Below are 55,981 nucleotides of genomic sequence, written 5' to 3' on the forward strand. Positions count from 1 at the left end.
CCACACTACATGCCAGCCACTCAGATACCAGGGACTCCAGCTTCCCCAACACTGCAATCAGGCCCTGGTGGGTGGACATTGCACTTCACACTTCAGCCACCTAACTTTAGCTATCCAGAGTTATTACACATGCACTGCTTTATACCTCTTGGTTAGTTAGCTGCAAGTGGAACATACTGCACATGCATGAGAATTCCAGATATCCCTAGCGTGACTTCGATGAGAGGAGGCAGCAGAGGGAAGTGCCAGATGATGGTCGGCAGCATCATGAGCAGTGAAAAAGTTTGTCAGGGGGCAGGGTTACCTGTTGAGCTCCCCATTTCCTTGACCGCATCTGAGGAAGGAATGAAAGGACCTTTTTTTTGACATGCTGCAACATTAAAAATATATAAAAAGACCCCTTGTAGACATACAAACAGTGGAACAAGGTACTGTCTGTTGGATTGGGGGGTTTAATGTTGTCCCTTTAAATAACACAACTAAGGGTTTTTAAGTCAAAATAGAAGAATAAAATAATTTATAGTAGGATGTATAACAAAAATGTTGACGTTGTTATACTATAGTACATTATCTATGGCCTACATGTGTGGCAGGATTTACCAACCATGTAAGGTAAAGGAAAGGTCTGACACTTTAGCCAGTGAACATTTATGCGCAAGTTCAGCACATTCTTCTAATTTTTCCATGGTGTCATTTTTACAGTCATTACTGAGTACAATTAGCCATAATAAGAATCATGTGACACCTGATGATGGTGTAAATTCAGCTTGCCCAAACAACTAAAGTTCACGGTCCTCTGGTATCAGCTTCGGTGCACGTAGTTAAAAAGACAGCCGTAGGATCCAAAAATGGATAAAGTGAAGAATACTCAGCACTCAAGTGAAGCCACCAGGGTGAATGTAAAAGCAGTCTTCTTTATAAGCATCTCAGGAACAATACAAACTCAATGTGCAAATGATCGACGCGTTTCAACTATATGCATCTTAGCCATGATCTGATAAGACAAGTCTTGTTGCAATACTTAAGACCACCTGCCTCGATGATGGGGACGGGGCGGCAACCAAAAAGAGAGAAACTCCCTCCTGATTACACTCTCACCATTGAAAATTCTTCATAATTTGCAACAAATGTTTTGTGTCCTGTAGAAATGTGGGTGTAACCCAGGTTAAAGGTAATGAATGATCCACTCCCCTAGTCTTTCACCCAGACTCCCAATTTAAGCAACTATAGGTCTAAGGGGAGGGGATAAAACCCCTTTGTGGATCTTGGGGAGCGAGTGAAAGACTGAGGTATGGGATGATCCACCAGCAAGTATTTTTCAATTTAGTAGTAATTATCCCTAGATATTCGCCCTCTTCTAATAATTTGCTAAGTTTACATGAGAATATGTCAGTCAGATTACATTGTAGAGGGCGTCCGAAAATGCCCATAACTGAAAATACCCGTAATGGAAAATAGCACCCAGAGTAAAAAATGCCACTTTTTTGCCATTTTGAAAATTTTTTAAAAATCAATAAAAAGTGATCAAAAGGTCCTACAGTCCTAAATATGGTAGCATCAAAAACTTCATCAGTAGTCGCAAAAAATGACACCACCCACAGCTCTGTACACTGAAGTATGAAAAATTTATTAGCGCCAGAAGATGGCAAAGAAAAAAAATTCTACATGATTTTTACATTTTTGTAAATGTATGAAAACATTATAAAACCTATACAAATTTGGTACCCCCGTGATCACATCGACCCAAAGAATAAAGTAAACTTGTCATTTGGGGTGCACAGTGAAAGCCGTAAAATCCAAGCCCACAAGAAACAGTGCAAATGCGTTTTTTCACCATTTTCACTGCATTTTTAATTTTTTTCCCGCTTCCCAGTACATGGCATGGGATGATAAATACCATATCTATGAAGTGCAATTTGTTACACAGAAAAAAGCCATCACACAGCTCTGTAGGTGTAAAAATAAAAAAGTTATAGATTTTTGATTGTGGGGAGTGAAAAATGAAAATGAAAAAAACAAAAAAGGGTGAGGTCCTGAAAGGGTTAATGCAACTCATTCCTGTGATGTTAAATTGTTATGGCAAAATTGATAAGTGGAACTCTGTCTATCAGAGATACATTCATTTCTTAAAGAGACTAAATCCCTCTCCACAAGTTCCTGGAATCTATCCAGTATGGAAGGCCGTGAGGTTACTGGATAGAACTCAGGATTGCTTGTGGAGAACGCCTTACCAACATTATCATTAATAGATTAACACCACAGTGCCCGTGACATAAGAATGTTATTTTGTTGGGTAAAACTGTGACAAACATTTTATGCAGATAACATTAATTCATTAATATGCTCATTACTAGAGAAAACTCATTCTGGACCACTTTCTGCATTATCCGCAAAGTGTAATCTAACTGTAATATCCCTAGCAAGTTTTTGACATCCAATATAGTCCTAAATAAATCAAAATCACAGCTGGGAGAAAAGTTTAAGACTTTTGCTAGCAAATCTAGTTGTTGTTGTGTTAGGACACTTGCAGATAGATTCAGGACATTCTGAGTTACTTCTTTTTCTCCAATTATTCCAATATTGCTTATGTTTTCTGCCTGCTCTCCTGTAGCGTTTTTGAGTGATGTGTAGCGGTTTTATTCCTATGTTGATTTTCTGGTTGGAGGGAGGGGGTATCAACTGAATGATCTGCTGATAAACTGGCATTAGAATCTTCAGTAGATTCTATATACTCTATAGTATATTTTTTATGTCTTTTTTAGAATGGATCTTGGAGTGCTTTCTCTGTCGTAATTGTTATGACATTCATGTTCTTTCCATGTGAAGACTTGATTATTGCGGTAGTCTATGGTATCCCGCTGAAATTTAGTACGTTTAGTCTCAATTTGGTTTTCCAGCATCTGGATTTTGTAATTGTATCAATCTGTTCCTCATATATGTGACTGGGTAATTTTAACTGCAATTTACTTTTCAGAATTTATATTTCTTGTTTAGTGTCCGATAATATTTCTTGTTCTTATTTTACAATAATTGCATTAGTTTCAAGGAACAGTCACTCAAAGTTGCATTCCAATTATCCATAAATGTGGGGGAATACTCCGTCATTGGAAAATTTTTTAATCTCAACCCCCTTGGGATCATATTTTTTATTAATGTATGATTTCAGGGTTTCCAAGTCCCATCAGTTGCGGACCTCTTTTTCAGACAATTTTAACATTTTGTCCCATAATACAAATGATTCAAACAAAGGATTGTGTGCTGAGGTGTCCGTGTTGAAAATTTCTGCAGCTCTTAATGCATAACTTGAGGAGGCAAGCCCATCTTTATGAGGAACAACCAAAATGTCCTTAGCAACATCAAGTTGTGTTCCAGACTGAGACCAGCTTTTTTATAAATACTGCATAAAGAGGAGCACGGATAGTCCGGCAAGATACAATAAGAATAGTGTGACACCTGATAGGTGTAAATTCAGCTCACCCACACATCTGAAGTTCACGGTCCTCTGGTATCAGCCTCGGTGCACATAGTTAAAAAGACAGCCGTGGGATCCGAAAATGGAACAAGTGAAGAATACTCAGCAATCTCAGGAAGCTACCAGGGTAAATGTAAAAGCAATCAAACAAAGCAAACAATACAAACTCAATGTACAAACGATTGACGCGTTTCAACGCTATGCGTCTTAGTAGTGGTTTAACCTGTCTTAATCAGATCATGACTAAGATGCATAGTGTTGAAACTCGTTGATCATTTGCACATTGAGTTTGTATTGTTCCTGAGATGCTAATAAAGAAGATTGCTTTTACATTTACCTTGAGAGCTAAGTATTCTTCACTTGTACAATTAACCATAGGTTAATATGGTCTTTAGCCAAAGGCAAGTGACTACAGGAGTGACTTGCGGTTGTACAGGAGGTCAGTGTTAGATAGATTCAAGAAATGCATCTTTCGATATTAGGAGACCACTACTATAAACACTACCTTATAGGTGGGTGGCCTGAAGCAGATATTGTACTAAAGCCTGTACTAGTATATATAAAGTTGTATGGTTAACAAAAACTTTTTTAAGGCTTTTAAATTTAATAAGAATTGTTATTTAACATAGAGAGAAAGATGAAGGGATTATTCTCTGTATGGTTTGCTGCTACATTTTTGAAAGTCAACAGGAGACAAGCTTTAATTATCAATGTATAAATTGCGACATTCTTTCCTCAGCATGAATGCTTACAAAGCATTTTCACCTTTTCAGCCCACACAGCTTGTACAGCTTTTTTTAGAGAAGATACTGCAGTGAAATATCAACCTTCTAAATGTGAAGCATGCTCTGTGTAGTTCAATGTAAACAAGTTGCTTATTAGGAAATGAAAGACACCTATATGTAACCATGCTCCATGAAAATCTTGTAAAGTGAAATATAAATATTTCAATCTTAAATGTTTTAACTGTATTTTAAAGATATATTTAACAAGAATGTTAAAAACCAATCATTTTTTTAAATCTATATTATCTCTTGTGGATTTTATCATGTATCATAGGAGAATAGGTTAAATAAATAGACACACCCATCAAGTATATCTATAATCCTGCACTGTTGATACAGAAGAAGGCAAAACAATTTAAACCCATACTGGGGGGAAGACCTCTTTCTGATTCGAATATGAGAATAAATCTTATCTTAAAGGGGTTATCCGGGTTTAAAAAAAAAAAAAGAATAGACACATACCTGTTCAGGTATGAACAGTGTTGTGAAAGGAATCAGTCAAATTACATTTTCAGAATGTGCGCCACATGTGTTATTCCAGTGTGATATAATTCTCTGCAGTGTACTATACTGAGTTGTATCATTTATGGTTTCTAAGATCTTACTTATCAAATCAATCAAATAATCACCATTAAAAATATCTTTTGCACCAACTAGTATCAAATATAGTTATATTTCAGACAGGAATTGAATATAAAGTAAAATTGTCATGTTTATTGACACTCAAATGTCCTCCTCGCAATAGAATATACAATTAGTAAAATCCCAACCATTGCAAAAGGCAATTCTTATACATCAATAATTACGAAACCAGGTAATAATGACTAGTGCAGGTTCTTTTGCACTAATTGTATACATAGCCAAAATATATTTATATAACACATGTTCATAGCCAAGATGTCATATTGGGGCACATTTACTTACCCGTCCGATGGAGTTCACATAAAGTGCACTGTCCATCTAGAATGCACTCTGCCGCGATTCACTAAGATCGTGCGCCCGATATCCTGCACGTGTGTCTTCCTCGCTCAGGTCCGCTGGAGTTCACCTTCTTTATCCTGGTGCATGTAAGTGCTTGGGTTTGCAACACAATTTGAAAGTTAAATCCCGCGCTCAGTCCAAATCAGTCGGAATGTCCGACAGCAGCCCCCCCCTCCCCATTTCGGTCGCATGAAAGCCAGAACAGCTGCGCCAAAAATCAATTGCGTGCGACACAATCCCAGCGCAAGCACCTGTCAAATATCTTGCAAAGCCGCGCAAAACCCAAATAAATGTGCGATCTACAACATATTTGGAGAAAGTTATATATAATCACATGGGTATGATAATGTTGTCATCATGTTTACATTGTTGTATACAAATCAGCTTTTTCAATTGGGAAATAGATGTATGTAGCCCAATTGAACTTGTCCCAGTTGGGGGTCATTCACTTTACAGACAGATGCAATATAGATATTTCATGGATTGTAAAATATATGAGTTACTCACAAAGCCTCTATGAAACCATGTGAGTAACTCTCATATATTTTACAATCAATGAGAACCAACTGCAGTATTTGTTTACAATTAGATACTTCTCATATAGAAATTCAGCTCCTGTTCATCTAACCATTGGCTGAAATTGAAATTCTCTAATAATTCTCTCGGTTTAGGATGAATCAAAATCTCTCCACTTCAGAACACCTGCTGCTTCAACTGCTGAATCCAGGTCACCATCAGAAATATGGTGCCACTGCTGTCCTCCATTCTAAAAGATTATGGCCCACATTTCTCAAAACTTGTGCAGTGTGTACTATGTGCAGTTTGCGCCAAATTCATCACAACTGGCTCATGGTCTTCATTAATCACTGCCCCCTGCACTGCTCAGGAACTCTGCACAATTTCTTTTTGATGCACTTTTTTCATGTTGCAGAATTTTGGCACAGACAATAATAAATGTGCTGCAAACTCCGACTGACCACTACCACGCCCAATTTTTTTTTCTGTCTTCTTGGACACAAAACCGGTGCATGTATAAGTACATGTACAAGGAGTTTGCACATTTCTTGAGGACTACAGGAAAACTAAAATTTACTTACCAAAATGTTTTCATTTCTTGGAGTCCAGAGGCAGGGATACTGGTGATTAATTAATTTATTTCTTACTAACCTGTCTTTTCTCAGTATCTTGGGGGTGTTAACTTATATGTATGTGTGCTGCCTGAATACTCCATGAAATGAAAATTTCACAAAGTAAATTTTTGTTTTAGTATTCGCTTTAACCCTTTGTTGCTCTAAGAGGCTTTATATCAAAAGTCCTTCCTGCACGGTCATGCCATCTTGCCATATCCAGTATGCCATTTACTACCACCAGGGATGTATGTGTATATATATATATATATATATATATATATATATATATATGTTTATGTATTTTCCTTTTACTCTCATAACAATAAATCTGGCAAGTTTTTATAACCTCAGCATAGGGTTTTCTGCCAAGTAAAGCCCAAGCAGACCACAGGCTAAATTCTACTTTTTTTTAAATGGTTTGTGTTATCTAAAAGAGTAAATTCTAATTTATTTATGGGACATTTATGTATCTTTGAATTAAATGTTAAATAATAGTTTTATAGGTTAGTTTAGCATAGTGTTATAAGTTTATTCTGTTATGTAGGTAGTAAGGGTCCAACTGCTGCGGGGACCCCTTATGATAATGAGAACTGGGGGTCTATCATATGAATGAATAGAACAGCTAGTTACACATGGCAGAGGCTCCATGAATTTTCTAGGGTCCTGCAGAATATAGATATCAACTATACCCAGATACAGATTAGTGTTGTACAACACTGGGTGCAATTTTTATATTGGCCTTGCAGTTTTGCTGTTTAGTTGAAAAATTGTGGAAACTGCACATATTTGCTAGTAAAGTAAAAGCATGGCAATGTGGTTTGCATCCACTTTATGTGGTTTTACCAGAAAATGATATATTGCAGCATTATTCAGTTGTTAAAAGTATTCTGCCACCTGGTGTTCATATCCCATAATGGAGATTAATTCATTTATTTTAAGTCCGTTATGTCCAAGGAATTGCATACAAAAAAAGCCACATTAATAAAAAAAAAACAAAAAAAAAACATTATTGCCCCCAAATAGATTAAAAAATAGTGGAAAATGTATTGAAAACAAAAATGTGATAAAGACAAAACACCTGAGCCATTTAACCCCTTACCACTGACGTTTGTTTTCAGCTCAATGACCAGACTCGATTTTTCGAATCTGACATTTGGGACACTCTAACATATCCAGTTGATTTTGAAAATGTTTTCTTGAGACACATTGTACTTCATGATAGTTGTTAAATTTAAGTGATAAGTTTTGCGTTTCGTTCTGAAAACAAATGAAAATATGGCAACATTTCGGGAAAATTCTTCATTTTCAAAGTTTGAAATGTTTTGCTTTCCAGGCAGATAGTTAAAATACCCAAAAAGCTTGATAACTAACATTTCCAGAATGTCTGCTTTATGTTGAAATGATATTTTATGCGTCCTCTCCTTTTTCTAAGATGTTATGAGGCGCAGAACTTTAGGTGCGATTTTTAAAATTTTTATGAAAATTGCCAAAACTCACATTTAGAGGGACAACTCAGGTTCCAAGCGACTCTGAAAGGCCTAAATAATAGTAAAACCCCATAAATTACCCAACTATATAAACTACACCCCTCAATGTATGTAAAACAACTTCTATTAAGGCTGTTAACCCTTTAAGTGTTTCACATGGGTTAACACAAAATCAAAGCACGATCTAGAAACTTTTGAATTTTATTGGAAAATACATTTACCGTATTTTTTGGACTATAAGACGCACTGGACCATAAGACGCACCTAGGTTTTAGAGGTGTAAAAATAAGAAAAAATTTGTTTTTCCCCAAATAGTGTGCTAAAATATTTAATAAAGTAACAGTAAAGTAGCAGCGCCTTACAGGCGGTGCAGCCATGTTTCTCTTTGGAAAGGGGTAGGGGTGAGCAGCCCTCACCCCCTCCTCCTCTCCCGGGCATCAACGTGTGCCCACCGTGCTACGTTCATGTGAATGTAGCCTAAGGGGACTGTGTATGGGATACTTTTATTAGGAGTCATTGTGTGACATTTGGTGAAGTTTTAATAGTGTAGTGTGCAGGAAGAATTAATGGGGAGACTTTATTAGGGGACATTTTATGGGACACTGTTACCTGGTGCTGAAGGATGACTCCCGTGCTGACAGTACAAGTGTTCTGTCAGATTCAGCACTATACAGAACACTTGGTGGTCGCTAGGTGTGTGGTTCCTTTGACCCAACACTGATGGGCTAGCACCAAGCTCAGCCAACCAGTGTTGGGGGCAGAATTAGTGATGGGAATTATGGCTCTTTAGATAGATTTATGCTGGCACGTAGTCAGGGGGTCTCAAGAGTTACCAGGGCTGTATATGTGACAATGGTCACAAGAGCTTACAATCTATGAGGAGGAGGGGCAATGACGGTGACAATGCTTGTACAATGGTCAAAAGAGCTTACAATCTATGAGGAAGAGGGGCACTGGCGGTGACAATGCTTGTACAATGGTCACAAGAGCTTACAATCTATGAGGAGGAGGGGCACTGGCGGTGACAATGCTTGTACAATGGTCACAAGAGCTTACAATCTATGAGGAGGGGACACAGGAGATGACAGTGCTTGTACAATGGCCACAAGAGCTTACAATCTATGAGGAGGAGGACAGAGGAGGTGACAGTGCTTGTACAATGGCCACAAGAGATTACAATCTATGAGGAGGAGGGGACAGGAGGTGACAGTGCTTGTACAATGGTCACAAGATCTTACAATCTATGAGGAGGGGACACAGGAGATGACAATGCTTGTACAATGAACACAAGAGCTTACAATCTATTAGGAGGAGGGGACACAAGAGGTGACAGTGCTTATACAATGGTCACAAGAGCTTACAATCTATGAGGAGGACGACACAAGAGGTGACAATGCTTGTACAATGGTCCCCAGAGCTTACAATCTATGAGGAGGAGGACACAGGAGGTGACATAGACTGTAAGCTTCTGTGACCTTGTACAACCACTGTTTGGGAATTGTTCAGTTTCACACACCTGTGAGAAGAGCACAGCAGGCACAGGAGCAGAGACTCCAGTACTGGTCACAGGTCCTGTCCCCTCTTTAGTGGTATTTGATGCCTCTGCAGCACGAGCAGCTGGGACTCTGGCAGAAGACAGTGACCTGTCCGGCATAAGTCACAGTGAGAACTCCGTGCTGAGGGGGGCGTGGCTTCTGCTTCCCTTCATCTGATAACCTGGAAGTGGTGTCACAGTCAGGATGCCCTGCACGAGCTCCGCTGCTCACAGAAACTAAGAGGCAGCAGCTGTGTGTGGAGCCGAGGTCAGAGCAGTGTGCTGCTAGAGGCCAGCTCAGCACTGCCCCTGCGCTTACTGCCATGTGCCGTCCTCCATTCTCTCCTGCAGTGGAGGGCTGAGACGCCGGCACTCTCCACTGTACATTCGGACTATAAGACGCACCACAGTTTTTTCCCCATCTTCTGGGGAAAAAATGTGCGTCTTATAGTCCAAAAAATACGGTATTTAGGCCAAAAATGAAACTTTCATAATGAATAAAATGACGAAATGCTCTGCAAAGTTTGATGCCTAATTTCTCCCAATGTAACGATACCTCATATGTGGTAGTAACTGCTGTATGGGCACACGGCCGGGCATGGAATGGAAGCAGCACCATTCACAGCAGATTTGTATTGTCACATTGTACAGGCTATAAAATTTACATTTTTTTTTGTAATGCCAACATAGGAGGCTCAGTATTCTCTGGTTCACTACGATTACGATGATAGCTCATTTATCTTATCTTTGCTCAATTTTACTGAGCAAAACCAATATTGGAGAAGATCACTTTTCAGGGGCATAACTTCTGTATTTTTATGTTGACAGGTCTAGTACAGGGCTTATTTTTTGTGAAAAGTGTTGTTCTTTTCAGTCGTATCATTTTAGGGCACTTAACTTTTTAGATCACTTTTTCGAACAAGTTTTGTGAGGGTATTTGATTAAAAATGGTATATTTCAGGAAGTTCAAAAAGTTACTAACAATTACATCTTACAACAGCAGGTGTGGATTTCAGATTTTTTGCAAAAAGTTTCAATATTTTGAATCGGGTGATAACTTAGAGACCTCTACAGAAAACTTGACAAAGGGCGAACTTTGAATGGCAGTATATGTTAGGATCGATCAGACAACCTAAGGTTAATATAATAACGGTTTTCCACTGCGCTTAAACCCGTAACGGAAAATAGTGCCCAAAGTAAAAAATGGCACTTTTTTGCCATTTTGAAAAATATAAAAAAATCTATAAAAAGTTATAAAAATGTTGCACCGTTCTTAAAATGATAGCAATGAAAACATAATCAAAAGTCCGAGCCCACAAGAAAACGGCACAAATGTGTTTTTTCACCATTTTCACTGTATTTGGAATTTTTTTCCCGCTTCCCAGAACACGACATGGAAAATAAAATACTATCACTATGAAGTGCAATTTGTTACGCAGAAAACAATCCATCACAGAGCTCTTTACATGGATATAAAATAAAAAAGTTTTGAAGGTGGGGAGTGAAAAATGGGAGTGAAAAAACTAAAAAAGGCCAGGTCGTTAAGGGGTTAAAATGGCAAAACTCCTAAAACAAATCTGACCACCAGAAAAAGAAAAATTAGTGAGGAGCACAAAGCCAAAACATAGGTACATATGCCCTATTGTTTAACCACTAGGCGCACCTGGACGTTATAGTATGTCCCAGAGGCTAGATACTTAGCGCACCAGGACGAACTATAACGTCCTGCTTCTGGCACCGGCTCACGAACGGAGCTGGTACCAGAAGCAGCGGCTGTGAGCAGTCAGTCACAGCTGTCAGACCTTCCGGGTCTTACTGTAAACGGTCTGCGCATGCTCTGCAGGTTACCACATATGGGGTATCGGTGTACTCGGGAGACATTGGGTATCAAACTTTGGGGAGCCTTTTTTCATTTAATCCATTACAAATGTTTAATTTTCCAGCCAAAATGAATGTTTTGTAAAAAATATTACAATTTGTAGACCACATCTCCATTTTGTTTTAACCCCTATAAAACACCTAAAGGGTTAACAAACTTCTTAAAAGTGCTTTTTCATACATTGAGGTGTGTAGTTAACATAATGAGGTCATTAACAATTCTAGCTATTATTTAGGCCTCTCAGTCAATTTAAAGTTCAGCAGGTCCATCTAAATATTAGTTTTGTTGATTGTCCCAAAAATTTGAAAAATGGCACCCAAATTCTGAGCCTTATAACATTCTAGTAAAATATGTGGAATCTTAAAAAACCATCAACATAAAGCATACATTTGGGAAATGTAATTTATGGATTAATTTGGGTGCTATGACTATCTGCATCAAAAGTAGAGAATTTAGAACTTTGAAAATAAAGAATTTTTCAAAATTTTTGCCAAATTTAGTTTTTTTTCATAACCAAACACAAAAGATATCAAAATTTTTAACATTAAGATATAAAATTGTAATTTTTCTGTGGACACAATTGTGAAGTGCAATGAAATGTATTGGATATTATAATATAAGAAATAGTGAACTAAAAAGTGGTCAATATTATTCGGCCAGTTTACCTTCAGTGCAGAAAACTCACTCTGATGGCTCCGTTCACTATTTCAGTGCTCATTGCCATCTACGTCCTGAGGATGTAGATGGTGATAAGAGTGGGGAAATCCCCCCGGACTGATCCACGACATCCAGGGCACAGGCCAAAAGATCTGGGGCATGGGCCCCCGGATCATTTGACCTAGTGACGCCCCTGGCACCTATGCTTGATTTTGATGGTAGATTTCCTTTAATAGGATGACAAAGATCAGAATGTCCTATTTAAAATGGAAATAAAAGTTCTGATTATGGAGTCTGCCAATTAAGGCCATCTTGCAGGCGTAAGGAGAATTATAGCCATTGATGCTCCACTGGGGAATTCTGGGAAAATATGCAAACAAGTTTTACAGGAAGGGAAAAGGAAACCCACAGCTCTTTTGCTACCTTATAAGACAGCCCCCTTAACACCAAGCAAGACTTTCAGGAAGCCTAATGACAAGATGCGGGATTAAAGCCAAACCTTATCAATTCCAGAAGGAACAGCCTTCCAACTGTAGACAGCACTGTTTAAAAGAGGTTGCGTGTCTTCAGTACAGCGTAGGGAACTGGTGTGGCTGAGTGACAGGCATTTGACTAGGGTCAGGGAGTAAGAATTCTCCTTACGGAGAGTTTGCCAATAAGGCCGCCATGCCCCATCCAGGTGTGTGGAGACTTCTGGCCATAAGTCAAAAGCCACTCACTCAGCTAAACCAGTTCCCTACACAGTACTGAAAAGATGCAACCACATCGAAACAGTGCCGTCTACAGTTGGGAATGTGTTTCATCTGGAATAGGATATGCTGGTTTGGTTTTAATCCAGCATTATGTCATTAGGCTTTCTGAAAGTCATGCTTGCTTTTAAAGGGGTGCATTACAAGGTAGCCAAAGTGGCGTGGTTTTCCTTTTATCAACCTGGAAAAATTATTTGCATATTTCCCCAATTTAAAATGGGAAAGGAAAGAAAACTCAATTTTTCATGTGGATCACATACTTTATTTTAGATTACATAAATTGGCAACCAAATTTTTCGGAAATGTGAGCCATTAACATAAAACAACTCTTAGATGTTTGAGAGCATTATTCTGGAAACTAGACTTGACATGTGCTGTGAATAATCCATGAAATACAAGAATGTTTAAGGAAAATTAAAATTCAAAAAACTCCTCAGATAAAAATAAAGTTCATAATTAATTCAGAAGTCACAGGTGTGTGTGTGTTCTGGAAGCTTTTAAAAACATGCTGGTCCTTGGTCCATTGAGCAATACAAGGTGCAGAAGCTTTCTTCTTCAAGAAATGCTGAATAAAGTCTCCTAGCAAAAGTCTCACACTCCGAGTTTATTGGCCTGGGTAAGGACTACCTTCAGTACTGGCATGAAGGCAGACGTTTCACTGAAGTTACTGGTGCTCACTATGTGGGTATGGATGTTGAGTCCTTCCGTATAGTTGCGAGACTCAATACTTCTGGCAATGTTGTGCAAACCTGCAATTATTGCAGGAGATAGCTGTACACAAAAAAAAAAAAAAAAAATAGAGAAAGGATAATTAAAGTAGAAAATTTCAATAATAACTCCATCATAATGATGAAAGACACATCAGATTTTGATGACCGATGTTCTCTTAAAACAGATTCCAGATAAAGTATTATATACCTTATTGAATCTTTGAGGAGTTCGTTCACATGGTGGCAGGTGGACTGTATTTTTAGCCAGTCATCTGCCTCTAACAAATCACAGAATCTGAGAATTTTATAAGATTATGTCAGAAACTCCAGCTCCAAAACTTCTGTTATTAAGAGAGAAGATGTTCTCTCCCCATTTGTTTTGCATATATTCAATTGTAAAAATGAAATCCCCAGTCACCTGGAGGAACAACTTGCTCTTCTAGAGCTCACAGTGTGCACCATGATGGCTTTTCAGAATTTAGAGGACTCGAAGGTATCTTAAAAGTGCAGTGAATAAATGGTGCACTGACACATAAAGCACACCGCAAATCTTAGGTAACTTACCGTTTGCTCTCTCAGCTTGTCATACAGGGATTCTAGCCTCTTATTCGCATCATCCAATTTCCTTTTAGTTTGCTGGAAAAAAACATGAGACAAAATGTCAAAAAGTCATTTCTACAGCAAAAGACATGCCCAACAAGCAACAACTTATAGCATGGGGAACAGAAGTAAACACCAACTCTATCCCCTCTTGCCACCAAAAAAGTTTTTACTTAGTGCCTCTTTAGGAGACTAGTCATGTGAAATTTAGAACAGTACCATTGAGAAAGGCAAATAGAACACAGCCAGTTGTGGGGTGTGTGTGTGTTTTTTTTCTATAAAAGACTTGAGGCACAGATGGTTCCACAAATTTGATAGGAGAACTTCAGCTCGTAGTTGAATCAAGCCACAAGAGCATCACTGAGTCTGGTTGCAGGTCAGTCAGGACACATACATGGTGCGTGAAAAAAGACTGATGGCTTTTATGTCTTTTCTATGGAACAGTGCAAAATGCACAGCACTTGATATATCAGACTGCAACTCGTTTTTGATAATATACTTGCATAGGGAATTTTTTTATTTTTAAAAAATGCACGTGTAAGTGACCCACAAAACTCATTGCATACAAGTCCAACGCAGAGACTGACTGCACATTAATAATACACAAGTGAAAAACGCTTATGTGAAAAGGGCCTCACAGTGAAATACATTCATAATAGAAGCTGAAGCACTAAGGCAATTGTGGTTCAATTTTAAGCTCCATATCTCATAAAAGCTCCATGCTGAGGTCGCACTAACATTTTTCCAGAAGGGTAAAAATACTCCTCTCACTATTTTTGAGGAGTATTTTTAGCCAAGGAGGAGTATGCAAATTTCGGTAATACACAATAGCCTTATATAATGTTAATAGACACTATTTATACAAAAAAATCATCATAGTCAGTGTCTTCTGTGCTACACACTCACGCACATTGCACTCACACGGAACTGCTCTCAGGTCCCGTCGGGATCGCATACACGCTGGCCGCTGCGGGCAGGGAGAGTTGGAGCAGGACGAGGAGCAGCAGCTTTGCGGCCCATAAGTCTCCCCTGGGTTCGGCGCTCACGTAGCTCCCACAGATTGGTGCATCGTGCGAAACCCCCAGCCTGCGCTCTACAGGGAATAAATGCCAAGCGTAACTTTACGCACGGCAATTATTTTGGGGGGTAACGGCGCCTCATCAGGTCTATGACGCCTGTTGAGGCGTTAATGCGACCTCTGGCTCCATGTGATAGAACAGAGACATCCCAAGCAGATCTATCATGGCTGGGTTAAAATCTGAATGCTGCAGGTCATAACCCCTGATAGGTAAAGCATACACAGATTGCTCAGGGATGTGTTGGATTACAACCCCCTCCCCCATCTACCGCCATTTTATAGGTATTTTTATTTCAAGAAATTATTTTGAAGTGTTATTGCCAAGTTAATTTACATCCTACCCCATAGGTTACAATAACAATTACATACAATGGCCAACTAAAATGCAGTCAACTAACAGAACTGCCAGTTAACTTATTGTAACTCACTGGATCAATGGCTGATGATAAACATCTCTGGATAAGGGCCTCAAAAGTTGTTTTCAGTATAAGGTGCTCCTCTGGAATTGGGTTCTTGGTGATCTTTTCGGCAGGCAAACTGTGTATTGTCTGCAAAATGTAGAGAAATGTGCAGAAATAAATATTTTAAAGGATAATAAAAGAAATATATTCTATATAAAAGTAACTCTGGTAATTCCATTACTACACTGATTCATTGACATGACTAACAGTACAATACTTGCATCCACCCTATGTTTGCTAAATTGTAACCAAATCTTTAAAGCATATTTATTTCACCAGTTAATAGTGCAGAATAGCAAACTTTGTAATATACTTCAGGAAGTAAAAGGCGTCTCTGTGCCTTTTTGTGCACATTATTTCTCCTGTAGTGAGTGTTGTATCCGAAAACCTGTACACTGCATAGAGAGATGGAAATTATTAACCTTTTCCATACCTAAAACATATTTCTCTTGATGATTTAGCTCTAAGTAGATCAGACTATGTAAGGATTGTCTTCAAAGAATCAAGTGACTGGAAATGTTGGCATATTTGTTTAAAGGAAATCCATCATAAGATTTCTATGTTATATACACTATTCATGTTGAGTAGATCTCAGCAATGTGAATAAAAAAAATATGCTTATTAGGATCCATGCTCCTTTAGTTTCCTAATAAAATTAAGTTTAACTTAATTCAAACAAGGCCCAAGTGCTCTGGGGGGCGTCAGGGTCATCACTAGAGCCCCTACAGGCTGTGGATCTTACACGCCCTCCATTGAGCACTTCTGCCCCACCTCCTTGCTATGTGCTAGAAATATCATGGCAAGAGTTCCAGGAGAGTGTGCAGGGAGGCAGGGGAGATGTGAAAGAGGGGTGGTTTGTTTCAGTGAAGTTAAACTTAATTCTATTACTAAACTAAACAACATATATTTCTATTTAAACAAAGTTCTAACAAAGTTGATTACCATCATTTACACTATTGATGCCCTTCTTTTGAATGTTTAGTTACGATTTAGGGACAATACTGCATATGTTCCTCAGACAATAAAAGGAAGAGATACATTATAGCAATATTGACAAGCCCTTTCACATCCTAGAATTTGTGACCAAATTTTTCCAAAGCAACAAGAAAAGGAAGATTTTCAAATAACCTGCATGGTGTTGCCAATGGGTGCACCCGGAGCACCTTCTGTACTAGGCTTTGAAGAGTCATGGTGAACCCCTGGTTGAGGAATTGGCATGCGAGATGGCTGATATGGTACCGATGTTGCAGGGGCTACAGGCAATGGAGCTTGTGGTTGTTGAGACCGTGGGTCAGCCAGGGGGTTCATTATGGGAGCTGTGATAGGTGGAGGAGGAAGCCGGTTTTCAAGAACCTACAAAAAAGAAAAATATTGAATATTGAAAAGAAAGCACCACTACAACCTGTCTTGGTAAAAAAAATATTAAAATTTCAAAACTAAAGAGGCGGTGCTACAGGCATCTGTTCGTGTGTCAAGAGGACTATCAAAACAAGCATTTAGCCCGACAGCTCTGCTTGACAGAGCTAGTTTAGGGCTTATTTTTTACGTATTGAGTTGTCTTTTCAAGTGGTACCAATTTGGCGCACATTACTTTTTTTGATCACTTTTTGGAACATCTTTGTGAAGAGATTTTATGAAAAATGTACATTATTGGCGAGTTTTTCGTGTTTTGTTTTTACGGCGTTCACCGAGCGGGCCCAATAATGTTTCTGAGTTATTGTACGGATTGTTACGGACGCGGCGATACCAAATATGTCGGGTTTTTTGGAGATTTTGTGGTTTGTTCAAGCTCTTCTTCACCTTACAGTGTAATGTAACACACTGAGCATGCTCAGTGTGTTACAGCCGGGTCCTGCCAGAAGGCAGGGACCTGGCACCCGGAAGAGGATTGCGCAGCCCCGGGACACTGCGATCGGAGCAGCGGAAACCCCACCCCGGTAAGCGCCGTGGGGAATACGATTCTTGTCAAATGCCCCTTGCATTTGACACCCGCGATCGGAGAAATCTCTGATGGCAAGTGTTAGAGGTGGGTGTCGGCTATAATATATGGCCGACACCCGCAGGAGTCGGCGCCAGAAGTTTGACGTAATAGTACTGCAAATTGCAGGTACGCACCTCCCAGGATGCAGTACTATTACGTCAAATGTCGGTAAGGGGATAAAGATAATTAAAGGGCAAAACATGTGGACCATTTTCACATACCTTTTTCTTAGAAGCTCTACTGAGTGCAGGGGGGTCATTCCATCCATTTTGAGGACCTGAAATAAAATAGTTTGGTCAGCTATGGTACTGAAAAACTGCTGCCTAATAGAACACCCACATATCCAGTGTTAGAATAAAAATAAAGTTCTTACATTTTGAAGTGTAAGATTCAAATCTTTGCAATTGAGCAATTGGTGGATATAACTGCAATCTGACATTGAATATTTGGCAAACAGTTTCCTGTTAGTCATAGACTATTGTCCAGTGGTAAAGAAAGAATTTAACTCAGCCAACATTGCAATTACATTAATATTGGGAGCTTTAGATAAGCCATCAATGTCAAATTTGTGGGTTTCCATTTAGCGGATTGAAGTGGTTGTTGTTACAGAACCGCATTTAGTGATATGTTTTACAACAGCCTTAGGCCTAAATATAACAATAGTCTATGGAGTTTTCTAGGCATGTTCTATGCAGACTGCTGCATAAAAAGCCCCTAGAGAATAGGCAATTACCAATGTATTAGTAGGCCTATTGGCCAAAGTTAAAATTGTAAGGTTTTAGGATTTTTTGAAAATATATTCAATATAGACAGTAACATTAAAGAAAATCTACCACCGGGACGAAGCATTGTAAACCTGCCCTTTGGCAGGATCTGCTCTTCTTTAAGCTCCCTATGCCCTAAGGCTTTAAAATTATGCAAATAAGCCTGAGGGTCTCCAGGCCCCAATTAACATCTACGGAGCCCTAAGGCTAATTTGCATAATTTTAAAAGCCTTTTTTGTAAAAAACAGGGATGAAGAAGACAAAAAAAGAGCGGATCCTGCCAGAGGGGCCACACGCCAGTATGTCAGTGGGCTAGGTTTACAATCATTCACCCTGAATTGCAAGTTTTAAAAATCAAAAAATCCTAAATTAACTTAACATAAAAACATGATTCAAAAGAGGGCATTTTATCGAGATACATTCCCTTAATTTTTTTTTTTTTTAAAGATACATTGGAGCAATAAAAAAAATGTTCTAGTATTTATATTTTATTACAAGCTTTGATTGAATTATACTGTTAAAAGTGTGGGGTGTTGAATTAATAAAAGGATAAGGCACAAAAACCTTGAAAAAATTGAATGTAAATCATATAAGTTTCTATATCTGCCACTTGATTTTTATTATTGAGCTTGTGCTGAATGCTGTTCACCTTGCGGGTAAGTTGCCATTTCTTGAACAGTGGAATATTCTGTAGATAAGATGCAAAATCACTTATTACGTAACATATTTTATATTCTACTGGTAAAGTCAAACATTTTGTTGGCCACCTTCTTTCACGTTTTTAGCTACGTGTGTGCAAGTATGGGGGACAGGATATTAGGTAAATTACCAATATACATTTATTAAGGGTTCTGCACGGTTTCCTTGAAATGTAAAGTGAATCCCCTGGTTCAGAAATGTATTTTACCTCATGAGCTGTCATTCCTATCCATAAAATGGCCTAGAGATGAAGGGTCATGTGATCCTAATTGTCCGTGATCAATTGCCCTTACAGAACCTTATGATAGTATTCATGAATAGTAAGGTAGATTGGTCGTGGACCCTCCATCTCCGGTCATTTTATGGCTAGGAATGACAGCTGATGTGGTAAAAGACATTTCTGAACCAGGGGCTTCTCTTTACATTTGAAGAAAGCAGTGAAGAACTAGTACACATATATATAAAAAAGACCTTTTTCAGATGGGTGTAAAATGTAGCAGATCCCCTGATGCTGCTAGTTGTGGCAATTAGACCAACATTTGGGATGGAATTTGTTCCAGTAATTCTTTCTATATACTATGCATTTTATATACTATATACTTGCATTTTACAGCCAGACCGCTGACTAATTTCTTGAGGGACACCACTGTCTTCCCTGATTTTTCTTGCGTTTTACAATGTACCCAATTTATTTTTGTGTTCTGTTACGGTGTAAGATTAGGATACCTTATAGACAATGCTAGAAAGCTATTTTTTTTTTTACAAATAACTTTTTTTCTGTTTTCTTCTTTTTGTGAAAAAGTTAATGGTAGCCAAAGAGATGCAAATGGGGCAATGCTAAAGCACATTACTTCTCCACCTGAGGGAACAATGCCTTTTAGGAAAAGATACAGTTTGTCTGAATGTACCAAATGCCAAGATGGAGCAAAGAAAGTTTAACTACCCTCTCCATGCGTTGTGTGCCTTTGTAAAGTGTATTCTCTATGCTACCTGGAATATTTCCAAATCTACTGCATAAAGCCTGGCTGTACATAGCAAAAGGTTTTAGTGACAACATGGACACAATGTTAAATCTACAAATTCCTGTAAAAAGATAATGTAAATGAACAAAATATAGATAATAGACCTACGAGCAAAACCCAGATACATGCAATTATATTTCTTACTTCCCCAGTTAATATAGAAGTTAACACATCCCAAGCTCACCCCACCCCATTCCATGCTCAGACCTGTTCTCTGGGATGCAGGCAGCTCACTGGCAGCAGGCAGAGTACCTGTAGGTCCAGGTGGAGGTATTGGATAAGGAGCAGAGGTAGCTGGCACTCCTGGCCTAACATGCTGGAAAGATGGTCCAGGAGGAGGGAAAGAAGTAGAAGGTGATGAAGTTGACACTGGAGGCTGCAGGGGATACTGAGGTTGAGGAGCAGAGTGGGAAGACGAGGCATAAGAAGAGCTATGGTAGGAAGAGGCAGAGGGAACGGAGGCAGCTGGTTGAGGCTGATAGACGGCTGGTCCATCAGAACCATAATACTGTTGAGAAGGTGGATAAGCTATACAAAAAAAAAAAAAAAGGAGGAATAAAAAAAGACAAATCAGTACATTGTTAGTTTGCATGACTTGAAGAAGCAATGCCATGAAAATATTATAAGTATATTACAATATAACATAAAGCTGGATTGCAGTAAAGGGTAAAATACACATGCATGTAATGTACAGTATATGAATATTCACAGATCATATAAAAGTGATCAAAAGTTAACACGCTATGGATTAAACCGAAATCACTAAAGGTAAAGCAAAAAGGTAACATAATATATTCAGATATATAGTAACATGTGCATCTCTTTCTGTTGCTGTGTATACTGAATAACATATAAACAGAAATTGAACAAAACCAACTAGGGGGGGAACTTTCAATTCTTATCTTAACATTATTATCAACATTAAGATTTTTTTTTTATCATTGTTGTATGAAACCCCTCCATTATGTACAACAGCTTTTCGACTGGCGATATACATATCAACCTGTAGAAAAAGACACATTACACAAGAATTTTTCATAGAAAATATTAAAAGTCACGAATAAGGGTACAAAGACTGCAGAAATGAGTGTACAGCATTGAATGCATTGTAGTTGTACTTAATAAACTTAGCATTTTATATTTTCTATGAAAAATTCTTTGTGCGTAAATCTGTCTTTTTCTAGGTTTTTATTTTGCATACTCTGATATGCTGATGATTTGGGGTCTGACTGACATGACACTCCACTGGGAATGGTACGGTTTGCAGTTCCCAGCTCAACCAGAGGAGGGAGTGCTATTCTGTTGCTATACACTATCACCACTGTGCCCCTTTTAAAAGGTGATAGCATATTCTTATGATATGTTGTTACTTTGTCAGATGGTAATATTCCCTTAACATGTGAGCATACATACTTTGTGGGTAGGTTTGCCGGGCACTCTTGTTATAAGGGTTCGCATTAGGATCTGGAGCAGTTGCTGAAGCTCCAGGAGGAGCTGCGTAAAAGTTACCAGGGATGTTAAATCCTGGTGGTGGGGCATTTTCTCTCTGTAAAAACGTAAACAGACAATAAATAAAATGTTCCTATAATTAAATTTAGGATCGTTTTAGCAATTTTAGCAGGTGTTATTCAACACAATTTCCACAATAAGCAGGTATTCACGTGAAATATGTCAGAATTTATTATCCATTAAAATAGCAGATAGCCAAATTGGAACACAATAACACTACCAACTATGGATTATCAATGTTGCAGGGAATCAGAGCAAGTCATCTCAGATACCAAGTGCTGCACAATAAGTTGTGTGCAAGATCAGAGCATGCCCAGCAAAGGAAAAGAAGAGCCAAACCTTCCAAGTCCTGCAATGTTATACCTGTGTGTCAAAGGAAGAGGAGGCAGCAGGTGCAAAGCTGGGAAGGGCAGTAGGGTTTTTGTTACTCCAGGAAGTGACAGTGGGGGCAATTCTAGCCTGAAGTAAACAAAGAAATAAAAATCACTGGAAAAACTAAGAGTTAAGAACTAAATTGTGCCTTGGTCAGAAGGTTGGGCATTTTCCTTCCAGTCCTACAAAGATGAATGCCACCAAGTAAAGACTTCATCTGGAGTATAAGGCAAGTGTGGAGAAAGGGCCATTTAAATACAATTGCTGCACACATAAAATAAATAGTCTTACAAGATGGGGTTTTAAATAGGAAAGTTACAGTAACAAACAAGAGCCATGAGAGAAGACTTATCTTCATGTTAGATACCTACAAGAACTGTTTGATCTATTTTCAGGATCTCTGAATCCGGCAGTGATCATATACATTGGAATACATGTACTAATCCTGGCCGATATTTATGGTACTTAGTGTTCACATAGACCGGGAAGTCCAAATATGCACAAAATAATGACAAGTGGTTCATCCTCTATTATAAATTTAGTGCACAGTAAGACACTTGTCTCACTTATCACCAATTCTGGGTAACCTTCTGTGTCAAAATGCTTGAGAACGGCAAAAGTGTCTAGAGCTTAAATTTTACCACAAACATAACTATTCTAGGCTAGACCTCTGCCAAACATTCTGTACGTTTCTTGTAGGTACATTATACTAATGCACAAATATGAGAAAAGAACAGGTTTTCATTATTTCCATTTCAACAAGAAGGTTTCACCATTGACAGCAAATAGAGAACTGTTAAGTTACATATTTCTTTACAAAATAACAAATCTACATTTCCCCAAAACAAGGCACTTTACCAGTGACGAATGTCATGCGTTATTACCTGTGGGTAGTACTGGTTGTCTTGCGTTGGTTTCATGTGTGTTGGCATGCGCTGTGGCATAGCCGGTGTTCCACGGGGCGCAACTGTGCCAGTGGAAGTCAGGCCACTCTCTCCTTGTGCTCGTGACAATCGCTCCCGCAACTGTACAATACTCAGCTGGTATCAGGATAAAAGATTTGAAAAGGATATGTATCAGAAAGCATTATTTCAGTAGAGTAGTAGATGGTGTGTGCCGATTTCAAAAAGGGATCAACAATGCATTCTACAAGTAGTGTTTGGAGTACTAAAAAACTGAAAAATGTAAATAAAAACATAAATGGCAGGTTAAGTCTGATTAATGTGAGGGTTACAAAGTGTAGATCTTTATCTTAGGCCTCTTTCCCACAAACACATGAAAATGGCCATTTGCTACATATAGCGTCACATTCATTTCAATTAGTAATACGGCCATCCATTTATATGGCTGTATTGTCCACCATACTGTAGCGTCTCGTAAGCAAGATAAAAATGTATAGAGCATGTCCTATTTTCTCCAGTATTTCCGTTCCGTTTGCCCCATAGAAGTCTAAGGAAACATTTAAAATATGTGCAGCATAGGATTGTGCATGCAGTATACACGTGCAGTATCCAGGAAGATACAGTACGGATACAGTGACATAGGTGAACATACGGATGAAAAACGTCACGTATATGCAGATTCATACAACACATAAATACAGGACTGGATAAATCATCAGTGTGAAACGTCCTTAGACTTTTCACACCTTCTACTCTAGATCAATAGGAAAGAAAGCCAAGTACAATGAGTACTATGAAAGGGTCAGGCCAACAAACAGATCATGTAACATTGTACTCAATCTTTTGTGTGTGACAGAAAAAACTGCATTTGGGTAGTAATTTCTATGAAGTAAATTATCAAAATTTACATGTCCAACTTGAACAGATTATAATTTGCTGCAACACTGACAAAGTTAAGCAGATACAGACTCTAAACTGAGAATTTATGTCCAGGCACACAAGAACAAAGCAGATCTGTATTTTGTCACAAAGATAAAGATGTATGTTGTAACGCTGAGGCCACCCCATTATTGTGGGGAAAGGGTTGAGGGCACAGTGATGAGGTACGCTAACAGAGTTAACATAGTGCTGCATGTGCAATAGGAAATATAACCTGAAAAAAATAACAGATAAGACCTTCTTAAAAACTAGAGGAAGTAATGGGATATTCCATTTACCTGGTTAGTGCTGTTGGGCAAAAATGCCATCGCAGCTGCAAGGCTTCCCTGGGCTGCGAGTAAGATAGCATACTGGCTCAACTTATCTGCCAGAAGGACGCCTACATCTTGTGTGTCTACAGCTTGTGTAACTTGCACGGCTTTACGGAGGATAACCACTTTTTCTATAAGATCCTAAAAATAAAACAAATAAAATATGTATGTTCTGTGTATCCTGTATCTATAGTTACAAGATACACACCTCAACAAACAATTAAACAGAGACAACTATGTTCAGTATGATACTGATGGTAGTATGCACAAACAAAAAGGGTAACCTTAGAATTGACCATGACTGAAAAAGTGCTGGAAATACAAAATAGAAGGGTTCCAGTAGGACTCATGGAAATTTTCACTTTTGTTCTTGAAGCAACAACATTTACCTGAAGCGATAGAGGGGATACTCCATCCTGAGCTTTGGTCCAGCAGGCCACCAGCTTCTCTACATTCCCTGCACAGATGTAGCATAGACAGGCTTGTGCCTGAAGAGAGGCATCACCTTCCTTTTCAAGTCTGGAACCCAACAGGTCTGTAAATACAGTGTTAAAATGACTTTACATGAGCTTAAAATTGTTCTTACATGTACAGTACAGGCCTAGTGAATCTAAATGTAGACTGTATCGCAACTAAACCAATATTATAGTAGGTAAATTGGTCATGCCTTCATATAATGCTAGCTAAAAGTGAATTATCCTTACATCGCATGCTGGTTGCATTTAAAATTATTGGATGTTAGTAACCATAGTCCCCTTTAAAGTGAACCTGTCACCAGGAATGTTGTGTTAGCTGGTGACAAGTTCCAGTAGCCAATGCTACGTTGATTTTTAAAATGCCTTTGTCAGCATTCTGCAAATATTTCAGTACTCCCTGCCAGAAGTGTGTGGGGAGTCCACGGGGAGGAGCAGATGTAGCCTGTGTGCCCCTGTGTCAGTCTCCTCTCTTCCACAGTCATGCGGCCCCCTCATCCTTCCCACTTTCTGTGATGTGCATTGAGCAGGCAGGGGAGGGAGTGGAATGGTGTTGATGACATTGAGATATAGGCACACACAGGCTGCAGCTGCTGGCAAAGAGCCAGATCATATAAAATAATCCGTTATAAAAACTACTGAAATGATTCAGAATGCGGACAAAAACATTTTTTTAAATCAGCAAAAGCATAGGCTATTGTAACCTGTCACCAGCTAAAAATCACATCCAGGGCAACAGGTTAATTTTAATTCACTTTAATGTAAAGCTTTGCCTTCAGAAAATCTTGGATTCTTCTAATATTTAGGACCACACAAAATACTGGAATACTTTTCAACTTTTGCAACACTTCACTTACTATAAATCACAATTTTCCAAGAATTTCATTATATTATATCTTGGGGTGGAAGTCTCCAAAGCAGCCTTTGTGTGGCTCTTCACACTCTCGCTCCAAATGTCTGCAGGGTCTTTCCTTGTACAACACTTATGGAATTTACACTCAGATTGAGATGAAATGGAAAACCCTGTAGTTCTTTTGCATTATTTTATTAAATGTGTAAGTGCTAAAAATGTAGAGTTAGGTTAAAGTTAGATTTTGTTCTACGTGTTTTAATACAATAGACCCAAGGCAGAAGTGGTTTCAGAGACCTCTAATGCCACTATAAAACGGAACCTGTTTGTTACTGTTAGAATCTGCAATGAAAGTTTCAAGTTTGCACTAGACAAAAAAAAGCTTTAAAAAACAGTAGACTTTTCGCATCAAACCTAAGTACATACCACATAGAGAAGCAAATTCTTCAGGCCTGGCATAGGTCAGTACCGCAGCTAGCGCTTCCCTCCAATTCTTAAGATCACAAGATTCTACAATATCGCTCCAGTTCTTGGTGACAACAGCTGTGATCAGCTAAAGAGAAACAGATTGCAACCATCAGTATCTAAACAAATGACCCAACAGATCAAAATAAATACAGGGTTTATTAGGACAAAATTTGCTCTAGAAATTCTCGATTCACTTTCTAAAGCCCACATGCAGCAAAATTATCTGCACTCAGCATAGAGGTTTTCTGGGATAAGAATATGGGTGGCAACTATACTACAACTATATAACCTTGCTGATCAGCTGTTTAAGGGGGCTATATGGTGCTGCAACAAAGACTCCCATCTCATGGCTGTCTAAGATAATATAGCTACATTAAAGTAGAAAATGCTTTGAAATGCCACAGTTAATAACATGACATCATGACATGATAATCCTGCATACTGTCACAGAGGAGGAGCTAGAGCATAGGGTGTGTTATGCTAATCTTCTCCGATACAATATGAATGCAAAACTCAACGTAAATGTGACGTTACCACCAAACACATTACATGGCATTTGCGTTCACATCACTTTTACAAATCATTTGAGTTTACATTACGTATGTGTTAATGCCTTAAGGACCAGGCTCATTTTCACCCTTAGGACACAGCCAGATTTTTCAAATCTGCCTGCGTCACGATATGCACTTTTATTTTGGAATAACTTGGATATGCACTTAATAATGGAACGTTATCTCAGAGATTTTCATAATGTTTTTTCATGACATGTTGTACTTCACATTAATACTATCATTTAGCTGAAATTTTTTGCAATTGTTTGTAAAAAAAAAATGGAAATTTTGGTGAAAATTTTAAAAAGTTTAGTGATTTTCTGATTTAAGGTTATGCTCATCATACAGTTAGTCTAACCACCCAAATTGGTTGCTAACTAACCTTAGGTCTGCTTTATGCTGACATAATTTTTTTTATATGTTCATTTTTATTAGGACATTAAGAGGCTTACAGTTGGAACAGTGATTTGGCAAATTTTCAAGTACATTACAGATTAATTTTTTTTTTTTAGAGTACAATTCATCTTCATAAGCGTTTCCTAAGTTCTAATAATTATTAGAAAATCCCCAAAAATCATCCCATTTTTAAAACTGTACCCCTCAAACTATTCAAAACAACCTTTGGTAAGCTTGTAAACCCTTTAAGCATCTCAAGAATTCAAACATTGCTTTTACATTGAATTTGCGTTAAATTTGAGTTTACATTGCTTTTGCATTGCACTTATACTGCATTGGTGCTAAAATTGTATTTACATTGCGTTTGCACTAATATCTAATTTACGTAGAACAAATTCACGGTCAGCGGCACTCATTAGAACCACATCGGAACTGGTGCAAACGAGTCTTTTTTATTTGGCTATAAGCCGTGCATGAATACATAGATAAAAAAGAACGTGCGAGATTGACGAGTTTTGACGTTCACACCGTCTTAATTATGATCTCCACAAAGATTTGTACAAACTGGAAGCTTAAATATCTAATTTACATCGCAATTTTTATTGACATCACATTTACAGTGCGTTGGTTTTAAGATCAGGTTTAAAACACTTTTGCATTTACACCAGGATTATGTTTTTTACAACATGAATAATGTGTTTACATTGTTTTTGCATTTACATTCAGTTTGCATTGCAATTACATAGCATTTGTGTAAATGCAGTATAAATGTAAAGTTAACTGAATATTAGCATAAAGTAAATGCAATGTGTGAACACAGCATCTACATGAGCATAGAGAGATCACAATGTATACTCCACAGTAGCTTCTCTGACATTGCTGCTGATGACTGGTCAGTAGGAGAGAAGATTATCATAACCCATGCTTCTAGCTCCAGCCCCTCCTCTCTGACAAACAGGATTACGATGGTCAGAATGTGTAGCTGCCCCTACAGAATGGTATGCTAATCTCCACCTGTGTGAGCGGGTGAAAGGAAACCTGTCATCAGGAGCTCTTATTCTGGCTCCCCCATTATAATAAAACTGGCCTTTTAGATGAAAGCAGAGCAGTCTCTCATGTCCCATGGAAATGGTCAGTTAGAAGCGGTTTCCCCCATACCCTCGGGAAACTGCTCCATCATGCGTCTATTTCAAATTTTAAAAACACGAATATGCCTCATATTTGAAAAAGACGCATGACAGAGGTTGACTTTTCTTTTTATGAGGAAAAGACAGTTTTATTATAAAACACTTTGGCACACTATTCTCTATGGTGACCTGATGACAGGTTCCCTTTAATAAAAGTTGTGATATATTTACATTGCAGTAGAATAGGGGTAAAATAGACTTCTTTGGTGAGAGGTCAGGACAGGAGATACTGGATCCAGGGTATAGGTCATACTTACCAGACTCATGATGTGGAACCCAAATGACACTTTTGCTCCCTACTGTATGAGTTTACATATAGCTCATCTGTGTGGAAAAGTATCTTTTTTGTAATGTATGCACACAATAAAAAGGACATACCCTTGTTATTTTGCTTTGAGATTTAGCAAAGTATTTCGTTTGTGTCCTGGCCAATAAATCAGGTCCTCCAGCAATGGCCAGAATGATTGCATCAGCCATACGATTGTCATGCAAACAAAGATCCACTGCACTTTCAAAGTTACCAGTCAGCAAAGCCTGGGTGATAAGTCCATCAACATCTATAAAACACAAGGTAAATGTACCAGGAAGGATTAAAAAGTGCTGCAATATTAAAAACCTTTCAAGTACTTTCAACCTCATCATAAACCACTCAACATAGCCACACACTCATACACCACTGGCTGCAAAATATGCTGCAATGACTAAGCAGTCTGCAAAGACGGACATGCATGGGAAAAAAAAACACCATAAAAACAAAACACTAGGCATGTAAAGAATACTAGGATAAAGGAAACCTATCATCACGAATCTACCTAATAAGATAGATCCGGTGGCAGGTGCCTTTATTTACTTGCAGATTGATGTTTTTTTTTTTTTTTTTTTTTTTTTTTTTTTACAAAAAACTTTGAGTGGCCCAGATATATATAAAAAGTTTAGCTTAAAAATATTTAAATGTTCTTTTGAGGCTTCATTGGTGTTAATGGAGCCTGGAGCCCCTCAGGCTCATTTCCATAATTTTTTAAGCCTTATATTTTCTTAAAAACAAGGGAATAAGAAGTTAAAATAAGAGCAGATCCTGTCAGACACACGTCAGTGGGCTTGGTTTACAATCCTTCATCCTGGTAGTAGATATCCTTTAATAATTGATCCTTTTATAAAAAGTTGTGTGTGCATGATAATGCAAATGAACTTACCTCCGCTCACAGATATATTAAATGTTTCACCAGATGGTAGGCAGTCACCACTTTCGTCTTTCTTTGGTTTTAATTTCTAAAAGCAGAAGGAAAACTATTAAATTTAGCGCTTGTATAAAAGGTTGTGACAAGAAAGGTATAGCACCACATTCTTGGATGATTTTCTCAGCAACTAAAGAGCAAAGGCATTACACAAATGAGTTAAAATAAACTTATAAAAACTATTTTCACATCACACAATGCTGAAAAGACAGCTAATTTAGGTGATCAAATTATTAATAAGCATCTTGCAAGCAGGACAGCTGTGACACGTCACAGAACGGAGACCACGGGACACAGCACAGTAGCAGTAAAGAAGGTAAAAAGTACCTCCCCCAAGATCAGCTCCTCTGCCGCTTCATTTTCTTCCTCATTCTCTACAGCCTGGTCAGTCTCTTTGACAGTCTTAGGTAAATACAGTAAGAAATGCAAAACAAAGGACGGAAGAATTAAAGACCAGAGGAAAAAATCAAGTGAGCAAAATGGAGACAATAAAGTTCATGGTGGGCCACATGATGGTTTATCTGTGTACGCAAAACACTGCATAGAAAGTCAAGCAGTGTTAATATAATCAAGTTTTTATTCATCATCATTATCATGTTTCCCCGTTAGTTTCAATTCTCTGATGGCTTTTTTCACCCCCGATAAAAAGGCTCAGACCTAGATGCAACAGACAACCACAAAGGTTTCCTTTCTAGGGACTCCTTTGTGAACCAAATAGGCTGGATTCCAGGATAAATAGATTTTCACAATTAGCTCTAATTTGAAAGCATTAAGACTGAATATTAATTTTTGTAATAACTTAGCACATAAGATTGAGGGTAAATGGGAAAATTAGATGTGATGTAAATATCTGGGGCAATATTCAGTGGGTACGGAAAGTATTCAGACCCCCTTACATTTTTCACTCCTCATTAATGTATACTCTGCAACCCATCATGACAGAAAAAAACCCTGAAATTTTGAACTGAAATATAGCATGGTCATAAGTATTCAGACCCTTTGCTGTGGCACTTCTATTTAACTCACATGTCCATGTATCTTTTCCTTATGACCCTCCTTGAGATGGTTCTACACCTTCATTGGAGTCCAGATGAATTTAATTAAAGTGATTGGACTTGGTTGGAAAGGCAAACACCTGTCTATATAAGACCTCACAGCTTACAGTGCATGACTGTAAGGAGGTGTCCAAGGAGCTCAGTCAGAATTTTGGCAAGGTACAAATCTGCAGCACTCAAGGTTCCTCAGAGCACAGTATCCTCCATAATCCTAACAAGGAAGAAGTTTGGGAAGACCTCGACTCGACCTGGCCATCTACTCAAACTAAGCAACTGTGGGATAAGAGCCTCGGTAAGAGAGGTGAAGAAGAACCCCAAGATCACTGTGCCTGAACTCCAGGGACGCAACAGGGAGATGGGAGAAAGTTCCACAAAGTCAACTATCAGTGCAGGCCTTCATTAGTTGGAGCTTTGTGGCCAAGTCTGCCCTCAGACTCATCTCCTCAGTGCAAGACATATGAAAGCAAAGAAAAAAAAAAAAACGTGGAGAAAACCAGTCACTGCTCATCACATGCAAAATACAATCCCAACAGTGAAACATGGTGGTGGCAGCATCATGCTATGGAGGCGTTTTTTAGCTGCAGGGACAGGACGACTGGCTGCTATTCAAGGAAAGATTAATTCAGCCAAGTACAGAGATATCCCTGATGAAAACCTCTTCCAGAGTGCTTTGGAACTCAGACAGAGCCGAAAGTTCACCTTCCAACAAGACAATAACCCTAAGCACACAGCCAAAATAACAAAGCAGTAGCTTTAGAACAACTCTGTGACCATTCATGACATGCCCAGCAAGAGCCCCGACCTAAACCCAATTGAGCATCTCTGGAGAGACATCCAGCCTGAGGGAACTAGAGAGAATCTGCAAGGATGAGGCAGAGGATCCCCAAATCCAGGTGTGAAAAACTTGCATCATACTCAATACTGAGCAAAGGGTCTGTCCCAATTGTATATAAGAATATTAAGGCCGTACAGGCAAACCATGACTTAAAGAGGACCTTTCAGGGCAATATACTAAACCACCCAAAGATCCTTATTTGTTTAGGTTTAGTGTCCCAAAACACCCTTTAGCAAATCCCTCTATGCCCACTAGTAAAATAAATACCTTGTTCTGATTCTCCCCGCACCTACACAATCCCACAGTGAAGCAAGCGTAGTACACACTGGCTTTAAAGGGTGATTTGGGACACTAAAGGACCAGTGCTAAATTGCCTTGACAGATCATCCTTGAACAGAGACTTATAGAAAACTCCATTTCCAAACGGATCTCTCAATCCACTGTGACCTCTCTAAATGTTGCCAAATTTAATCATCTATAGTCATCAATGGATCATCCTTGTTCCGCTGCCAACCCAAAATATTTAAAAATACAATATGTCACAGGGAACCAAAAAATTATTTGGCTAGAGTTACGCTTACAAAATATATTTAATGTTAATGAGGTATACCTAGGATATGTCATTAATATCAGAGCTCGTCTGGCAATAGTGCTCCTAAGCAGGAACAGCTCCCAGTGGCTCCTATTCATATGTGAGTTGTACTAGAGCTTTCTCCATTCACTAACCACCTTATGGGTCATACACTTATAGTCTGGTTAGTATAGCAATGTACAGAGGCCTAACAGAGGTTATGAAAACCCCAAGGCTCAGGAATGTCAAATTATAGGTTTGTACAAATATCCCGCTATGCTGCAAAAAAAAAAAAAAATCCTCCTATGCACAGACACTTGAGAGACATTGCAAATGATGATGAGGACCACCGTTTCCCCCTTTGTCCCCCCCCCCCAAATTATAAAGTCTATATTAAAAACCATAAAACAACTTCCCATCATGAACTTAAGTTTCCTTGGGTTAAACAAATAGATTTGATTTCTTATTTATAGAAGAGAAAAAGTAATGGACAGTACAGAATGTAGCATGTGTATATCAGACAAACAGAAGCTTCATGCCTTGTACACCAGTGTTTTGGTGCATAAGGCACAAAAAGTTGCAATTCCTGGCACAGGCCCAAAAATGGCAACTTTTTTCCCCTTTTGCATCCCTCACACTGTTTTTGTAAAAAGGAGGAATGGGGGCGGGTTTCAAAGGGCGGGGAAGAGATGCCCTTGACTGACACATTTACTATATCCTGTGTCTGAATGTGCAGCAGGTTATAGCTGAAATCTACGTTGGAATTACCAAGAGAGTAAAACCTCTTAGTAAAGACACTGTATTGTGCACCGAAGCAAGAAATTGCCCCCATTTTGCCAGCAAGTTTCCATATTCATTATGGTTTTTCCAATGGTGGAAACTAGTTTTAAAGTTTGTTAAAGATAACAAAAATAATAAATGCAGTAAACATTCAGCATAAAACTCAGCATAGCAACAATGATATCACTTTTGCTTAAAAGGACATCTACCACATCTCCAGGATGTGGTCTTTTTTAGGTTTCCTATGGCCTTGTTTTTAACATCTATGAAGCTTGGAGCCCCTTTATGCTAATTTGCATAATTTTAAAAATATTTTTTTGTAAAAACCAGGACATAAGAATCTAAAAAGGGCAGCATGTCAGTGTGCTTGGTTTACAATCCTTGGTCCTGGGGATAGAGGTCCTTCAACATCTATTGTGAGGCAAGAATATTGCTGCTAGACAAAAGTGAGAAAACCTTGACAAATGTACAAACTGGCATACCAGTCCTGATAAATGTCCTCTTATTGTATTTTGAACATTTCCTCTACACACAAATACATGCATTTAGGTTTTTCCTACCTCAGCTGTTCCATCTACATGGCTTAAAACAGTTGCAATCTAACAGAAGGAAAAAAAGATGAAAATGTAAGTTGAATTGAAATAATAGCAATAGTAGAACATCTGGGATCATTATTAGAATTTAGCAGTTATCATAACTATAAAAATTAATTTTGGATAAATAAAGTACAAAAAAAAAATCTCTTCTGAAGATGCCTCCCTGCATTCATCAGGAGTAAATATGCCTCTGAATACAGTCCAAGAAGTACGGTACTAGAGAAAAGAAAACACTCCAGTTCTTAGGAACAGCCATTTATTTTATTAATACCTTTGCTCCAAGATCTTCTTTTCTGAACCCCAGAAGATCCAGGTACTTGCCTCGAGAATCATCTTCAAAATTTACCTAGAACAAAAGAATTTAAATTAAGAAATATCATATTTGACTTTAACGGAATAACATCATCTGTTCAGGAGAGCTTCTTAAAAAGGTTTGCAACATCAAACTATGTGTAAATTCACACACTTCAGAACTGATGCATATTTTAAAAGAGTGATTTAAGAATAGTTCATCTCGTACCATCCTTGGGATGGGGTATTTAGAAATTCCATGTGATATCAAGATCATGCTCTGGACACATGTAACATGTGAATTTGCTGCTAAACTGCTGGCAGAAAGTGCCTACAGTGTAAATTCTGGAAGGTCACCGTCATAATTATTGCACAGAACAGGAGAAAATAAACTAACCTTTAGGAACGACCAGACATTTTTTTCAAAGTCATTCTTTGCATCGTCAATTTTTTTCTGGCAGTACTCAAGAAATGCACCCGTGCTGACCACATCCTGGAGTTTGTTAGAGCGGTTAAGAAACTCCTCCTCTGTGACTACTTGACTGACATATACATGAAACCGTTCTGCTTGTGGATGCTGTTGGGTTGGTTGAGTCTTCTCAGCACCAAATGTAACCAACTTCCCTCCAAACTGCAAAAAAAACCCCCAAAAAACACTTTAACCACTTTTAATGCAACTCCTTCATTTGAGTGAGATTTTATGTGCTTTGTTTAAAAACCACACCTTTCCTTGGATAAATATGGCTAAAACAGGCCCTCTTCCTCACCCACCTTTAAAAACTTGAGTTACGGTTAAAAATGGGGCAGTTCTCTGGTGTTCAAGCCATGAAGAATTTGCAATGCCTGGCACAGAGTCAGATATTCTAACTTCTCCCCACCATGCCAGCATCACACCCATTGAGTATAGCCTGGCACAAGTTATTAAGCAATTCTTAACCAGGTAGGACCTCTAACTATATTTGATCCTGTGAGACATGTGTGGCATCAAGACTGGGGTATGATGTAGCAGATTTTCATAAATCTCCACCAATCATCTCATCAAAAAAATGCATGTCCAAAATGTTACCCAAAAAACACCAAAACAAACAAAAACCCTTTGTGTATGTGTGAAAAAGGCCTAATGGAGTCCTCAATTTGAGTATCTAGAGTACATCAATGTATATGCTTCTCTTCAGTATGGTTTTATCATTTTTCCAATGTCACAGTATTTTTGCTGCTACTGTAAACACTTACAGAAAAAGAGGCGCCAACTGGTCGTCGCAACCACTTTGGTGGCTTTTTCAAAGGTTGAACACTGCTCTGCTGTGGGGTCTGCTGAGGAAGCTGCAGTGGAGAAAGGGGTTGTCCTGTGCCAAATGGATCCAAGTTGCCAAAAGATGACGTAAGCTAGATAGGAATAAAAACATTACAAAATACCTATAAATTAGATTTAGCCATAATTACAGTATGGAGGAATAGTATCTCAAAGCTGGGATCCCCTTGTGATGAAAAGAATAGGCTCCCCGAGTCTAATCCATGAGGGTATGCAAAGCCTTCACACCAATAACTATTACGGAAGTAATGTACTCAGTCAATGCCATAGAAGTTAACGAAGAGGAAGATTGCCTTTTTCCCACAGGGGCTTTGGGCCCTCCACAGTTTAGATTACCAAGAGTCCTAGATGTTTGATCTCTAGTGATCGGAAAATTATTTGTGTCCTGTAAATGGGGAACAAGTGTTTTTAAAGGGATATTCCAACAAAGACAAGATTCTAAAATATACTCAGAATAACAAAATAACACATTCTAGAATTCACTGTCTTTAACAAAAACAGCATTTCATAGATGCAATTCCAACTTGTCTCTATCAGTCCTGGTGTATACAATTTTGGTTGTCCCAGAACCCAACTGCAAATCTTCTAACTGTGGTTGGATACTTCTCATAAATAGCTTCTCTTATCTGCATGGTTGCAGTACTCTCTGCCTCCTACCCCTGCACCCGCATTACAAGACCATCTCAGACACAGGCACTTCCTGCCGGCAAGTAGCAGTGTGCAGAGACGTACTCTACAAACTAGACAGATAAAGCCTTTATAGCAGAACTGACAGTGTGTTATAGGCAAGTAAGCAGAGCTGAGCGTGTCATTGCATTTTATGTCCATCTCATTAATCTCTGATCTGTCTCAATTGTCTTTTTCTATGTGTCAGATACCAGTAGAATGTTCAGAAGCTAAATAAAAGTGTAGATAAACCTATAACATGATAATCTAACCACACTGTCAGAAAACAGCATCTCATAGCACTAGAGGAATCATGAAGTGTCTGTTTAGAGAGTCCCCTCCCACACTCTGGAATTTTAGACTGAGCATCATTGAGTGATAGCAATAAAACGGAGTAAAATTGGAAAGTGAGGGGTTAAAAATGATTTTTATTGTGTAAACATCACTAGGGGATTAAAATTTGAGAACTTTCTTTCATGGGTAAAAACCTCTAAAGAGGTAACTCTTTTCGTGTTAAAATGAAGAACTGAAGGATACAATACTTGCAGCTTACTATATAAAGAGAAAAAAAAAAACATACCTTATCCGCCTGTTTCTGACTAAGATTATCATTGCCTCCACCCATGATGGAATAAACACTGATCCGTCCATCAAAAGAGGCTGCAGAAAGCACTGCTGGATTCCGTGGGCACCACTGGATATCAAAACACCACTGCGTGTTTGTTGGTAGTTCATATAAAACCTAAAAGATATGAAAAACAGAAGGTTATTCCAAGCAAAGACTATACCTATATAACACTGACAGAAAAACGCTCTCATGCTTTATACAGATTAGCAATAGTATATGCTGCTGAATCATTTACCAAGATTGAAAATGACTTATCAAACAACAAATTTATGTGATGGCTTAAAGCGTAAAGCTATTGCAGCTTCCTTCACATGCCCCTTGCAGAAACGTCATGACAGTGGCCAAAATCTTCTGAACCCTAGCATCTTATTAAAACAGGAGAATCTCCCCTTTAGTATTATATATGGATGATATATATACTTTACAGTACCAGAGATATCCACAAAAGTTGTAGCAAAATTTAGATTTTTATATACAACTTTCTATTTCCAAGAGTGGATAACGCCAGTTTTGGGAAGCATCCATACACAATCTTTATAGCATATTAAAGAGGGGATGATTCTCCCGTTGAATATTTAACAATAATATTTTGCATTTCAAGGTGCAAGGGTTGAAAGGAAATACATGTGTGAAATGTGCCCCCTCCAGCCAGTGAAGCCTGAAGAATGTAGAAGGAGCGGCAGGAAAGACAGCTTACAGTTTGCAGAATTGCTAAAGTACCTGCATCCTCTGATTTTGTAGCATAACTTTTGATAAGGAATAAAACTGAATAAACTTTATATAAAAAGCTTTAATTGTAAAAATTACAAAAGAGGTTTTTCACATTTGTAGTCATTTATCAGGTAATTTAATATAGAAAAAAAATGTTGAAGTCTGACATGTCATGAAAAAAAAAAACAAAATAAAAATTGTTTTGATATGTAAAGGTTTTCCAAAGGTATCGTGACTTAAAAAAGAGCATAACAGGACTGCAAAAATTGATGTAGACATCTAAGCATCAATGACCCTCGGTCACAAAGGGGTAAAATAGATAAGAGCTGATCTACAGTAACATGCTCAGTCCACTAAAAGAAAAAACTGAGCTGATCTGAAGAGGTGCTGGGCCTCCAATAAATCTGATATGGAGGACTTAATCTATGGATTTATAATAAATAATAGTTTTAGCCTGGAAAACCCCTCTAAACATTGTAAGACATGAGACCATCTATTAAAAACTGATATGCAGCAATACATGTCATTTCGTAAAAAATTATTATCCCACAAAATACATTCCATTCACTTGGGACTGAAGGAGATTACAGAGTACATCCTGCCCGACCCCTACATGGTAGGTATCTCAATGCCTTTTAAGAGATTCTTTAATTCTTTCTTTTATACTGAAATATAATAAAGTATGAAGAGGGTTGAAAGAATTGTCAATATTTCTTATAGTTTTTTTTAACTTACTTCTCCAGTGTTTGGATTTGAGCAGAGTATTTTCGAATCTTTCCCACAACTCAATAACAGTTCTGGGTCTGCCGTACTCCAAGCAATAGCCAAGATGCCCCTGATGCAAAAAGCACATAACAAAAATAATTTATAAGATATGGACATTATTAATCTCAGAGTCTTTGCCACTTTGTTCCATCTATGAAATCCAGACACTGCACAGTCCGTCACTCAAGGACTAACCACAATTTTGTACTTCTAGCCCAACTGCACACACAGCAAAATCTTGCGGTTTATGTTGTGGTCTTAGGCCCCATTTCTACTGCAGAAGGGGGTGGGGGGAGTGTCAGAGGTCAAGCTTTGCATTGCAAAAAATGACATCCCCAAAATCCACAAAAATAAAAATCGGCATGCTGCAAATTGTTTACACATTGTACACTAGTACTGTGGTTGCTCAGTGGATTTTAGCAAGCACTTAGGGTTTGAGATCAGTGGGATATGCAAAGAGCCATGACGTTTTGCAAAGTGGCACCACAGTCACACTTCTGACCTGGATGGTAGGTTAAGAATTTCTTACATACCTGGCATGATTTTCCATCACTCGTAATGGTGAAGAAGCAAATCTAAGATCCCACATTTGTATTACAGGTAAACGATCATCCTCTGAAGATAAGACCATTTGTGTAGCAACATCGGGATGCCAAGCCATGCCAGAACAATGCATCTGAACAGAGGAATATGACAATTTTTTGTTATTCTTACGGTAGTAATCTCTATATGTTTAAAGACATGAATTATAAGAGTTATCTGTTCTCTATACCCTGTTGCTGTGGTCGCTGACTTTGAGAATTGGTTCATTTTTCCGAAGGTCCCATACGGTGGCTCGACCACTGGGGCTAGTTGAAGCAAGAATGTGTTGAACTTGTCGGTTCCATGCAATGCAGCTGATGTCCTCTAGGGGCTGAAAAGTTTTCGCAAGTATTAGGCATGTCAAAATAAAACAGACGAAACAATATAAATGTTTTATACAGAAATTTTTTTGGTGTGGTGTAGGCTTAATCTTCCTACTGTAATTTTTATTTACACTTTGATTAATTCTATATTAATACATTTTTTTTAACGTCCTCTCCATTAATAAAGCTAAGGGCTTCTCGACTGTCTTCAAAAGATTTGCAAGACTGTTATTTTAAACATTATTACAAAAGAGTAATGAATCTCTTATTATCACCGTATTATGCTTTTTGTTATTAAAAAACGAATACGGTCAGATCTGGATATAACGGAGTATATGGGAATCCAAAGTATCTTACCTGCGATTTAGCTCCTGGTGTCATGGGGACAGCTAAATTATTACAATCCCAGATGTAAATTTCAGATTCATTGGCACCAGATGCAAAAAGGTTGCTCTATATAAAGTGTATATAAAGAGATAAGAAAAAATGATGAAACTGAAACAAACTACAGTACATACATGGCAAGTTATCTTTTAAATTATATGATAGTCATTGTCCACCTACAGGGAACTGGTTGCAGAGTATAATAAATCATCTTTATGATCAATGTCGATATGAGACCTTACCTGGTATGGGTTTACATCCAAAGCTCTCACTGGTCCAGTATGTTTATCTTGCTGAGAGATTTGCACATTACTGTCACCAGCCAGAATCTTGGCAGGATCATAGAGAATTACATTTCCATTTTCTCCTCCAGCAATGAGAACACCTGAAACGCTGCCCTCCGAGTTTACTCTATGAGGCCCCCAAATTAGCTTATGGTACCTAGAAAGTATAAAAAAAGAAATCCATAACACCATACACAATACTGTAAATATGAATACACATGCATTAGTCATAGATTGCTAAACTAATAAAAATAGTAAAAAAAATCATTGTGATTTCACTAAGAAGTGGTTGGTTGCAGCTCACTACTGGCTGCACGAGTAAGAGATAAACCTTAATTTAAGCCAAGAGACTTCATTAATTTGTGAAGGTTTGGAAAAGCATATTTTTTTAGATAAACATGATGCCAAGCAGACACATCCCAGTTTCTGCACCAATAAAAATTAGTTTCTCTGTATCATGTTATCACAATACAAAATGTCCATGTCGCAAATTACTCTAAGAGAGCTCTTTTTGACGACCTTGGACGGTCTGTGTATCATGATTATAGTCTGGCAAAAGGAACTCTGTGGGGCAGATTTATCAAGCAGTCTTAAAGTCAGAATATTTCCAGTTGCCCATGGCAACCAATCACAGCTCCCCTTTAAAATATTCATGAGCACTGGTGAAATGAAAGCTGAGCTGTGATTGGTTGCCATGGGCAACTGGAAATATTCTGACTTTCAGACTGCTTGATAAATCTGCCCCTGTGTGTCATATATTAATATGATGCATGGAGTCCCGTCCACGCCACTGTAAAAAATGGCCAGTGCACGATCTGGGATTAAGACACATACAGACAGAAATTTACATAACTATCAACTAGGACATGCATTTCAAACACTGCAAACAATAAAAAGGCAAACACCATACCGATGAGAGGATGCAAAGGAAGCACATGACTTCATATCCACCGATGGATCATCCAAATCCAGTTCAAAAATCTCTAAAGATGCATTTGTACTGAATGTGGCATCAAGCTGCTGCGCAGAGGTACCTTGAAATACAGTAGAAAAAAAAAGAAATCAAAATGCAAAGATAATTAGACTTCGTTTTTTCACAAACCACATATGTACAAAGCAGAATTGTGCTACACCGTTTTATATCCATATATTATATGGCTGTTAAATGCTTATCTATATGCGGCCAGGGACACAAGAATACACGGTGAAAGCTTGGTGGAGCGCAACACAACAAGCCGCTGGATACAACCACATACTGAAAGCTTCTTCTAAGGGCTAATGCACAAAGGATTGTCAAAAATAGCCGGGTACAGAAGGTGGTGATGAGGGGTGATCACTCCTCACCCCACAGGAGCCGGGTTGCCACAGGTGCGGCAGAACATGTCCTATCTTTTATAGTGCCAAACCAGGTCACGTTGCAGTGACACGCGGTGCGCATTACACTATATTCAGACAACTGCAATAAAGCTCTGTAATAAGATGTATATTTAGTGTCAAGAACAGGACTGCATCCATTCAGCTCAAATCAGTTAAGACAATGTTTTATATTAGATCACTATCTTAATGATGCAGGAAGGGGAAGTTGACAGAAAAAAAAATATATACTTCTCTCTTTCTCTCAAAAACAGCATCAGAATGTACATGTGTCAAAGCCCCTAAAAAAACATGTATCAAAAGTACTAAAGGCTACCTGGTGCAGAGAGTCGCACACTAATTCATGGTTGAATCAAGACAGAAATTTGCTATTCATTCCACACAGGATTTCTCCTCACCCATAGAGAAAGGAGAGATCTGCTGAAATTTACAATATGTGCAACTTCAAATTGTGTGTGTGCAACACGTTTTGTAATCTCATTGAATACAAAGGTACCGCCTTTTGCAGTGGATGTTTTCTGAGCATCTTTTCCAGTTTAACATATTAGAAAGCAAGTAGAAAAACAACATAAAGCTTTTGGTGCATAAAACAAGAAAAAACAGCACTCACCTGTAGCCAGGTAAATAGGATGCTGCTGAGAAGGGCTCCAGGCCTGCATGGCAGTGCGGTCAATTTCCTTTAGCTTCATCCTATATTTAAAAAACATGACAAAACTATTAGGACGCCTGCCTATCAGTGAGCTTGATGCGTTGAACTCACATAGTGTGCTTGCTGCAATGTCCAGCTTACACACTCCGAAACTGGACTGACATGTGGAGCTTAGTTCAGGTTTGCAAGCAATCGGGTCGGACAATGCAGCAAACACACAAGAGTTTAACGAATCAAACTTGCTTGTGGACAAGTGGTGTTAGGATAACGCAGACCCCCTTGGCTGGTTAAAGATAAATCAGCAGCTTTGGCCAATAATAAATCTCTATTTATATAGCACAATAATATTCTGCAGCTCTTAACAGATCATGAATTAAAAATAGAAAAAACATAGTATCATCATAGGTAACACAAGATGTGAGGGCTTTGCTTGCAAGAGCTTACAATCCTATATACATCTAACATATACAGTCAGCTTTAGACACCATCTGCATGGAAATAAGTTCAGTTCATACACGTGGACAAGCCCTGAAGCATAATTTGAAGTTTGCACTTTGAAACTTATCTACTATAGGTCAACAGGGAGCTAGAAAAGAACCTTGATCAGCAATAAAGCTGTAGGCATATATAGAAAGGCATTTTAATAGGGGGAAAAAAAAGTCAGTGAGGATTGGGTGATGGTGACCAATAACTGCACAGCCTTTAATTCTTAGGCCGCGGTCACAAGTCCTGTTACCGCCGCGTTCATAAGGGTGGTGGCACACATGGCGTTTTGAACCCGTTTTTGGGCCGTTTTTAGTCAGTCAAAAAACGCATGCGTTTTTTCTTTTTTTTTTTTTAAACGCATGCGTCTTTTCTGCTTTTCCCAATTTTCATAATTATCATAAATGGGGAGAAACGGACAAAACACGGATGCATTTTCAAAAATGCATGCGTTTTTAAAACGCAAGTGTTTTTTAACGGACTGCTTAAAAACGGCCCAAAAACGAGTTCAAAACGTCACGTGTGCCACCGGCCTAACATGACGCTAGTGTACAGGGAGCAAGCCTCGACCCGATCGCATATGCGTTTCCAGAGAAATGCATGCGATTGCGTTATCGTTCACATGCTTTCCTCGGGAAACGCATATACGAATGGGCCGAGGCCCACCTCCTGTGCGCTAGCGTCACGTTAAGAGAGCGGCGCTAGCGTAACGTGTGACCGCGGCCTTAGAGTGCTTGAGAGAAGAAAGCTGCTCTGGGACTCAATTCCACACACCGGTCATAGACAAAAATAGCCCTATTTATGGAAGACTGCTGCAATGCTTCTCTCAGGTTTGTCGAATTATATGGTGGCATCACATTCAGAGCTAGATTGTTTAAACACAGAATGTTACTGCATGATGGTCCAAGACTTCGCTCACATTATGTCTGACTGTCGGGAGCAATCCTTCATACAAACATAAACAACGCAGAACACGTGGTGCTCCTTATTGATTACATGGTTTCAGTTGAAGGCCCTTCCCAATCTGCTTCTATTCATTTCTAAACCCAATCCAATTGGAACGTGTGAAAACAGATATTTTCTTTGTGAAAAATGTATAACATTTAGTGAAGCCGTGTCTGGTCCATTCTATAAATAGACAGGACATATTTTTTTTTTCTTTTGCGCATTTCCCTCTAGGGGTCTAAAGTGGGTCAAGTATAGCAATACAATGGCATCATCTCCTATTAGCTTTCCAACAAGGTACTGTATACTGAAGCATAGGGGCACATTTACTTAGAAATTCCGTGTATACTGCTGAGTTCGGCGATTCACCAGGAGCATGAATGTGAGGCTTCCCTGCACTGGCCCGACAGAGTTCACCATTTTATGGTTCACCTTTAACAAAGGGCGTGCGTTACGATTTGTTAAATACGGCGCTCGGTCCGAACCACAAAAAGGTCACGTGCGACACAATAGCAGCAAGAAACACTTCCAAATGTTGTTTGGAGTTACACTTACAAAATATACCTGTTAACTTATAGGGGTTGTCCAATTTCAGCAAATATTTAATATTGTTTGTGTAATGAAAAGTTATACAATTTCCTAATATACTGTCTGTATCAATTCCTCATGGTTTTCTTGATTTCGGCTTGCTGTCCGGCTATAGAAAGCTCCTCGGTTTACTCCATCACATTACCATGGACAGATTTCTATCCTCTATAGAAAGCTCCTCTAAACAGAGGAGCTTTCTATAGCCGGACAGCAAGCAGAGATCTAGAAAACCATACAGACAGTATATTATGAAATTGTATAACTTTTCACTACACAACAATATCAAATATTTGCTGAAAGGAAAACCCCTTTAAGAACAGTCCTATCGTGTACATAACCTGGGGACTGCCTGTGAATATATCTTTTGTAAACATGATGTTAGCATCACATAAATTGTATTACTTAGAGTAATTCATGCTCAAACAATGGCCACAAGCTTAAATTATTCTAGTACAGATACACAGTTATTTCTGCTTCTTTTATACAGGTGAGGCTTCCTTTTTCATCTGCATAGGATTCACAGTTAGAAACCTCCATTACATATTCACTTCTAAAATTAAATCATCACAATTTTTTCCTAATGGATGCAGCTACTGTAGAAATGGATCCGTCTGCCTCCCTTATTTCCACTTAGACAATTTAGAAGGAGGAGGGAGAATATAATAAATAATAATAATTATTTTATATAGCTCCAACAGATAACGCAGCGCTGCACAAAGCATGACAAATTATGGATTAAAAGTTACAGTGAGAGGAACCCTGAGTTATTGATTACCCAAAGGCTGAATTCACACTTAGCATTTACATTTTAAAACACAACAGTTGAGTAGAGGAGAATTGACCAATTACACTGTGATTAACACTTGCGTGAATGCCACATATGAATGCAGCCAAGGACCTGACAACTTCATTTACAGGACCAAATATATTTTTGGACACCACCGGAATGGTTATTTTGCATTGTCATTTTTCAATTTAGTTATTTTATTTTGACAGGTCATTGCAACATGTCAAATGATACGAGTTGGGATCTTAATAATTAGTGTAACTCAGTGTACAAGTTTTGTAAATTTAGGACTTGTGCAAAAAATGTCATATTCAGAGAGTTCCCCATATCATGAATCACCTGAAACAGGAACTTTATGGTTATGGTTTATGATCACTGGTCCATCTGCCCTGTGTGAATATACCCTTACATAATCCACTCAGGCACTGCTACACTTGACACTCTGAATTTAGGTCTTCAGGAATTGAGTAATGAAATGGCCAGGACAACACAAGCTGATGCTTGGGATATTCCATATACAAGAGAGTTCATCATTCTCTAATGTTTAGGAAGTTGTTCTCAAGGTAGCTTAGCAACAAAGTGTCACTTTATAAAAGCAAGTGACAGAAAAGAGTCTGCTGGAATCGTCCACATTAAAACTGAAATGAAATAGAAAAAATAATAATTGCAAAAATAGCCTGATGCACAGCTTAAATAGCATTTACCACCAGATTTGTAAACCAAGCCCACTGACATACTGGTGTGTGCGCTCTCTGGCAGGATTTGCTCATGTTTTAGCTTATTATTCCCTTGTTTTTAAGAAATAAAGGATTTTAAAATTTAGCAAATGAGCCTTAGGGGCTCCAGCCTCAATTGACATCTATTGAGCCTGGAGCCCCTCAGGTTCATTTTCGTAATTTTTTCAAACCTTTATTTTCATAAGAACAAGGTCCTAAGAAGCTTAAAAAGACCAAATCCTGCCAGAGTGGGAACACACCAGTATGTCAGTGTGCTTGGTTTACAAGCCTTCATCCTGGTGGTAGATGGCCTTTAAGAGCATTGCTGCTGATACAATAGTCTTGTATAATGCTTGTTTTAAAGGCGTCCACTTCATGCCACTAACCACCATGTTAGTTATCCTGTGAAGTTCCAGCATGTTTCTATAGGGTGTCAATGGCTGGGACCAGGTTTCCATGAATCAAGGGGTACTCCCCAAGAGTAACCCCTGTTCTGTTAGGCTGCTTTCACATGTGGCCCTTACATTGTGTTTTGAAACACAGTACAACATGTGAGGAGAGGTTATTTGCCCAATTATATTGCGTTATTGTTAATTTGCGTTTACAAAAAACAATGCTGACGGGGTGTTAATAAATATCTCAACATCATATAGCTGCTTGTGTTAACTTAATGTCAACGTGGTGTAAACACATTGGCCCACATATATTATTGTGCCTGCGCCAGCTTTTGTTGTCTAAGTTTTTGTGAAAACATGAGTCTTTGGAGCTTGCACTTGGGCCATTGTGTTAAAAATGAGTTTTGTAAATGCAAATATTAACACAACTAGGCAGATCTCTCCCCAGATGTTTTATTGTGTTTCAAAACACAATGTAAACATCATGTGTGAAAACAGCCTTTGGGCGAGGTGTTGGAGTACTACTATAGATACTAAAAATGTGCAAAAGGAGTCTGAGCATTAAAGGACAAGAGCGGCAAGAGTAAAATGTGCAAGGTCTGTGTGAACATGTGGATATACTTAGACCTAAGCTTCTAATACTTGTTAATAGCCATAATATTTTCCTCTTCGACAAAGGTGAAGATCTCCACAATTATTTAATGATTTGAAGTTGGTGATGTCTGTACCCCTAGATGTGGCCATAGATGAGAAAACACATACTCCATATAATTGCAAGAGAGGGACCTTGTCTTAGAGTTTTGTTATTAAAACAAATAAAATACTAAAAACTCCAACGCCGTTGGCTACACATATCATAATTTGCTTTTGTTGCACTAACATCCCTTAACTTACAAAACAATGAATATCTCAAAGATCATACGCTCTTGCGAGTAAGGCCCTCATTCATATTGCTTGTTTATGTCTTAATTTATTTGTATATGTACCTTGTGATCCTTAAAGCGCTGCAGAATATGTAGGCACCATATACACATAGAGTTATTTATATATAATACCAATCACCTGAAAAATTCAGACATGGTAAATCATGGGTTCCGGCATCTAGTTATTAAAGTCATGAACATATTTTCTAACTATGGAAGAGCAACCTGAGGAATCATGAAATGAAGATATGAAATTAAGATTCTTCCCAAGTGAGTTATATGATTAGAATAGACACTGGGTCCATACATGTGGATTGTGGTTGTAGAGCGCTGAAGAATCCTGAATTAATGTGAATAAATGAAGCCATTCCCCAGCGTAGGATCATGTGTATAATCCCAGCTGGCCTTTATCACACTGCACCTAGATAGGAAGCAACACATGGCACTTCCCAAAGCAGGGTCCATCTCCTCTGGTCTCCAGAACCATCAGGATGACAGGTGATCAGCAGATCTTCGGATTCCCCTATGGATCACACTGTATAACTGCACTGAGAAGTTCATACAAAGTATACAGGAGCTGGTGGTAGAGAAGCTGCCATGGACTGAGGTGGAGTAAGAATGGGAGATGAATCATCACCTGCCAGGACCTCTGTGTGCCCACACTGATGCTCAGAGAAGCTCATCAGCCGATGACACTAGTGCCAGCTGGGCACACAGCTGAGACGTACATACCACCCACTCACCTGCCTGCTCACAGGAAACACTCCAATACGCAGACAATACGGGCGATTAAGCCGGCTTATAGTGCACAAGCTTTCACAGAAAACTGATCTGCGGGAACAAGTCCTGCCCAATGGCGCCGGGTAAATCTAGAGACCGCGGGATCTCCGGGACGTTCTGCAGCTCACGGCTCTCCGGCCTCTTCCGTGCCCGGCTCTTCAGTGCCCAGCGCCTCCCCTCCACGTCCAGCTCAACGTGGCAACAAGAACCCCTCCCACAAAGGCCTGCAGCACAAGCCGGCCCCCTGTAACGGTGCAGGACTGCACAGCTGAGTGACACGCAGGCGCCACCTCACACGGTCACTACTGCTTCCCTGTACATCTCTGCTGTCTGCTACGTCATGTGTATTTCACATTTCGGGCGTTTGTGGTACATGAAGCTCGGGAGTGTATCGATGAATAACGTAAATATATATTTCCATAAAGTAATTGTAAATCCAGAAACAAACATGGCCACCGCTTGCATATACAGGAAGTGACGTACCACGCAGCCTACGAGCTTCCTTCTGAGATGATTACGTATATACGCTATAACCTCGTGTCTGAGGGCAGTGCGGCCATTTGAGCTGTGCGCTTGGAGGAGGTGAGTGAGCTGCAGAGCCTTCTAGTCAGTGCCATAGACTTGTCTGGAATAATTGTGCTTGGCAGTGTTCTGCCCTGCTGTAATTAATGGATAGAGCCGTACAGATTGTGATTGCACTACAAGTCCCCTGTGTCTGTAGTGTTCTGCGGCACCGTATTGTATAGTGCCATGTGACTGGCTCACCTACCAGGGTACCCTCCAGGTTTCAGTGGGCTCCTCGGTGACAGAGCCTCAGTAGGCCCCTGGCGGTGAACTCTGTGGAGGCATTACAAATTCAGGAAGTAAAATACTCTCCTGTTCCCTAAAATATTCCCTAGTTTATTCTCCCAAACAGCCCCAACACCGTTATTTTATCTAAAACCCTCACCCCCTATGGAGTCCTTATATGGACCTGCTCAGTGCTGGTGCTGCCCTGTCACCTACCATCATTATTTGCTATGGTATTTAGTTGTATCATTGGGCAGAATTCTCTGGATAGTATCATCTTGCTCTATTCTGGGAGGAAATGGGCACCTACCCTGTTTCCCTTAAAATAAGACAGTCTTATATTAATTTTTGCTCCTTAAAAGGCACTAGGTCTTATTTTCAGGGGATGTCTTATTTTTCCATGAACAAGAATTTACATTTATTGGTGAACAAAAAAATCTTCTAAAACATCCTTAACTCTCCAATTCTCTCATGGCCCCATTCTCTCATGTTTTTGCAATAGCACTTTCCTTAAATGACCACTTCATGTCCATGTAGCTGCTTGTAACTTATTTGTCCTGCAACAGTGAGTAATTTTACTCTGCAATTCTTCACCCATATCACAACCTATTGCAGCATCTATAAAAAAAATCTACTAATACTAATGCATGGCTTGAAGGGAGGTGCTGCAATAACTGCCATGAGGTCTTATTTTCAGGGGAGGCCTTATATTTCTAAGATTGAACAAAATTGTACTAGATCTTATTTTAGGGGGATGTCCTATTTTAGGGGAAACAGGGTATTAGTCCTGTGCAGTGACTGCATGACATGTCGGTGTCTGAGCTCTTCAGTCGGAGAAATCGGAAGGGTTCTCCATTATGCCGGATGTCAGTTCCACATCTTATCAATACTAATACCTGGGCTAGGTAACATGTATTATAGTCCCATATGCCTATGGGTAATGTTTGTTACAAAACAAGGTGTTCATAGTTAACCATGATGGGAGTTGACTTCTGTTTAGCAGTAGAAGTGCTCACTGGTTGCCTTATTGTGGCTGGGTTATTGAGTGTTGTGTCCAAAATGCTCTGCCATCTTTATTAACATGGTACGGTTTTATGGGGAAGTTTAGTTGGTGTCCAAAAAGTTCTGCAATTGAGCTAGCAGTTTTCTAATATTACATTTAAAATTATTCCGTTGAGCACTGAAAGGCTCTGGGCTGGGTACGGGCTCCCTCCTCCATGCCCCGCCCCGCCCTCTGCCTGAAGTAATGCAGCAGAGGAAGTTTCAGCACATCGGGGGAGGAAGTGCTGCCTGCAGTCTTAACAGGCTGTGACCCTTCACAAAATAGTCTTAGCACTGCTGGGGAGAGATTTTAAACAATGCCTGTATCATGATTCTGGCTTCTTCCTATCCTAAGATGTGGGTCTTAGGGCTCATTCACACTGCCGTCTGCGGGGCCGTACATGCGGCCGCATGTACATCCCCATAGACGGCAATAGCGGCACGGCGGGGATCCGGTGCCACACATGTGTGGCACCGATCCGGGCCGCACACCGCAAAAAGATAGAGCAAGCTCTATCTTTCGGCGGATGTGCGGCCTTGTGCCGCTATTTCTTATGGAGGGAGGAGGGGTCACCTCCTCCTCACCTCCAGCACACGGCGGTATGCCCGCACGGCGGGCATACCGCGTGTGAATGTACCCTTATGGTTATGAGGCGATCTGTAAAATCCTCAGCTTTTCCTTAATTGGGTTGGAGGACCTGGTTGTGACTTCAGCTAAGGGCAATGAGGCCAGAGCACTTAGGGCATTCACATTAACAATAAGCTCAGCCATTTAAGGCAGCTGCCTCCTATCTGCAGACCATTACTTTCATGTGTAGTGAAGTTGCACTGTATATACACAGTTCTGTGTAGGATTTGATACCATTTTTTTATAATTGGGGAGCCTGAGCTCTTTATTTGTGCTTTCATACATACACTACTGCTACTTCCAAGCTTTCATACATGCACACTGCTACATACCATGCATTTGGCAATGCATTTATATAATCTGAAGCATGTGATCAGTCACATATTTGTCATCACACAAGGTACCAGAGTTTTTTCATGTTGCCAAAAATTATCAGGCCTTATATTCTCCTACAGCTGAGGAGTGTGCACCTCCCAACAAGATCATCCCACCCACTACTCCTCTCCTACTACAGATATGAATTCTCATGGCAACAAAGACAGTGAAAACAGCAAGGGCGTCATGGTAAAAGCCATTCTAGCAGGCTGCAGATGTGAAATTTTGTTTATTTGAGCTTGGCTTGGTTCAACGTTGGGTGAAAAGTTTTTTACTTTAGTTGTTGTAAAGCTGTTTCACTTTGATTATGGTTTGTCTATTTGTTGTCTAATACTTTGTTCCACATCCAATGATTTAAATGTATTCTGCTGTTCACATCATGACTGCTGTGATTCCACTATTACATTATGAGGATGTGCTCCTAGAATATTCACTTATACAGATCTGAAGATATTATAGTAACTTGGTTTGTTGTATTTTAGACTGATTCGTATGAAAATGTATCCCTTTTTGGTCCCAGAGAAGATTGTGTATCACTTTCCACCGTGATGATCAAGAGCTACTTGCTTCAACCAGAAAGTGAGTATTTCACATTAAACTGAGCTTTTGAATGTTTGGATTATTTTGTAATTTGTTATTTGATCTTTAAATGTCCATGTTTCCAGCATCCGGTGATGAAGCCTTTTTTACTGCTGTTCACATCATGATTTATCAATGATTAGCATTTGACTGGCTGAGGATGACTCGGTAACAAGCAGATGTCCCTTCTAGAAGTTCCAGACCTTCACTTGATTTAAGCAATCCATATCGATGATGTCTTTCTTGTGACCCCCCCCCCCCCCCCCCCCTCCGTATAATGCCTCCTATTCTGGGGTTTCCCGAAACTGTATGCCACAGCACCCCCATTATACAATATCCTCTAATCTGGTCTGCCAACTTGGGTAATCTCTTGTAGAAATGCAGAGGTCCTTTAATATGTGCCATTCTTGCCCATTATCTGCTTCAATGCACACAAAGTTGGGTGTTTCAAATGTCTGGCATGTCCCATCAAATTCCTTGAACATTATCGATCAAAGCTTATATTCGGTTCATTTGCTACATTTTAGGAGTGGACTGTGAACTATCTCCAATTATAAGGATGAATTCTATTTGAACAGGTAAGATCACCATATACCTTAAAGGAAATTATTTGGAACAAGTGATACCTGCTCAACTCGGTCACAAAAGTTGAAGGCCTTATCCAAGGGTTGCTCTCACCACATTATATGCATTGGATAAAGGGGTGCTTAAGATCACAAGACATCCGACTCATCAATGTTGGTCAAAACAGCTGTTAAACCCTCTGTGCACCAGGATGTACTATAACATCCTGGTGCTGCAGGGGTTGTATGCAGAGAGCTCACGGGTTGATCAGTAAATTGCTATATACTGCAATACAATAATATTACAGTATATAGTATGAGCAATTAGACCCTGCAATTGGTGCCCTAGAGCAGTGATGGCAAACCTTTTGGAGACCGAGTGCCCAAGCTACAACCAAAACCCACTTATATGTCGCAAAGTGCCAACATGACAATTTAAGTAGTAACTTATTGATCCCGCTGTATCACAGATTTTAATTGTATTGGCATCCTGAGGACACCAATGCAATAGAAAGATTATTTGGATTGTAGCTCTCCTCCAGGGTCCCCTGAAGAGTAAGAATTAGGGGACGCAGAGCAGAAGCTCCAATGCCAATCCATCTCTATCGACAACTTCTCGCTCCTCCTGTAGTCCTGGCAGCCAAGGATGTTGCTTTGAAATTGCGCTGAGCATGGCATGTCCTGTATTGTATTGACCGCAGGAGGAAGCCTGGGTGCCCACAGAAAGGGCTCTGAGTGTCACCTCTGGCACCTGTGCCATAGGTTCTCCATCACTGCCCTAGAGGGTCTGAAATGGTATAATAAGTTTAAATCTTGTCCTAGAACACATATAAAAATAAACAGTACAAAATAAACTCTACACAAAACGTGTTGAGTATTGCCATTTCCCAAAAATCCTGTTCTCACAATATTAAAAATAAAAATATTCCCAGCTGTGAACACTAATGGAAAATGGCACCCAAATTGCCTTCAAATTAAAAGAAAATAAACCACCAGCCTGTACCACAAAAAGACTCCTTGCATAGGTCTAGACAGTGTGAAAATTATCAGCCTCAGAATATGGCAAATATATTCTTTACAATATTCAGGCAAATTGGCATAATATATTTGTGTATGGCATCCTTCCTCCTTAAAAATCAAGCATGATAAACCAGGAACACCCCATTTTATGTTTAGATTTTTCTTTTAAATTAAATCTACAATCTTGGGTCTACCTATTAAGGTAGATCTGGTGGCAGGTTCATCAGATATCTGAGCCCTTTTTAGGGCTAATCCCCTTCAGTGCCAGCTAAGTGTAGAAATCTTCTAGCAGCCTAATGTGCAAATATGTGAAAGAGGCTACTGGGGCTGGAGCTGAAGATACAATGCACTGCTATTCCACACCCCAGTAGCCTTTCAATCCTCCTATGTCTTCAGCGTGCAGCTCCTAGTAAGCTGTACACACTCGTGCGTGTTCTGCATAGACTCCCTATGCAGAGCTGACCGCTGCGTGCACTTGGTTCCCAGTAGCTCCGGTTTTGGAACAGAATATGCACAGCTAGAAGCTCAAGCCTGGACGTATGTGCACAGCTACCAGGAGCTGCACGCTGAAGATATAGTAGGATTTAAAGAAGCTTCTGGGGTGTGGAGTAGACGCACCATGTACCTTCAGCCCTGGCTACTCCACTCCCAAGTAGCCTCTTTCACATATTTGCATGTTGGGCTAATAAAGGATTTCTAAATTTAGCTGGCACTGAAGGATTAGCCTCAGATGATATTTATTTGATGAACCTGCCACCAGATCTACTTTTATGGGTACATTCGAGGTTTCCTTTAAGCATTTGGCCATAAAGGCAGTTTTTTGTTATGTTCTCTATTGTGTTAGTTAAATCTTCTTCTTACTTTGTTTGACCAGCACACAATGGAGTGTCGTTGTAGAAAGGCGATGAAGGTTACTATAAAGCTGGCTTCACAGAGGTAATAAATAAAATGTGGTCCTCCTAGTGATGTTTCACATGGAGACACCACTTGAAAATAGTTTTCGTTTTACACTTGTCCAATGATTAAAACCTTTTACTGCTGTTCACATTATGATGCACATGATTACCTTTTTTACATATGAGGACATAATTTGTGTATTCTCTTGCTCCTCTTGCATATTCTTGGTTAACATCAGTATTTGTTTCATAGGGTGGAAGCATGCAGAGTGGAATATACAATAAAAAGGTAAAGTCGGATGATTAGCAGCTTTTATTTAATTTTAAGGATGTTTGTTGTCAAAAGGTCACTTTATAGTCCTTGGACTACCTGCACACAAATGTGATCGGTGTGGTGAATCTGCCAACACTTCCGACCCAGTCATCAATTTAGGAACTTTGGGATTAGGTTAAGGTGACTATCTCCAGGAATATGGGGGAAACCACTGTTACTTACACTATATTTTGCTGAATACCTGATAACTGTAAAGCATATTTATATGGAGTGCCTAATAGCATATCCATATTTGTTCTTCCCAAATGGAATGTAGGCTGTGTGTGTGAGGTGCAGACTTTATGACACACACACTTACACTTTGCACCTATGTGGCATGAGTTATGAAATGTACAGTATCTGACTTTTTGTTATGGGGTTTATTTCCTGCACCCATAGTAGGGTATAGAGTATTTGTCTGGATAGTTCTGTTTTGGATTGAGTTCTTCTCAAATGCTTTTGTATCTTGATTTTGCGATACTTGTACACAATCTGAGGAGTATGAAGCAGGGTGCCACTTGAGATCATTCCCTAGGGGATTATTTTACTTGGGCTGGTGTAGTAGACATGCCTGTGTAATTCCAGGAATCGCTACACCCTTGTACATGGCATAAGCCCTGGGTACATAAAATCGCTGTTCTGAATATATGGGAGAATTTGGCCTCAAAAGCTTGAACTTGACAATAAACCAATTTTGTGGCCACAGATGGAGGAGCTGCTGATACAAGTCGATTCTGTGAAACTGAAGACCCAGAACAAGTGATGCGACTGAATACCTGAATACCTTGAAGATGAACATTTAACTACTTTTAGGATGAAGCCAGTTTACAGCTTAAGGCTCATCCACATTTTTGTAATCTGACAAGTCACTTTATATGGTTATAATCTTGAGCACTCTAAAACATATCCAAGTGATTTTGAGATGTGTTTTGTCTTTGTTACATTTTTTTTTTCCCCTAATAAATGCAAAATTTAAAGGAACATGTCTTGAACAATTCATCATTTTGAGATTATCTTGTAAGTGATCAAAACAAAATGGAGGTGAATTTAGAACGCTCTGGTTTTGTCAGTAATGCGTTCATTCCCAGTCGAGCACAGAATCTCCCAGCAGGCAAGCTTCAATTGTTGTGCATGAGGACAGAATACCCTCCCAGAGCTGTTGCTTAGATGTGAACTGCCTCCTGCCATTATAGACATGCCTTTTGATGATGCTCCAGAGGTTCTCAATGGGGTTCAGGTCAGGGGAGCATGGGGGCCTCACCAAAAGTTTGTCCCCTTTTATGCCCATAGCAGCCAGATGTGTTATTTGCAGCATGAGACGGTGCGTTATCATGCATGAAAATGATCTTGCTGAGAAATGCACAGTTCTTCTTGAACCATGGCAGGGAAGTGCTGTGCAAGAAGACATAATTATTTAATCTTTAAACCTTTAAGGCTCCTGAAGGGGCCGACAATCTCGCTCCCTGATTACAGCCCAAAACATTACTCCACCTCCTTGTTGGCACCGTAGCAGTGTTTACATGGGGTGTTCATCAACCAGCCATCCTCCACTCCATCCATTTGGACCATTGAGGAAGATTGTTAACCCCTTGAGATCTTCATAGTAATGAAATCAAAATGGATGTGAAATTTAGAATGGTCAAATTGTGCCAGTTAAAAATTAATTTAGTAAATCGCATAGAGTAAAAAACGTTGTAGCTCACCTGATATTGGCTCTGTGCCTTGCGACGTCACGGATTCTACCCGGACCAGGTGCGTTTAACTTGAAGAAATCATGGCAATGAATCCAGCGTCCAAACTTGATGGTATTCAAAAAATTACATCTTTATTTCCAGTACAATTTCCAATAAAAAGAGCTTAAAAAAAAACACGCTTGTCTCGTCTATAGCTGGCTGTAAAAAAGATGTGAGGCTTGGCCAACAATCTTACTTTTTATTGGAAATTGTACTGGAAATAGATGTAATTTTTTAAAAATCCATTCAAGTTTGGATGCTGGATTCATTGCTATACATTCATTTAGCCCTAAAAATTGACACTTTTCCAAAAGAAAGGAGAACCCACCATACAATTTGTTCTGCAATTTCTCCCAAGTGCAGAGACCCCCACATGTGGCCGTTACTTTTTTTTTTTTTATGGGCGCACAGTGAGGTGCAGAAGGGAAGGAGCGCCTGCAACTGCCAGGATTTTAGTTTCTAGTTGTTAGTTTGAGTATAAGCAATGTACCTCATTTTACCACAAATTGGGAAAATGTATTAAATAAAGTATAAGCCTAGGGTGGGAAATGAGGCTACTATTCTCTAATAAAATGTCCAGTAGTCTCCCCATCAATGCCTACCCACAAATGTCCACAGCAGCCCCTCCAATTAAGTGTTTAGAGTGCCCCCTTAACATAAACTTGGTACTCACTCTCTGGCACTGACTCTGTCATCCTCTTCTCCCCGTAGCAAGTCTTCGTGGCTTTTATAGTTTCTGTGCCAGCTGATTGCATAGACATGCATTTGCCAGCCCGGAACAGGGAGAAGAGGTCACCTGGGGTGGCACCACAACTAACATTGTGCCCATCCTGCCCTCCCCTGGCACAGAGAGACCAGAGCTGCCATAGTGCCGACCACGAGGCAATCATCAGTAAACAATCCCCCATACCTGACAGCCCTGTAACAGGGGAAAGAGAAGGAGCTACAGGGAACCCCAAAGGAATAACACCCTGGCTGAGGAGGGAAGGAGAAGGGGAAGAGGGAGACAGCTTAACCCCTGCTGCATCACCCCCCAGCAGCCATACCTCTGAGATCGGAGCTCTCTGACACGCTGAAGACAAGTTTCCCGGGAAGTGTAGCTGGCTTGCACTGTGCACAGGTCTGCCACCTGCTGGTCATTTTTAGGTACTGCATTTGATCCTGCGCCTTATATATGAACCTAGATGTCTTAGCAGGCATTTATTAGAGGTGCGCCTTTATAGGCCGAAAAATACGGTAATTGAGTATAAGCTGAATATAAACTGCTGATAAACTCAGCTTATACTCAAGTATATATGATAATTTCTTAGGTGAATTTTGCTTTGTGTTGAATTGCACTTGTAAGTCTAACATTGCTGCCTTCTGTGGAGGATGCGACTTTATAAAATAAGAGTTTACCAGGCATGTTGGTGGACAAGAGCCATCAATCCCCTCCCTGA

General features: G+C 39.3%; 1 protein-coding gene and 1 long non-coding RNA gene across 10 annotated transcripts; one reads left to right on the top strand and one right to left on the bottom strand.

Annotated features, from left to right (window-relative positions):
* Positions 1–12,913: 12,913 nt before the first annotated feature.
* On the bottom strand, positions 12,914–46,774 carry SEC31A (SEC31 homolog A, COPII coat complex component). 7 transcript variants are annotated; one of them, XM_072114769.1, is made up of 29 exons: positions 46,569–46,774; positions 40,950–41,029; positions 39,876–39,999; positions 38,924–39,122; positions 38,655–38,750; positions 38,165–38,305; positions 37,926–38,068; positions 37,363–37,462; positions 35,869–36,030; positions 34,544–34,696; positions 33,708–33,941; positions 33,291–33,365; positions 32,984–33,022; positions 29,510–29,584; positions 29,141–29,216; positions 28,326–28,504; positions 25,772–25,898; positions 24,412–24,557; positions 23,990–24,163; positions 22,755–22,910; positions 21,862–21,957; positions 21,403–21,535; positions 20,197–20,517; positions 18,918–18,956; positions 17,726–17,781; positions 16,652–16,876; positions 15,491–15,610; positions 13,949–14,020; positions 12,914–13,445 (listed from the first exon to the last, which is right to left on the bottom strand). In XM_072114769.1, exons 2-29 carry the CDS (start codon positions 41,026–41,028, stop codon positions 13,266–13,268), a joined length of 3,720 nt encoding a protein of 1,239 aa, XP_071970870.1. In that variant the 5' UTR covers position 41,029; positions 46,569–46,774; the 3' UTR covers positions 12,914–13,265. The 7 variants fall into 7 exon arrangements, with proteins under 7 accessions (XP_071970870.1, XP_071970888.1, XP_071970897.1 ...); XM_072114787.1 differs by having other exon boundaries at positions 20,242–20,517; positions 46,569–46,773; XM_072114796.1 differs by lacking the exon at positions 29,510–29,584.
* Positions 46,775–46,949: 175 nt separating this feature from the next.
* Positions 46,950–53,771, top strand: LOC140069309 (uncharacterized). 3 transcript variants are annotated; one of them, XR_011848777.1, is made up of 7 exons: positions 46,950–47,187; positions 49,578–49,627; positions 49,921–50,017; positions 50,545–50,595; positions 52,475–52,536; positions 52,750–52,785; positions 53,516–53,771. It is a non-coding gene; the product is annotated as an uncharacterized lncRNA (long non-coding RNA). The 3 variants fall into 3 exon arrangements; XR_011848774.1 differs by lacking the exon at positions 49,578–49,627; XR_011848775.1 differs by lacking the exon at positions 46,950–47,187 and having other exon boundaries at positions 49,149–49,627.
* The last annotated feature ends 2,210 nt before the right edge of the window (positions 53,772–55,981 follow it).

The sequence above is a fragment of the Engystomops pustulosus genome, chromosome 1 (genome assembly GCF_040894005.1).
Source record: "Engystomops pustulosus chromosome 1, aEngPut4.maternal, whole genome shotgun sequence".
NCBI lineage: Eukaryota > Metazoa > Chordata > Amphibia > Anura > Leptodactylidae > Engystomops > Engystomops pustulosus.

What these genes read in the sequence shown, in the direction of transcription:
- SEC31A (XM_072114769.1), bottom strand. Translation starts at nt 41,028, where the DNA reads ATGAAGCTAAAGGAAATTGACCGCACTGCCATGCAGGCCTGGAGCCCT. An exon ending in TGGATGTAAACCCATACCAG is followed by an intron (nt 38,751 to 38,923) that starts GTAAGGTCTCAT and finishes CACTTTATATAG; the next exon opens with AGCAACCTTTTTGCATCTGG. An exon ending in GTGATGGAAAATCATGCCAG is followed by an intron (nt 37,463 to 37,925) that starts GTATGTAAGAAA and finishes TTTTTGCATCAG; the next exon opens with GGGCATCTTGGCTATTGCTT.